This window comes from Crotalus tigris, unplaced genomic scaffold, assembly GCF_016545835.1.
Source record: "Crotalus tigris isolate CLP2741 ecotype Arizona unplaced genomic scaffold, ASM1654583v1 scf7180000018940.2059657, whole genome shotgun sequence".
Classification (NCBI taxonomy): domain Eukaryota; kingdom Metazoa; phylum Chordata; class Lepidosauria; order Squamata; family Viperidae; genus Crotalus; species Crotalus tigris.
In genome coordinates this window covers 948,366-1,020,454 of record NW_024097284.1, presented here as the reverse complement: position 1 = coordinate 1,020,454, position 72,089 = coordinate 948,366, and the positions used below count along the sequence as shown (strand labels likewise).

General features: G+C 37.1%; 3 protein-coding genes across 5 annotated transcripts in view; 2 read left to right on the top strand and 1 right to left on the bottom strand.

The window, feature by feature from the left end:
• The window catches only part of THNSL1 (threonine synthase like 1), a 10,999-nt gene extending 9,974 nt beyond the window's left edge, over nucleotides 1-1,025 (bottom strand). The window contains exon 1 of one of the 2 annotated variants that reach the window (XM_039357661.1): nucleotides 893-1,025. The gene's annotated coding sequence lies outside the window, so the exon portion shown is untranslated. The remainder of the gene's footprint in view (nucleotides 1-892) is intronic. The other variant, XM_039357660.1, reaches the window with a different exon arrangement.
• Nucleotides 1,026-1,074: 49 nt separating this feature from the next.
• Nucleotides 1,075-7,887, top strand: ENKUR (enkurin, TRPC channel interacting protein). Its single transcript, XM_039357663.1, has 6 exons — nucleotides 1,075-1,280; nucleotides 2,399-2,491; nucleotides 3,759-3,904; nucleotides 4,688-4,914; nucleotides 5,714-5,860; nucleotides 7,530-7,887. Exons 2-6 carry the CDS (start codon nucleotides 2,409-2,411, stop codon nucleotides 7,701-7,703), a joined length of 777 nt encoding a protein of 258 aa, XP_039213597.1. The 5' UTR covers nucleotides 1,075-1,280; nucleotides 2,399-2,408; the 3' UTR covers nucleotides 7,704-7,887.
• An 8,357-nt stretch (nucleotides 7,888-16,244) lies between these two features.
• On the top strand, nucleotides 16,245-71,804 carry PRTFDC1 (phosphoribosyl transferase domain containing 1). Of its 2 annotated transcripts, none has more exons than XM_039357665.1 (9): nucleotides 16,245-16,482; nucleotides 26,250-26,356; nucleotides 29,166-29,349; nucleotides 54,501-54,566; nucleotides 66,606-66,623; nucleotides 66,976-67,058; nucleotides 67,475-67,521; nucleotides 69,111-69,187; nucleotides 69,824-71,804. In XM_039357665.1, the coding sequence occupies exons 1-9, from the start codon at nucleotides 16,417-16,419 to the stop codon at nucleotides 69,869-69,871; spliced, it is 696 nt and encodes a 231-aa protein (XP_039213599.1). In that variant the 5' UTR covers nucleotides 16,245-16,416; the 3' UTR covers nucleotides 69,872-71,804. The 2 variants fall into 2 exon arrangements, with proteins under 2 accessions (XP_039213599.1, XP_039213600.1); XM_039357666.1 differs by lacking the exon at nucleotides 16,245-16,482 and adding an exon at nucleotides 24,630-24,683.
• Nucleotides 71,805-72,089: the final 285 nt, after the last annotated feature.

The following is a 72,089-nucleotide window of genomic DNA, read 5'->3' as shown; positions in this document are numbered from 1 at the left end:
AGCAATGTATGAATCCAATCTGTGCCTATTGGTGGCTTTATAGTAATTTTTCCCCTTATTAGTAGACAATAAGATAGGATATCTCTCCAAAGCTTTTCCTAATTGCAAACTAAGGGAGTCTCAGAAGAGAACACAGCAACATAAAGATTAATGAGGGTGGAAATAATAAACACAGTTCTGATGCATATTATTTTAGAATAATTATCTTATAGACAAATGATTTGCACTTCTAGAATAAGGATTCAGTCTCTAGAATGATTTTTCACACAAGTTTAAACTGCTAGATTCTTTAAGCAGGAGGTGAGGAAACTATGGTCTTAAGAATACTTCTGGTTAAAACCACCATCCTTGACAATTAGCATATTTGCTGAAGTTATTTGATTTTAGTAGCATCTGATGGGCTATCAAATTTCTCATGCCCCCCCCCCCCGAAGCATTCAGACAGCTCTTTGGCTGTTGTAACATGCTAAGGAAACTCCCCTGCTGGTACTTTTCAGATTCGAGCCAGTCCAATTTTATATAGTGTATTAGAAATCAAATCAAATAATAAATGTCTTCCTCTGTTGTCTACATTCTATGTGTTTCCATACATGAAACTCGCAAACCTCCATTTACTGTTGAACTACAATTCCCAGCATTCCTCCCCATTCTTTATACAGGCTGATGCTATTGGGAATTGAATTTTTGCATCATCTAGAAGCCAAGCGCTTACTCCCTGCTTGATTCCCACTCGGTCAAATGGCTATGAATTCTACTCATGAACAAGGAAAAATCTGCACGTTTCCCAAATTCAGAAGGAAAAGCCAAGCAAGAAAACTCTATCTTCCAATGCAGATTTTTTTCCTAAACTCTACCCTCCCCTCCAAGACCCAGCCCAAGTCCAAATACGTACTATTACGCATGCGTGCACTTCCACTCCGACCTCGTCCGAAGATCTACCGAACTCCTTCCTATGTATCATTATAGACGTTCTTCCCGCTAACCCTCTTATCGCGCTTGCGCACCGTTCCATCGCGCTCTGTGCTCCGCCCCATTCGGCCCCCCATTGTTTGTTATGATTCCGGAAGTGATGACATAAAGCCAGTCTCCCGTTCTACACAAATGTTACCAAGCAGTTGTTTCTAGGGGCAACCAAACAGTGGGCATATTGCTGCTCATGTAAAACCAATTTCTCCGAATGAGGAAGAATTCGAATACAATCGGAAAAAAGCCCTAGAAGAGGCGGGAAGGGTGGGAGAAGAGAAAAACAATAAATTTGGAGAAAAAAATTTTTGGAACAGGTAAGCAGGTAGTATGAAATAGTGAAGAAGCCTGTATTAATTTTTAGAATATTACATGCGTGCTTCATCTTTCCTTCAAGTGGTGTAGTGAGATTTCTACTTTTCCTCTCCCGCCTCTTTTCTGCCCTAACAATCTTATAAAGATAGGAAGGAATGGCTGGATTTATACAACATGCTAAGCCATAAAATGGTTCGCTTGTTTTGGATTGTACCTTATGAATCTAATCATTGTGGTTTGTTAAACCATGCTATCTATGTAAAGTGTTGTGTGAATCCAGCCAGCTGTGGTAAAACAGAAACTGCTTTGGTTCAGAGAACCAAATCTTAACCTGATATGTGAGTGCTGACATTAATTTTTCTAAGATACCCTGTGAATTTCATAGTCCTGACTTCAGTTAGACTCCTGCCCTAAATAATTATATAAGTGACATAATTTGAGTGCTACATTGCCTCTTCACCTTGATTTGAATATATAAAATATTTCTCTAGTGAGCCAGACTACAGTATCTTGGGATGTTGTTTGGAACTGATGAGTCTAGAGTCTTGGAGCAAAGGGGTCTTGAGGTACTTTGAACTAGAAAATACTGGATTGTGCCTGTCCAGCTCCACTGATTTTTAATGCTTATTTGGGTGATCACCATTCATGAATATAAGCTGAATGTTCTGCATCAGATGCATAGAAAAATTAAATTTGGCAAGATAATATGGTTAATCAAATTTATCCCAAAGAGGTTTCATCTTGGATGTGCTGGGTAAATCTCACTTAGGCTTCTCAACCAATATCAAGAATATGATTTTCTATTTAATAAGTCAGTAAGGTGTCACATTTAACTATATGGAGAGCCATTGGTTGGCAAAATTATGTATATATTCATATACAAATTATAAGTAATATTAAGCTTGAGGTAATTTAAAGTGATTGTGATTTTCTCCTGGCTAGAAAAATATGTGGATGATACTGAAGGGCAAAAAATGAAGAATATGAAAGAAAATCCAAAGAAAAGCCAGAATGTTTGAGTATGCATAGGGAGAGAGGATAAAGAATGACATGAGTATGAGAGAAAATATGACAGGTAGTTTCCTTAGTAGCCTAAGCATTTTAAATACTTTATTTGTAGGCCTGTTAAGATGACAGCTATGGTCATGGAGGAGAGCATTTATAACCTTCTACCTCAGATTGTGGAGAAGTCTTGGATAACAGAGAAGCCTAGGTATACTGAACACGTATTCTATTCCTATGAACCAATGTATTTTAAAATGAAACATAGCATATATAATTTTTTTATTTCCTCAAATCTTATAAAATTGATTACGTATCTCCATCATATGCATACTATAGTATTATGTGCTCCTATATAATTTTATTATTGTTATTCATGTGCTCCATGCCAGGGATCCCCAACCTATGGGCCACGGCTCATTATGGGTTGTGAACTCTTTGCAACCGGGCCATGGAAACGGGCAAGCTCACTTGCTCACACACGCATCCACACTTACTCGAGCAGCAGGTGAGTGCATGCATGTCTGCTCCATTTGCATGAGTGGCAGGTACACATGCACGCCACTCGTGCAAATGGAGCTACACGTGAGTGCACGCTTGCTGGCTACTCGCATGGAACTATCCCCTCTCCCCCTTCCCCACCGGTCCGCAAAATTGCAAAGGTTGGGGTACTCTGCTCTATGTCACACATTAAATAAGTAAATAAATACCTCGAGTAAGTGATGTTATCTGGGCAATTTGTAATAACAGAGATGTTATAATGTAATTTTCTTGGCTTGAACTTATATCTGGCCAACCAAATTACTGGAGCTTCTTTACAGGCAACATGTCTGTGATATTTAACCCAGCTATTGTTTGTAAACCAGATTTTATGGTTTAGCAAGTTATAATTATGAATTCAGCCAGCTATAGTATACCATGTTTAAAGACAGAAGTTTTAAGAACAGAAGCTTTAGGAACTAGAGCTTGTTAAATGCATGGATAGGCAATAATCCCTATAGTGTTGATATGATTTTGGAATCCTGAGGTTGATTTAGGTTACTGAGGTTACTGAGGATAAATTACACGTTGGGTGTACTTTTTTATTATACGGAAATCAGTATTAAAAACCAATTAACTACCTTTTTCCTTCTTGAAGCTGCATAAGGGTATTGCAAACTGGGAGAGAAATTAATTATAAATAAAATTTGATATTAATTCAACAGATCATGGCACCAAAGTTTAAAGAGCAATGCCCATTTTTCTTACTTTTCCTCTGCTATTTAATATATGTGAATTATAAAATACATAATTATTGTTTTTAAACAAAAATAAATTCAGAACCATATTGTTCATCAGAATCCTTTTGAACTTTTCAAATTTGCTTTTAAGATTACACATATTTAAAAGCGCAATATTCAGCAATACAATTATCTATAGAATCCCTGCCAGCTTTAATTTTTTTGTCCATTCTCTCTCTCTGTGTGTCTTTATTAAAGTTTTGTATCAGCGTTTAGACCATATGTGAAACGTGCAATACAGCAAAGTAAATCACCATGGAAAACAATTGGACCCCCAAAAGTCCAAGTGCCTTCTCCAAGAAACTTCCTTCAGAAACATTCAAAAGAACCAAAGTTACCAACAAGTATGTTTTTGACATAAGAATATTTGGCATTTTGCCATTTTAATTTTGTATTTCATTATTTAATATGTAGAACTGGTATGTTCCTTTTCTTATGAATGTTAAAGGGAAAATTGGTAAGCTAATCAAATGGCTACAGTAACAAAGTTGTTCCAGACAGATGCTATATTTGCATTCCAGTTCATTCTGAAGCACAGTTTGGACATCAAAACAAAGTAATGTACAACTCTATTAGTCAGCCAGTCTTCTCACAAAGCAGGAAGGGCAGAAAGAAGCAATCTCCTCTAAATGCTTTTCAAGAGAAACCCCAAAAGTCTGGTCCTACAATATAAGTTAGAAGAGAAAATTTAGTTCTAGTGGTATTGCACCACGTTAAGAGTAAGCAGTCTTTTTCAGTAAATGAAAATATTTAGAATGTTGGGATCAATTCTGAAGGTTGCTATGTTTTTTTAAGAAAAATAATGGCTGCCATAATGGGTGTGATCAGTTACAAAACACCCAAAAAGTGAAACAAGTGTTTCCTTGTCTTTCTGAGCAAGTAAACACCTTTCCAAAGAATTACGTTACATACAGCTGCAAAATAAGGAGCAGCAGGGAAAAATAGCATTGTAGGTTAAAGAAACACTGATTGATGCTTAATACATTTGTGTGCCATTTATTGACAAATTCAAATTTATAAGTTTCATTTTAATTAATCTTTTTTTTTTAAATTGAAAATATAAAAAATGTATAATATTGGGAAAATATCTAAACTTAGTTTTGTGGATTGTTATTTTTCCGGAAAAGAAAAAAAAGATCAACGCAGTAAAAAAGCACTGGAACTAAGTGTGCCCAAAAGAACAGATCGTCCAATAATGGGGATTCAATGTACAAGGAATTTCATAAACACAAATGCAAGTAATGCTATCGTGGCGGTGCCCAAGAAACCACTACCAGTTTATGTAGACAGAAGGCAAGGAGACAGATTTCTTCTAGAAACTTCAGGACTTGTTCCAAAATATCTAAAAAAAAAGGTAGGTTTGTAGAGTTGCAAAAAAAAAAAAAAATGGAGCTGAAAAATACAGGTTGTCCTCAGCAATTGGTGAAGTGTCCGTTTGAGGTTACAAACAGCACTGAAAAAAGTGACTTGCCGTTGGGCCATGCATTTAGGATTATCACAGCCTTCCAACAGTCTTGTAATTGACATGTATTTATAACAGTTGCCAGCATCCCAGGACCATGTGATTACTATTTGCATCCTTCCCAGCTTGCTTCTGACAAGCAATGGAGGGAAGCCAAATTCACTTAATGAATGTGTGATCAATTGCAGTGATTCACTTAGCAATTGTGGCAAAAAAAAAAAGATTGTAAAATTGGACATGACTCACTTAACAACTACCTTGCTTAACAATGAAGATTCTAGTCCATTTTGTGGTAAATCAAGGACTACCTGTATAACTGGTCTGTTTGTATATCCTGAAATGGATTTTGATGTGAAATTCTGTTCATATTTAGTCTGAAACCCATTGAAATCAGTTTATTTCTCAATAAGCCTGTATAGAATAGCATTGTGCAATTTGCCAGGAACTACTGAAGTATTTTGATTTCTGTCATGACCAACTAGTCCAATATGAATAGTGTAGTTAACAGATTTTTTTTTAAGGGACAACAGCTCCACTGTTATGGCTACATAGACTGATCTCACTTTGAAAATTTAAGTTTGATATTCACTGAAATGGATTGAATTGGAATTCTTTCTCCAAAATGGAGGTGTATTGCATATGGGAACTGTATGCTTTTTATGAATAGTGGTAAAATGTATTTTTCTTATAGGATTATGGAGTGATTCCAAAATATGTAATTAAGCGAAATGAAGATGCAAAAAAAGCTCAGGAAGAATATGATACCTATGTCAGAGAGACACTCAAACAAAAAGCCATGAAACGGCTCACAGAGGAAGAGAGAGAAAATCTTTTAGAGGTACATGACTTGAGAAATACTGCAACTGAGATGGGTATGGTTTCACTAGATGGAGCTCTAAAATTGTTTTATGTTGTTATGTGCTGATAAATACCAAGCATGTAAGAGTGTTACCATGCCAATTTGGAAAAAAGGAATGGTTTGTCTTTAAACCCTTCATTTTATGCATCTTTTGTGGGCTGCTGCTATTGCCCAATTTTAAGAATAATTTGTAATCTTATTTTTTTACATATGAATATAGGGAAAAATACTATTGTGCTATGGAATATCATTCATCTTTGGTCAGAACTTAATCCTGCTTTATTCAATGAACTTACTCGGGTAAATTTTGGAGGGTTAGTGTAGTTAGACTACAATCTGGTGATCTATATAAATAATAGAGTTGAAAGGGACATTGGAGGTCTTCTAGTCTAGGGGTCCCCAACCCCCGGTCCGTGGACCAGTACTAGGCCATGGCAAGCCAGCAACTAGTCCGCACAAACAAGCAAAGCCCCATCCGTGCGATGTAGGCAGCACACAAAACCACGCACCCTCCGGCCCACGGAAAAACTTCTCTCCACGGAACCAGTCCCTGGTGCCCAAAAGGTTGGGGACCTCTGTTCTAGTAGGAAATCCTATACCATTTCAGAAAAATCATTGTGTAATCTCTTCTTAAGAGCCTTCAGTGTTCGAGCACCCACAATTTCTGGAGACAAGTTATTCGACTTATTAATTGTTCAAACTCTCAGGAAATTTCTCTTTAGTTCTAGGTTGATTCTCTCCTTGATTACTTTCCATCTATTGTTTCTTGTTCTGCCTATAAGTGCGTTAGAGAATAGGTTGATTCCCTCTTCTTTGTGACAGCCTCTTAGATATTGGAACACTGCTATCATGTTACCCCTAGAACTTCTTTTCATTAAATTAGACATACCAAGTTCCTCTAACCGTTCTTATGTTTTAGCCAACAATCCTCTAATCATCTTTGTTGCACTTCTCTGCGTTCTTTGCAGAGTCTCAATATTTTTTCAATATTGTGGGGACAAAAACGATGCAATATTCCAAGTGTGATCTTATCATTATAAAGGCCATTATAAAGTAGCATTAACACTTCATGTGATCTTGATTCTGTCTCTCTGTTAATGGAGTTTAGGACTGCATTGGCTTTTTTGGCAGTTGCCATCACATTGTTGGCTCATATTTAAGTGACTGACTCCAAGATCATTCTCACAATTATTACTCTTGATACAGGTACCACCTATTCTATAGTGGTGTGTTTTTCTTGACTTCAACTCCCTGAATTCCCCAGCCAGGAATGATTTCCCCATGCTGGCTGGGGAATTCTGGTAGTTGAAGTTCTCATATCTTAAAGTTGCCAAGGCTGGGAAACCCTGCATTAATACCACTCTTATTACCAACATCTCTCTTTTCAGGCCACATGGAAATCTGAAAAAAGGTCTGATTTTAGCATCTAACAGAGAAATGTTAAATAAGTACAGCCCTCCCTGAGAATATAGGATTACAACCTATGTGCGTTTTTAGAGACTTTACTGCCATGATTCTCAAACTGGCCCACTATAAGAATTCCTCCCAGAATTTTGGGAGTCAAAATCCACATATCTTAAAGTGGCTTAGTGTGTAAAATAGACTGCTTTACTGCATTCTAATTCTTCTTTTCCTCTTTTCCATGTAGGGTCTCAAAACGAACTGGGAGGATGTGCATCAGGCATTCCAAAACCTTTCAGTAGAAATAGATACATTACCAAAGAAGCTTTATAAAGAAAAGCTGGAAACAGACATGAAACAATTGGAACATGACATTCAGACAATTGAGAAATACAAAGTTATTTACATAGCAAACAAATGAGGATGTCTTTTGAGAATCATTTTTTCTGTGAGATAGTTTACTTTCAGTGGAGATATAAATCACACATATATATGTAGAAAAATATTTGAGGTTTAAAATCTTTGTTAAAATTTATTGTATTTCACATTTTGTTTCCTTTTAGATGATTATTTATTTTTTCAATAAAGACATATTTTTCTCCGGAGTATTTGATGAGCTGTATGCTATTTTTAAAAAGCCTTTCAAGGTTTCCAGTGTCTTTATGATATAATTCAAATAGGATGAAAAATATAGCAAATAGGAATGATATACCAGATAGTTAATAGTGATAAATATACATTTAAAGTTCCAAGTTATTCAGTGAATTATTTAGTTTTCTAATCATTAGCGTTTGTTTTATTAGCTTGGTATGCAGACTACTAAACTCATGTTTGTGTCTGCTTTTACTGTAAACTACCAAAACTAAAAAGAATTAAAACAAGTAAAATTAATAAGTAAAATTAATAATTAAAATTACAGATAGTTCTCGACTTATAACAATTTTTTTGGCAAGTTACAACAGCTTTGAAAAGCATGATTTGCAGATGGTCCTTGCACTTACAACTGTTACAGCAAATCAAGGTCACTTGATCAAAATTTGGGCATTAGGCAACCACATGTATTTACGCGCCTGTAGCATCTTGAAGTCCTGTGACTTCCATTTGCCACTTTCCCAGCTGGGTTCCGACAAGGAAAGTCAATGGAAGCCAGATTTGCTTAACGATTGCATGATTCGTTAACAAATGCAGAAATTTGCTTAACAATTATGGCAAAAAGGTCATAAAACTGAGACACCTCACTTAGCCATTGCCTTGAAAATTCTGGTATCAATTGTTGTAAGCTGAAGACTACCTGTAAAAGTCAAAATCATCCATGGAAATCCTGTAGAGAACATCTTTCAAAAATCTAATAGAGATGTTAGTGCCCACAGAACTGGCATAGCAATAGAAAAGGAAAATTTAGAAATTTAAAAAATAAAAATTTACTCAGGTTCAGTGTGTTTGTGTGTGTGTATTAGTCTGTATTTTGGAAACATCTTTTGGGGTTTAAAAGTACAATACAATACAAATACAATAAAATATAGTAAACCAAAATTCAATTCAATTAAACTAAAATACCTAATGGAAAATACAAGCAGAATATTTGTAACTATATCTGAAATTGGAGCATCATTAAGACAACCATATTATCCGTCTGTCGCCTAAAGCAGAGATCCCCAACCTTTTGGGCACAGGGACTGCTTCCATGGAGAGAGGTTTGTCCACACACCTGAGGGTGCGTGGTTTTATGTGCTGCCTGCATCTCATGGATGGGGCTTTGTTTGTATGGACCGGTTGCTGGCATGCCACGGCCCAGTACCGGTCTACGGACCTGGGGTTGGGGACCTTGGCCTAAAGCTCTCATAAAGAACTCCAGAAACAAGCCAGTGATGGAGCCAAACTGATTTCTATAGGGAGATTACATTGCAAATAACAGGACCATAAGAAACATCTTTATTCTAGCCTCCATGATTTCATAGAAATTAGGAATCATCAAAGGTTTATCATGGAAAGAATGGCTTAAAGCAGTCCTGCAAGTCCTTTGATTCCATATACTTTGAAATACACATGGAAACCTGCCAACCAATGAAGGGTACATAATGGAGATGTATTTTGTTCTTGGTGATGAACAGCAGCGAATAAATGGGGCAAAACATTCTGTACAAACTAATTTGCAAGTAGTCTTCAGAGGCAACCCCACATGGGGTGCATTGCAGTAGTCCAAGTGAACAATAATAAAGCATGTATTACTGTTGTGCATGACTCCCATTCCTGCAAAATTCTTCCTTGCCATAGCTTTCATCTGCTCATCAGTAGCCATGACTAGTAGACTTCTTTCACTGTAATACTTAGAGACAACATGGGCTGACAACTATAATGAATATCCAAACATTGGACCTAACAATTTTGCTATTTTGGTTCAAGATGATGATGCATAATTGGGCATCATCAAGACACTGATGGTTCTCAACCTGAACTTATAATCAGTGGCTTCATTAATTGATTATGTGCCTTCAAATTGGTTTGACTCTTAGTGATGATATAGATTTTCTCCAGGATGATCTGTGCACAACATTGTCTGTCACATTAACATTAAAAAAGTGGGACCATTGATCCCTGTGGCACCCCTAAGTGAATAGGGATTGAGCCAATCTTCACAACTACTGATTGGAACCAGTCAATAAGGAACTATTGCAACAGTACCCCCAACTGCACCCTCACAGTAATAGTAATAATAATGATGATGATGATGATGGTGTTGGAAGGGACCTTGGAGGTCATCTAGTTCAACCCCCTGCTCAGGCAGGAAACCCTGAGTAAATATTTCTTAAGGCAGTTGAGCGGCCAAAATCACCAGTGGGGCACATTCCACTCATCCAGGCCTGACAAATATACTCCATCAGTGTGACTAAGCAGTTTCTCTCTCATGCCCAGGCCTGAACCTAGGGAAACTTCCTCTATAGAACCACTCTTACCATCTTGAGAACATGCCTCAAAAATGAAGGTTATAGAGTTGGTGATAGCAATACAATATAGCTAGATCCAGAACAGCTTCTTGAGGAGAAAGTATGCTATAACTTTCTTCAAGGCGATACCTCTCACAATGAGATACTGATCTTTTTCTCTTTTTTTGTTATTAAAACATTTTATAAAAATTACAGTATAACCCACCCAAACTCCCCCTCTCCCTCCCCAACTTCCCAGAGCTGAGTACAGGGTTACAAATATAATAATCATAATCTAACTAACATTAACCAACTATATAAATAACCAAGTCCATAATGCACTTTAACTCCCCTTTAACATAAATATAAACAAATTAAAAATAAACATAATATTAATGAAAACATAAACAAATTAATATCCTAATTATTAAACAATACAATCTCAAAATTTTTAAACCATACTAATACTAAAAATAATAATAATATCATAATGATACTGATCTTTTTCTTGACCTAACTCATCATACAACTGCCAGGCCCACACAGGAGTCAGCAATAGCTTAAGTCAAATCGGCAGGCTGTAGTGGACACAGTAGAGACCTCAATACTTTGAAAGCTGGAACCCATCCACTCACTCCATTACAAATTATGTAGTCAGGTTTCCTGCATTTGGAAAATCTGCAAGGTCAGACTCTTTGTGCAATAGATGAGCCTTATCCTGAGGAAACCATCTTCATCATCACAATTCTGGAACATTTTCTCAAATTGCTTTGACCTGCTATAACTATGAATGTACAATATATTACTGTGATAGTCATCAATTCATATAAAAGCTATATCTAACCTTCCTACAAATGCAGCCAAAAACACACGGATATTAGGGTAGTGACCCTTTTTCATTTACCTGTACTATTTAAGGCAAGCTACCTTTGATTCTCGTGACAATGTATAGCTGTCATGGTAGACAGCAATAGCTTATCTTCATGAATTTGTTCTGTTTTCTTTCAAAGTAATTCAACAGTTTAACTAAGATAACCACATGTCTAGATTTTTATGGGAATATCCTTTTTCAGGGCAATAATTCTCTGGTAGGAAAAAAATGTCCTTGAAAGTATCTAGGATTTGTTTATAGTAGCAAGAGTAGCGATGGACATATCAGGGAAGACTCAAACAACGGTTCCCCATGGTTCAAGGAAACTCTCCTGTTGCCTCCTGATTGATGAGCAGAAGGAGAGAACAGATAGCAAACATATGGCCACCTGGCCCCAAAGCACCAGAGCCAGCATTCTGGGGGTTGAGTGGTCGAGTAAATAGCAAAATGTTTTATATGGTTTCAGTTTTAGATAGCTTTAGTTTTAGATTTTATTTTGAAACTATCATTGGTTTTACAAATAGATATTATTTAATAGCAAATGTTGATGTAAGTAGCAGATAATTTTGATTTTATAACCAACACTGGCCTACAAATGTCAGATTTTTAATTTCATAATTGTCAATGGTTTATAAGTGCATAATATTTTGATGCTGAAACACTGGTCTAGTCCCTATTTTCGGTCAGTCAGTCAAAATCACAGGTTTTACAAATAGATGCTCTTTCATAGCAAATGCTGGTTTAAATGGCAGAGAATTCTGATTTTTATAACCAACACTGGCCTATAAATGTCAGGTTTTTAATTTCATAATGGCCAATGATTTATAATTGCATAATGTTTTGATGCCAAAACATGCTATAGTCCAAATTTTCAACATTTCATTCAATATCACAGGTTTTACAAATAAATGTTCTTTCATAGCAAATTTTGATTTTATAATCAACACTGGCCTGTAAATGTCAGTTCTTTAATTTCATAATGTCCAATGGTTTATAACTGCATAATGTTTTTATGCTGAAACACTGTTCTAATCCCAATTTTCATTCAGTATTTAGATTTTTTTTGGTTTAGCCAATAAAATCAGCAAGCAAATCAAATTATGCTATTATTGCAGCAAAGAATGTTTTCATGCTTCAGTCCATTAAGCATCATGCTATTTTCAAATCAATGTTTGGTATATTTGTCCTATAGAATTTTGTGTTTTTTTTTTTTAAATTTGGAGATCGCTTAAATATTTGAAGGGGCAACAGACATGGTGTCCTCTTTGAGACAAGCATGCACTATTAGCTGAATCACTCAGAAACTTAGCAAAGGCTGCTCTTTTACTCCAAGAGTGTAAGGTTTAATTGTTATTTTTGAAATATTGCTTTAGTTCCATATACTAGTTCTTGTGCATTATTAGGATGAATTTGGGGGTTTGGGCTTACTGCTTCCAGACTAGCAACCCTGATTCAGTCCCAGAAATATAACTGATCTAAGGAATCATTTGCTATTAAATATGCTTAGTCGAGTCTTTGCGGTAAGCATATGCTACTACCCTTGGATATTAATGTTTTGCTGTATCTATCCCATTAGGGCTTAACACCAAGTTTGGGGAGGGCAACATCAATACATTTTGCACATTAAATGTGCATTTTATAAAATAACTCACAGTACTATCCATACTGTTTTTTTTTCAAAAGTTGAAATATGCTAAGCCTGCCTGAACTATAAGTTCATTTTATTAGTTCTCATTCAATGTCATTGTATGTCTTTGGAGTTTCCAAAGCTGAAGAAAAAAGTATAAAATTATCTCATTTATCATGCTTGGTTCCATAAAACTCTATCATATCCCCAAGGTATCCTTTCTAGCCCCCAAGCTTTCAATGCTGTATTTTCACTATAGGAGAAGTGGTCTAGACAGGGGTCCCCAACCCCCAGGCCATGGGCCACTACTAGGCCTTGAGGCTTTCAGAACTGGGTCACGGAAGTGGCAGGCAAGTGCATGCGTTTCTGCATGTGCACATCCCCATTTGCGCAAAGTCAAAAAAGTTGGGGAACTCTGCTCTAGATCTTAATCATCAGAAAGTATATACAGTTAGTCCTCAACTTAGACTCATAATGGAGTCTGTCAATTACAGTCACAAGTTTCCTGGTTGTTAAGTGAGATGCTTACATGATTGCTTTGCTTAATGACCCCCATCTCTACTCTTCCTGATGCAGTCATTAAGTAATTGTATGGGTCGTTAAGCAGAGCACAGAATGCTTCAGGTATAGGGAAGGCCCTGGGAGGCCTAGCACAGGTCCAGCCAGTACTACAGCATCTCCCCACTTCACATATGGCCTATCATAGGCATCCCAAGGCCTGCCCTACTCTCTGAGGCACCCCATGCTCCACTTCCCTCCTTTCTGCATGCCTTAGTCCTACTTACCTGTCCCATTTGATCCCCTCAGGCCATGGCTTCCTTTTTCACACCACAGGGTCCTGCAGCTGCTCCACCATGAGGCCTTCCTCCTACACAATGGACAACATGTAGTGCCGTTCTAGAAGCAAGAATCATTTGGGGAGCGGTTGCAATGAATTGTGGTTGCTTGCAAAAGGCGCTGGTTTCCAGGACAGTGCCATGTGGCCTCTAGGAGAGCCAAAAAGCACAATGGCTTAGTCTTCTTCCCCAACAAGAGATTAATTGCAGCTGCTCCCAGAATAGCATTCACTTCAGAGATGTTGCATGTGGAGCAGTGGTTCTCAACCTTTTTAATGCCGCGACCCCCAACTGGTCGTAAGTCAAGGACTACTCAACTGGTCGTAAGTCGAGGACTACTCAACTGTGCACCACCATTTGCAGAATGGGACTTTTGGGCTCAGCAGGGCAGAGACAGCCTGGACAATTCCTATTGGCTTTTGAAAGCCAATAGAATTAGACTCTATTCAAGAGAATCTATTCTATTGGCTTTCAAAAGCCAATAGAATAAATGGGAGTAGCACAGCTAAGGAAAAGGGGGAAAAAAATGGCGGACTGCGTTGTTTGGTGACCCCCGTGAAATGGTCATTCGACCCCAAATGGGGTCCCGACCCACAGGTTGAGAACCACTGATGTGGAGGGAGCTGAACAATGGAACGGCTACTTCCAGAAGGAGATTTACCAATTGGTAATCAGGGATTGGGAAGGAGGGTGCAGGAATCAGTGAGGTAGGAAGCAGGCCCAAGGCCTGCGAAGACCCAGTGGGGCATAATGGGGGGGGAGGACATAGGCAGTGGGACATAGGCACTGTGTTGTTCTTGCAGTCGGATGTAAAGGGAACTGATTGCCAGGTACCTAAATTTTGTTCACATGACCATGGGGCACTGCAGTAATTGTAACTTTGGACTGAGGTCATAAGTCCCTACATTCAGCACTATCATAATTTTGAATGGTCACTGAACAAATGGTCATAGCTTTAGGACTACTGTATCCTGGTTCACACACTGCATTAGGGCATGCTTTATTTAAGCACATTTTGTTCAGTGAACTTCAATTGACCAGTTTCATGCAAGCTATTAAATCATAAACCCAAGTTTACAAACTAGTGGCTAGACTCACCTAAATTCAGAGAAGATTTATGGATATTAGTATGTGTACAGCAATCACAGGCTTCAGCTATGGCGAGTCTGAATCAAAATGAATCTGAATAATTCTATATAAAGGGCTCTGAACTCATGACAGAAAGCTATCCAAGTACAATGGATTCTAGGACAAATCAATCCAGAATTTTTACTCAAGGAACATATAACCAGGCTCAAATGATCATATTTTGGATACATATGTGAAAACCTAGCTTTCTTGAAAAATCTATTATACTGAGAAACGAGTAAGACAAGAAAAGAGGATGGCTAGCAGCAAGGTGGATGGACTCAGTTACAGCAACATTGTTGGAAGACCTGGGGGGCTAAGTGGGAGCAGATCATTCCAGAAAAAAAATCTCTATGGTTGCTAGAGTCAACACTTATTTGACAGCACATATTCATCAATCAATTCTTATGGAATGTCTTCTTTTATTATATTGATTATAATGGCAAAGGATTCTTTCCTCTACTTCAGGCACAATGAAGTATCTATCAAAGCTCCTCTCATTCATTAAAACAGATGTGTATTCTTTCATGAAGGTCATCAGTATTGCTGAATATAGAGGAAAAAAATGTCATAATGAAAACCATTTGACTACAGTCACAAGGCAAACATTCTTATTCAATTCTCCCTCTCCAGGAAGTTGGACAAAATATATTCTGAGAATCCAAAGAATGTCACTCCATTTATATTTACATATAGAACTGCCAGGGATTGGAACTGGCTCATTTGCCCCATTATTGTAGCAAAAGAATAAAAGTGAGCAAACTTTTATTTGGGACTCATCAGAGGGTCTTATATTTTGTCTTCTTTAAGGGAATGCTAAGAAGTTGTAAAGTTTTACATTATTTAATGCCCTCTCTTCTGCTTGGTTTATTTTGACTCATACGAGTTTAAGACAGGCCATTAACAAGGCTGGCTGAACCAATAAAGTTAGGCAACTGAGCTAGGCTGTGGCTTGCTATAAGTCAAAGCCAGATAAACCATGTTATTATAACTTAGAATTGTAGTGAAATGCAACTCGTCCAGCGAGGCTAGGTGTACAAGAGCCAGGTCAAAGATCTATTCAAGTATGTACTATGAACCCTCATGGAAGCCTAGACATTTTTTACTAGATTCACACACTGAGTTAAGCCACACTGATTATTTCTGGCTTGGCACATTGCACGAATCTAGCCTGCTTATATAGGGGCTTATATCCTGACATTTTTGGGAAAGGCATTCCACCTTTGGTTTATTCAACGGGCCACCTTTTACCACTCCATCCGCCGATCGTTTCTAAGGCGAGAAGAGCGAGGGAGGTGCCGGGCAATAGGAGACCAGGCAAATATCATCCCGGCTCAAACGTGATTAGAAACGGGGCTTTGCCGGGAAGAGACCTCTCTCCCCCCAAAAGCCGGCTCAGCCTCTACCTCATCACGCGATGGAGGAAGAGGCGAGCCAAGCCTGAGTCACGGAGCTCGGCCCGGGAACGAGAAGAGGGAGAAATCGTGTCAAGCAACTAGGAGTGGCAGCCCAGATTTCCCTCCTCGCACCGGTTTGTTTGGCAGGAGCTTCTTCTTTCCTCCAGCCTGAGCGCGGCGCCGCCGCTGCCTTCTCCTCCTCGACTCCTACGGCTCACCACATCCGATCGGAGCGAGAAAGGAGGCCGGCCTCAGCGTTCACGTTTTCCTCCCCCTGCGTCCCGCCTTCCTCCTCCTCCTTCTCGCCTCTCTGTTCTCCCTCCTCAAGGCTTTGTCCAGCCCCTTGTGAAGATGGCGGGGCTGAGCAGCAGGACTAGCGTGGCAGAGGCGCCGAGAAGCAGCGCACGAGGGGTCGTGGTAAATGAAAACTTTCCCCCCTCCCGGATCGGCCTGCCGCAGTAGCTGTTGCAGGCGCGATAGACAGCCCGGCTCCCCTCCCAGTCCCTTCAGCATCCCAGGCATCCCGTCCGACCACGCTTCGCTCACCTGACCCCCTTCCCCACCTTCCTGGACGTCAGCCTCTGCATTCTCCCGCCTCGATTGATAGCTTAGATGACCGGGGGCTTTTTAGTATTTGGTCGCTAGCCTACCCAGAATGAAAGCATGTTTGAACCGAAAGGGAGCTATGAAGCCGCGCGCTGGGAATACGTTCCTTGCCACGAGGGGGGCAGGTTTGACAGTGCATTGCTAGCCACCCATTTTTTTTCTCGGAGAAATACAGGTAGCCCTCGACTTACGACCACAATTGAGCCCAAAATTATTTGTTAAATGAGACATTTGTTAAGTGAGTTTTGCCCCATTTTATGACCTTTCTCGCTGCAGTTGTTAAGTGAGTCATTGCAGTTGATAATTTAGTAACATGGTTGTTACGGTAAGTGAATCTGGCTTCCCCATTGATTTTGCTCTCAAAAAGTTGCAGAAAGTGATCATATGATCTTAGCAAACAGCAACAGTCATAAGTAAGAACAAGTTGCCAAGCATCAGAATTTTGATCACATTATTATATGAATGCTACGAAGGTTGTAAGTATGAAAAACTGTCAAGTCATTTTTTTCAGTGCTGTTATAACTTTGAAAGGTCACTGAATGAACTATTGTAAGGACTGAGGACTACATATAGGTAGCCTGGGGCTTGATCCGCCTGAGGTTATATAGTTTAAGTAAAGTACAGCATAAAGCAATCTTGATACTCTTCCTAATAGAGTGTAACACAATCCTCTTGTGGACACGAAAATTTTTCACCAATTCCCTTCCTAGTGAATATGATTCAAAATACAATGATAGCAGAGATACATCTCCCTCCCCCATCCCTTAAAAGCCACTCATTCAGGATCTGCATTCGTGCATCACACTAAATCACTTTAATCACATCAGTTCTGGTAGAGGGCTTCCCTTCCCCCCCCCACTCCGTGACCTGGAGAAGTTACACATCATAGTGTTATCCTCTTGCATAATCGGTATAACACTTATGAAAAAATGAGGTGGAGTCATTCTTAGTTTTTTTTCTTCACTAATTCTTTACGTTGATTGACTTGAATAAAACAATCCTATTTTCAGAAAGGGGTGGGTGGAAGATTGTACTGTTCTTTAGAGATAAGATTTGGCGATTCTCAAGAAGATGTTTATAAAAGGGCATTATAGCTTTGGTACCATAAGTGTTTCAATATTCAATGATACTTTATAAATAATAAATATGGCTACCTTCTGAACATATGAATCACAGACTAATCTTTATATGTGTTTATTGAAAAATAAACACCCTTATGAATGGAGCATATTCCAAATTTGGGCTTGGAAACCATGAAGATCTGGGCTGGGTTGTACTTGGAGGGAAAAATAGCAAGGAATATCAGGGATAGTAATTGTTTAAAAACATCCTAAAAGAATACACTTTTATAATGCTGCTCAGAAAACTGCATAGTGACAGAAGGAGTAAAATTTGCACATCTTTATGAGTAGTCCTTGATATTATCATTCATTTAGCAACTGTTTGAAGTTACAATCTTCCTGGAAAAGAGTGATTTGTGATCACTCCTTGCACTTACATCTGCCTCCCCATGGTCATGTGATTAAAATTTGGGCACTTAGCAACCACCATGTATTTATGATTGTCCCAGGGTTGTGATTATCATTTGCAAGCTTTCCAGCATATTTCCAATAAGCGAAGTAAATGGAGGAAGCCAGATTTTCTTGAATGACCATGTGATTCACTTAACAACTATTATGATTCATTTAACAACCATGGGAAAAGGTTGTAAACTGGGTGCAACTCACTTAACTGCCTTGCTTAGCAATAGAAATTATGGTCACAATTCTAAGTCAAGGACTAAGTCAAGAACTGTACTTTTAATGTGGCTAATATTTATGAAATTGTACTACCACATGATTTAAATTATAAAAATGGCCAGATGAGAAGAAGCAGCTGTAGAAAAGAATTCTCTCTCTTTTTAATCTCAGAAGAACCTTGTTTTCCTTTGCAAAAAAATATGTCTCTTCTAAGATACAAGTAATTCTCTATTTACATCCATTTATTTAGTGATCATTTGAAGTTACAGTGGCACTGAAAAAAGTGACTTATGATTGTTTTTCACACTTATGATTGTTGTAGCATTCTGGTATGTGTACAAAATTTGGATGCTTGGCAACTATTTTTGACTGTTGCCATGTCATGGGGTCATTTGATCATCTTTTGCAACCTTCCAACAAGCAAAGTCAATTGGGGAAGGCAGATTCACTTAACAACCATGTCACTAAATTAAAAATTACAGAGATTCACTTAACAACTGTGGCATTAAAGATTATAAAATGAGGGAAAACTCTCACTTAGTAGCAGAAATGTCACGCTCAATTGTGGTCATAAATCGAGGATTATCTGTATGTATACCTCTTAGGACTAATTGTGCTGTGCAATCCTTTGTATTCTTTCGCTCTGAAATGTACGTACTTTAAACTTTACATTATATACATTTTTTATTAAATACTTCTATTTTGATAGAAATTTTAAAGTGCCTGATTGATTTATTGGCAGAACAGAACAGTCCAATGTGCGCTTCTAAATAAGCCTAACTGTGCACAGCAGGAGTTACTTCTGAGTGAATATTCTGTAGACACAGAATTGTTTTGTAGCTTTGGTAATATGTTGTTGCTAGCATTAAATATAAGGTAGAAGGTGATAATTCCTCTCTAAATCTAAGATTTTTTTTACCCAAAATATGCACTTAAGAAATACACAAGCATTTGGTTGATGACTTTGAAGAAATATCGCACTAATTATCAATGACTAGTATTTAACTGAGAATTGCCTACTGTATTGATCATTCTAGTATCTGAAGCCTTCTTAAGAGTCTGTCTAGTAATTTTGGGGGATATTAAGTAGGACCGGGAAGCCCAAGATTCAAATACAGATAATTCTTGACTTAAGTCATAATTGAACCCAAAATTTCCATTGCTAAGCAAGACATTTGTTGATTTTGCCCCATTTTATAACCTTTTTTGCCAGGATTGTTAAGTGAATCATTGCAATTGTTAAGTTAGTAATAATTGTTAAGTGAATCTGGCTTCCCCATCGACTTTACTAGTCAGAAGGTTGCAAAAGGTAATTACGTGGCCCCAACACACTGCAGTTGTCATAAATACATGACAGTTCCAAGCATCTGATTTGATCATATGACCACAGGGATGCTGCCATGATTGTAAGTGTGAAAAAAGGCCATAAGTCTGTTTTCAGTGCCATTGTAACTTTGGTCACTAAACTAATAGTTGTTGTGTTGACGATTATTTGTCATAGAAACTTACTAGTGATTTTAGGCACGATACACTTTTCAACCCAGCAACTTCTCATTTTGTTTTGGTTTCCTGCAGCTTCTCTAACCTATCGATTGGAAACAACCAGAAACAGTCATGAAATCTCTCCTTCTCTCTTTTTTAGAACAATCATCTGAAAAGCCAGATTCATCCAATTTTCAAACAACCAAATGCCTAAAGTGGAAAACATTCCACAAAAAAATATTGACAAATTTCTAGCCCACATCCTTGGTAGGAGGATCTACCTACAAGTCAGTTCTTGCCACTATATTGAGAAGAGCAAGCTATGACCAGTTTATGCCATAAGCCATGGTTTAAACACAGTGTAGTTTTCTTTGAAATATAAAGCAATATAATATAAAACCAATCTGCATTGCATCCTTGCAAGCTTCAGTCCTTGCCACACTTATAGGAACTCACTGGAATTTGCTTCTTACAGTTTGTATTTTGGTTCTAATTTTGTGAGGCTGCCTTCAATTTTTATGTTCTGTTTCACAGATATATATAATTTTAAGGAGAACATCACCTAATAGAGAGAAAGGTTACCATCCCAGAAGCAAGCTAAAAATCTCTTCAGCTGCTATAAGAACTTCATTTAGGAAATAGGGACTAGTATTCTTTTTCTGTACTATCCTCCTGTTCATATATTGACAATTTTCTCACACATACATAGCTCAGTAAGATAAATTAATATTCTTACAATAAGTTATCTAATAAATTTGTATACCAGAGCATCAGTATCTTTAAAAAAAAATAACATGACCTGTACTTACTAGAATATATACAGTACTAGTAGCTGCTATATTCTTAAAGCAGATTTTTTTTGTTAATTTTCTCTTTACAGGTAGTCCTTGACTTATGACCACAATTGAGACCAAACTTTCTGTTGCTAAGTGAGACAGCTGTTAAGTGAATCACTGCAGTTGTTAACTTAGTAACACAGTTGTTAAGTGAATCTGGCTTCCCCATTGACATTTCTTGTCAGAAGATCACCAAAGGTAAACCATTGCAACTATAATAAATACCTGCCAATTGCCAAGCATTTGAATTTTGATCACATGACCATGGTGATGCTGCAATGGTTTTAAGTGCAAAAAACTGTCGTAAGTTTTTTCAGTGCTGGTGTAACTTCAAACAGTTACTAAACAAATGGTTGTAAGTTAAGGACTACTTATAATATATTTATATATGTATATAATATACTATGAACCTCTCTGAGAATTTATATTTCCCCCCTTATAGTGAAATATAAAAGAAAATATGGGAATATCACTCCTATTTTCATATTCCATGGACATAAAAGAAAATTATATAAAGTTGACTCTAGATTTAATCATATTTAGAATAGACTCATTAAATCAGTGAAATTAAGTATGATTAAGTCAATATGTTACACATAATGTTAACATTTACAAACCAGTTTGTCTTTATGAAGATGCAACATTTCTTGGACTCGGAATGCTACCTCTGTGCTTATTTTAGGAGTAAGCCCAGCTTCCTTTAGAACAGTGGTTCTCAACCTTTCTAATGCCGCGACCCCATAATACATTTCTCCATGTTGTGGTGACCCCCAACCACTTATACATCACCGGGTGCCAGGGGCGTGGCCAAAGAAAAAGGGAAAAAAATGGCGGACAGCCTTGTTTGGGGACCCCCATGAAATGGTCGTTCGACCCCAAATGGGGTCCCGACCCACAGGTTGAGAACCACTGCTTTAGAAGAAGGGTAAACAATTTTGAAGGATCAAGGCCAACTGACCTTGTAAAAGCTTGCAAGAGCTCTCTAAGCAGAAGAGGACCAGAATTCTTCCTTTTTAGGATTAGGGTTTAAGGATAGAAAGAGGGCTGAGTGAAGCAAACTTCTTACATTCCACCCATAAACCTTCCTTGAAAAATGGCCCCAAATGATCAGATATCACAATGCAATTTTCAGACCATCTGTAGGACTTCTAATGGGATTAATCCAATAACATTAATCCAACATTAATCTAATGGGATTAATCCAATACAATACAACAAAGAGGAAAAACAACAGCTCTCGAAAGAAACCAGCATGGCTGCATAAAGAACTCTCTGACAAATTGAAAGATAAAAAGGACAAGTATAGAAAGTGGAAAGAGGGGAACATAACTAAGTCAGAATATCAGCAAATAGCCCGAGCCTGCAAAGATGAAGTGAAGAAAGCCAAGGCTCAAAATGAACTAAGGCTTGCGACCAAAGTCAAAAATAACAAAAAAAGCTTCTTTCAACATGTAAAAAACAAAAAAGTGAAGGAAATGAGTGGTCCATTAGTGGGTAGAAGTGGCAAGAAGGTGACAAACAACAGGGAGAAAACAGAACTATTTAACTCGTTTTTTGCATCTGTCTTTACACAAAGGGAAAAAACAGACCAACCTATCAAAAATAGTGCCATAAAAAACAAAATAGAAACACAAGTTAAGATAGGCAAGAAAATGGTAAGTGAGCACCTGTCCAGCCTAGATGAGTTCAAATCGCCAGGACCAGATGGATTACACCCCAAGGTTCTCAAGGAACTGGCAGATGTGATATCGGAACCACTGAACTATATTTTTCAAAGATCCTGAGCACTGTGGAACTACCAGAGAACAGGAAAAGAGCTGATGTAATTCCCATCTTCAAAAAAGGGGGAAAAATGGATCCAGGAAATTACAGACCTATCAGCCTGACCTCAATACCTGGGAAGATCCTGGAAAAGATAATCAAACAACGAATCAACAAACACCTAGAGGCAAACAAAGTCATTACTAAAAACCAACATGGGTTTGTCAAAAATAGATCATGCCAGACAAATCTTATTGCGTTCTTTGACCAAGTGACAAAATTAGTGAATCAGAGGAATGCTGTGGACATAATTTACTTGGACTTAAGTAAGGCATTTGATAAAGTAGATCACAACCTACTACTTGATAAGAATGTGGGGTAGACAGAATCACCACCACATGGATCCGTAGCTGGCTGACCGGCCGTACTCAGCGAGTGGTCCTCAATGGAACTGCATCTATATAGAGGGAAGTGTGTAATGAGATGCCCCAGGGCTCAGTGCTCTTCAACATCTTCATCAACGATTTGGACGAAGGGATAGATGGGGAACTCATCAAATTTGCAGATGACACCAAGCTGGCAGGAATAGCCAACACTCCAGAAGACAGGCTTAAGATACAGAAGGATCTGGACAGACTTGAACACTGGGCACTAACTAACAAAATGAAATTCAATGGTGAAAAAAGCAAGGTTCTACATTTAGGCAAGAAAAACCAAATGCACAAGTACAGCATAGGTGGCACCATGCTCAATAGTAGTAACTGTGAGAGGGACCTCGGAGTCCTAGTAGACAATCACCTAAATATGAGCCAGCAGTGTGTTGCAGCTGCCAAAAAGGCCAACACAGTGCTAGGCTGCATTAACAGAGGGATAGAATCAAGATCACGTGAAGTATTAATACCACTCTTCAATGCCTTGGTAAGGCCACACTTGGAATACTGCATCCAGTTTTGGTCACCACGATGTAAAAAAGATGTTGAGACTCTAGAAAGAGTACAGAGAAGAGCAACAAAGATGATTAGGGGACTGGAGGCTAAAACATATAAGGAACGGTTGCTAGAATTGGGTATGTCTAGTTTAACGAAGAGAAGGACAAGGGGGGACATGATAGCAGTATTCCAATATCTCAGGGGCTGCCATAAAGAAGAGGGAATTAAGCTATTTTCCAAAGCACCTGAAGGCAGGACAAGAAGCAACGGGTGGAAACTAATCAAGGAGAGAAGCAACCTAGAACTAAGGAGAAACTTCCTGACAGTGAGAACAATTAATCAGTGGAACAGCCTGCCTCCAGAAGCAGTAAATGCTCCAACACTGGAAGTTTTTAAGAAGAGACTGGACAGCCATTTGTCCAAAATGGTGTAGGATTTCCTGCCTGAGCAGGGGGTTGGACTAGATGACCTCCGAGGTTCCTTCCAACTTTACTACTACTACTACTACTACTACTACTACTACTATTATTATTATTATTATTATAACATTTCAGTCAATGTTGACTGACCATTGGGCTATGCAGGGTTGGGCCGTGACTAGCTAATACTTTGATGAAAAACAACAAAGACATCTTGAGAAATTCAAGATCTATAGTCTAGACATGGAAGTCATTTTTTACTTGAAGGGGAAATGATTTGTTCCATAAGCCTTAATGTTTCTTTTTTTAAAAAAAAAATTAAATTTTTTATTAAGTACAAAGGAAAAAAAAGGATTAAAAACATTGAACATGGTAAATCGTCTTTGACTGACATCTCAGTCCATATTGTACATTAATTACATATAATATACCTATATACAACTATACATTTCTAGTCTCTATCTCAATTTATCTCTTTACTGTGACCTCCATTTTTTCCCCTCCATCTATAAAATTTTTCCATATTCGATAAAATTCTGTTTCTTCCTGATTTTTTAATCTTTTAGTTATCCTGTCTAGTTCTGTGCAATACATAATTTTCTTTATTAGTGCTTCCCCACTCGGTACTTCCATTGCTTTCCACTTTTGAGCAAATAGTATCCTTGCTGCTGTGACCACATGGATAATTAAATATGTGTCCTCTTTATTTACATTTTTCTCTAGTATTCCTAATAGTAATGTCTCCGGTTTGTATTGAATGTTTTGCCTAGTCATTTCTATTGCCCAGTCCCAGACCATACGCCAGTACACCTGTGCTTCTCTACATGTCCACCATACATGAAAAAGGTACCCTTTTCTTTTTTACATTTCCAACACATAGATGAATATCTGTTATACATTTTGGTTAATCTAGCCCAGCGGTTCTCAACCTTTTTATACGGCGACCCCCGGCCACACGGACACGCCGCCCCCATGCGCGGTGCGCATGCGCGGCGCCACCCCCATGCGCGGCGCGCATGTGCAGCGGCGCCCCTGAGGGGGGAAATGGCGGATCGCATTTGGCGACCCCCGTAAAATGGTCGTTCGACCCCAAATGGGGTCGCGACCCATAGGTTGAGAACCGCTGATCTAGCCGGAGGGAGATGCCATCTGTAAACCATCTTATACAGGTTTTCTTTATATGATGTCGCCACTGTGATTTTGTTATTTCGCTCCCATAGATCCATATTTATATTATATCCTAGATCTATTGCCCATGTCACCATTGTTTCTTTAACCTGCTACTCATATAGCATAAGCCTTAATGTTTCAATTCTCATTAAAACCTACTTTGAAAAAATCTGCGGAAGATTGGCTCTTTTGCCAGCAGAAGGGTACTAGGGGATCTTAGGGTACTAGAGGTAATAGGGAATTGGATTTCTAGGCACATTTGTTGCTGTACTATCAATATGCCGCAATCCTTTGCAGATATGACTAGCCTAGATTTTGATTTGGGAAGTTGCCTGAAAAATCGCAAATCATGAAAAACTATGCCATAAACTTTTGTGAACTGTTTTCCACATTCCCAGAATTCCAGACAAAGTGGCATGCTAACCTTGAATTTTTGTCCAGATGGACTGGAAGATGTTTCTTGCCAACATCTTTAATGAAAGTTGTTCAGAGGAAATTTATCCAAGTTTGGAAGTTCCTTTACTAGTTTACAATACTTTTAGATCAAAGCACATATCAACACTTGAAGGTTAGAAATGGTATTCTGTATTCTTGTGAAAGTATTTAAAGAATCATCAACCATCAAGATTAATGTGATCCCAGTATGTTGTACTGAAATGAGGCCAAGATTCTGACCTTGGATACCATCTTCCCCTGGAAATTCTGGAATCATCAAAATTTAAAAATGCCAAAATTATGTAAGATTTGCCTGACTGGTTCAATTTGACAGTTATGAAAATGAGGAGGATAGAGGCCATTTTTTGAGCAGAAAGTGAGTCTTAATAGATGCCTTGGTGTTCACCAGCACAATTGTTGACAGCCATTGTGTTCAGCCATGATTTATTTTAAGCATAGCTTATTAATAAGCCCAACAACTGGATTTACCATAAAACTAAGCTAAGCTATCATTATCTTTTGATCTACAAGAATTTGAAGCCAGATTTTTTTTTGTATTGCTTGATTTTTGGATTAATCCATTTAGATACATTTCCTTTGCCCTAGTTGTTTCATGATAGTTGAAACATTCCCAGAAATTCTAACCAATTATTTCACTGGCAGGTGAACTCCAACATGCCAGCAGCAACAAGACTTTGATATCTCTCATTCTCCATATTTAAAAATCTAGTTCTTAGATAAATGTGGTAACACATTTGTAATGCAGTACAGAAATGTTTATATTAACCAATTTATATCTTCTTGCAGATTTCAGATGATTGGCCAGGATATAGCTTGGATCTGTTTACGTATCCACAGCATTACTGCGGAGACCTTGACTATGTGCTCATACCTCATGGGATCATTGTTGACAGGTAAAAAACTTTGATGGATTTAAAACCGGTGCTTTATATTTTCTACATGTACAATCCTTCAATAGCTAATCATAGTTTTGAGTTACTTGTCCATTTTCATTTTTGTCCTTTCAGCAGACAGCTTAAGAAATCTTTCTCTCATTTCTGTCATTCAGAACTTCCCATAAAGGAATGGCGGAATTCCAGAGAAAATTCTTCTTCCATGTCTAGATCAAACTTTAAACTGCCAGAATCAAGCCACCTTCTTGGGTTTGTTGTTGGCTAAAAATAAGTCATTTAGTTTCTGGTAGTAGCCGACATACCAGCTGGACTTTTTGTCTCTCCACAATCACATAGTGTGTTATTATCTGCTAAGAGCTTCCCCTTGAGCATATTAGTTTTACATTTAGGACTCAACTCTCAACCCATTCAGGGTCCTCCAAGTAGTATATGGAGGTCATCCATGTCCTCCTTTAATTTTGTTCTTTGCTCAATGGTCTCCTTCCTCCATCTTTTAATTCAATTTTGTTCTTGTGTATCCTGAAGAATGTTTGTTCTTGTAATAAAACTGTTCCTAGATCTGAGCCGGTGAGCTTGGGGCATAAGTCTGTTCAGTGGATGTCAAAGCTCATTCTCTTGACAACAGCTGCTACTTCTCTCCTGGTGGAACAATGCCAGCGAGAGGATATACTTTCCCAGTTGGTGTAGGTAATTTCCAGAGAAATTCAGATATCACATTAAATATTATAAAATAGGATTACGTATCCATTTAAAAACAGAGGTTTTTATTTCTGATACATTAATTTGCTCCAAGCACAAGGTTTCTTTTGCCAATTAGTAGAGGGATTAGGTTCACAGCTAGTTCTAAACTATGTTTGATTGTAACCATGATTGGTGGAATAAACTACAGTGGCTTGGTTTGGTACAATGCTAATTCAAAACCTAGCTTAGTTAGACTTATTATCATGTTTGAATCAATTTAATGTGACATTTATTTATTAAATTTAAATGCTGCCCATCTTATTCTGAAAAGCAACTCTTACCCAGGAAATCCAGTTATGTTATAAGTTATATTTTGGATGTGAAAACTAAAGCTTTAAATCTTCAGATCTATCCATTCTGTGCTGTTCTAGATGGCTGCCTTTATGTAGAAAATTAAGTGGGAAAATGTCTGTTTTATATTTCATGCCTTAAGATGGGTGGGCCACAACTTTTAGCAACCCTAGCCAACATAGTTAATGGTGAGAGATGCTGGGAGATTTGCCTGTTTCAAATAATAATTTACAGTTTAAAATAAATTCTGTCAAAATATGCTTTTGTTCTTGGTGGATGGGGAGTATGCCTTGATCAATTATCCTCCAGAGTATAGTTTAAATTCTTATCGTGTGAGACATTTTGAATGTTAATAATGTCCCAGAGGCTAAATGTCTAAGATGCAACTCAAGGTGCAGAGAAAAATGTTGGAAAGAGAGAATTTCTTAAGTAACGTTCTTCTTGAAACAAGTATTGACTTAGGATTGCTATGCCCCTTACTGTATAATCAATATACTTTGAAGATGTGATATAATAAGCTATGGAAATGTGCTGCATATTGACAAAAGAATCTTAAATTGTGCTGCATATGCTTCTGAGTGGTAATAATGTGCATAAGAATTCTGATCCTCTTGGGTAAAAGTGTTATCAGACAGTTAAATCAGAATTTGAAAGGTGGTGCTCATCAAATATAAATATGTTCATATTTATATGTTTAGGGTTTTGAGTTGAGCTGCACTCCTGGTAACTTCACAGGCACTGCCATGCTAGTTTCTTGACATAATATAGGATTAATTAATTCATGTTTTCTTTTTAATTTCCTGGTCTAGCCTACATTCTTAGAAGTTTCTTAAAGATCTCCTGCTTAAGTACTAACCAAGTCTGATCTTGCTTAGTTGTCAAAACTGGCCACTTTCTGGAAGTTGTTGGATACCCCCTACATCAGCAGAGTTTAGTGGATACAAGTTTTTGGCATTGGTTTTCATGCAAAAGAGAATGAAATGAAAACAGGCTTGATATGCTTTAAGCCTAGCTTAAAGCATAATTTATTTGTTTCTATTAAAGCTGACCCCAAATCTCCCCTTCCCTTGAAAAAGTAAGAATTTAGGCCCATTTTCTCCAGTGCCAAAAAAAATCATAGAAAAAATATTGATGATTACAATTTCCACTGCATAACATTGAATGCACAATTCACTAAGCTACAGCCAAATTATTTGTTTATTTGTTTGTTTATTTATTTGTAGATGCATATGACTAACTACAACTCTGAGTGTCTCAAAACAGTTGTATAAAACAAAAGACTATACAAATTATAAAATAAATAAAAATAAACAAAGAGATAAAGAAATCTTATGTTGTAGCCAGTCTTCCTGGATGCAATCAACAGAGCTCTTCCAATTCTGATTTCATTTATCCCAGAACTTGGGAGAAGAACCATCTCTTAACACTATTCAGAAAGATTAAGAGGGTGAAGCCTACTGGATGTTAAAGGGAAAGATGTTCCTGAGAGTAGGTACTACCACAGAAAATACACATTTGCCATTAGATAGCAACACATAAGGGAAGAGGGCTAGAGTGCACTTATTTTATGTGATCTAGTGGAACAGGTAAGATATCTTCAAGAAGAGATGGCCTTGCAAATAGCCTCTTTTATGCCCTGCAGGAGAATTAAACATAAATTAAAATTTTAAAATATAACTGTGTATGAAGTTGAATATGTTGTGTGTTACACCTAAAAAGACATGTGAACTGGAGAGACCAAATTTTACCTTACATTTATTTTTAATTCTTGCTTTAGGATAGAACGTTTGGCCAAAGATATCATGCAAGACATTGGATACAATGACATCGTGGTTCTCTGTGTACTTAAAGGTGGCTACAAATTCTGTGCTGATCTTGTGGAGCATATTAAGAACCTCAGTAGAAACTCAGAAAGGTTCATCTCCATGAAAGTTGACTTTGTTAGAGTGAAAAGTTATCAGGTAAGTAATAATTTTTTAAAAACCCAATACATCTTTAATGGAATATGTTTCGATTACTGCAGTTTTCCTCAGTCTAATGCTGTACAGCTATATTTTGCCTAGAATTTCTGGAATTCCCTAGTTAACATGGTCTATGGCTAAACTGGCTAAGAATTCTGGGCATTATTACTATATAAATAAGGACTCCATGCTTAATTAAAAGGGGATTACAGCACAATTGATGAAATCTGATGAATTAGTTTCTTTAGCAGAACCAAAAGGAGAGCTATTTTCCCATTTTTCTTATACATTCAAACCTGTTCCAAAGTATCTCCAAAAGTCTGAAGTAGAATTGAGGACTTACATTGGGAAAGAAATAATAAAACAGTCCCGTTAAAATTCATCCTTTTTTTAAGCAACTTTCACAATGGATCTTCCCAAGTTCATGCTGTTGTGTGTCTGTGAGTAGATTGATATGGTAATGATAATAAACTGTATTTTAATACAGTATTTTCCTTTTCTTTCCTGAAGAAAATATACTGAATATACTGAATCTTTGGGGAAAATGTTTAATTTAAGATCCTACATTGACTTTACTAATATAATGAATTCTTTATCCCAGTTAGCTTCAGATTCCCCCTTTCACTTGGAGAAATAGAAGAAGAGACATTGAGCCAGTTGTTGGTTTATTTACTGTCAAGTTTCCTGGAATTTCTTAGAAATATTAACCTATATTAAAGCCTACTTAAAGTTATATTTTAAATATGTTTTAAAGTGGGTTTCATACCAGTTAGCTGCAATTTAAAATAGAGCAACCCCATATTTTTTTTTTAGTGGTGGGAGGTTAGGGCTGATCCAAAATTTACTTTTCCTTTCCAAGTTGCAGTGCCCCCCCTTCTCATAATGCTAGATAGCATATGAATATAGAAACTGGGGAATTCCAAAAACACTTCTTATATGGCATGTGGTCATACAGCTGTTGAAAGCAAAAAAAAAAAAAAAAGTGAAAAATTATTCTCTGCTTGCCCAAAGCCTCAGAAGTGAATTCAAATAGCTCTTTGGATGGTTGCCATTGTTTATTGTAGATACTTCCTTCTCTTTAAGTTATGAATATGTATGATATCTGGAATAGGAGGCTGAACTATCAGCAGCCAAGGTTGTCCACATTTCTTTTTGACCTACAGGCATGAGTGAAGTTCAAAGAATAGTTTAAGCAAGAAGGATTTCAGGCTGTCCTGTTATTACTTTGGCATTTGGCCTTGTGTTTTCAGACCATTTCTAACTAACTGGGATGCAGACATTGTACAAATTATCCCTATCCTATAAAATTAGTATTTGCACTTCTGGATCAGTTCACACTTGCCTGGATTCCACTTTTGCCCCAATAGCATCAGTACATATGTAGCTGATATGACAAGCAATTTGTGAATAAACATTCATTTGACTTTAATACTTCAATTCTGCAAGGGTGGATCACAGGCTTTCTAATTCCCATCATCATTCAGTTGTCCTCTTAAATTTATCCTTTCTTTCTTGGTTCTTAATATCTTACTCTTCCTTCCTAATCCAGAGAGTAATATTCTTCACCTGATTAATTTTTCTATTTCTGAGGATCCCTCTACTAACCATTTCCCATTTCTCTTTCTTAAGGGAGTCCTGCTGTTTTTCTGTTCATTTTATGCAGCTGTGCTCTTTTCTCTGTCCAACTGTTTGTCTCCAAGAACCATGTCCAAGTCTTGTAATCAATAGTGAGATTCTGATGAGTGTTCTTGTTCGATGTTCAGCATTCATGGCTAAAAGGTTAGTTTGTCACAGACAATGTTAAAGGGAAGAGGGGAGGGAGTTTATCAGTTGAAGCACAGAAAATATTCCCATAAAAAGTAGAATGTACACTTGGTATCTGTGAAAAATAGAAGAATTGGACCTGTTTAAAAGCTTGCTGATTTATCACTCTGGTGCATAACCTGAGTCCACACCTGATCTTTGAAAACCTTGGGTGAAGTCCAAGTGTACACTGTAAGTTGTTACAAATTTGCAAATGCTAATATGGTAGTAGAAATTAGGGACAAATAACTGAAGAGTGAGTAAATAACAAAAACAATTAAATTACCTATCCTTTTTAAATCATATTAGAGGTACGTTTTTGGCACATGTCCGTCAGCTTGCAGTCAAAGACTGAATTTGGCCCTTGGCCTAGAAAAAGTTGTGCATCTCTGCTTAAGTGAGATGTTATTTTAGTTAAGTTTTAGGGGTGTGCAACTGGACTGATGAAAGAGACTATGTCTTTATCCCTAGGAAGCTCCTCCTGACTCCTTAAAAATCATAGGCAAACTAGGCTCTATTAAAAGAGATCAGCTATGTTGCCATGTGGTGAAGGAGGAATCCTTAAACATTAATAGCACCTTTTCTGAATAATTCCTTGGATTTGCAATTTGTCAGGAGAGAAATTGATTTGATTGTCACAAACCTTCAAAGAAGAGATGCAAAATTTTGTAACCAACTTATTATGCTTATAGGAGTTGAGAAACTTTGGTCTAAATTGCAAGTTAATACACATGACCTTTCTTTTTTTTATTGAAAAGTTTTATAAAAATTACAGTATACACCCCAAAACCCATCCACCCTAAACCCCCGCTAAAATCCATCCACCCTAAACCCCCGCTCCCTTCCCCACTTCCCAGAGCTGAGTACAGATTACAAATATAATAATCAAACTCTAACTAACATTAACCAACTATATAAATAACCAAGTCCATAATGCGCTTTAACTCCCCTTTAACATAGGTATAAACAAATTAAAAATAAACATAATAATATAAACAAGTTGATATTATTAAACAATACAATATCCAAATTGTTAACAATACTAAAACTAAAAATAATAATAAAACTAATAAAAATTCTACTATAATAAGCTATTAATAATAATAATAGTACTCTAAAATTTACTCATAAACTAGATGGAACTTTTTAGTTCCATATTTATTCTGAATATAATCTATCCATCTTCTCCAGACCGAAATGTATCTTTCTTGTGAATGATCCTTCAAGTAAGCAGAAATTTTTGCCATTTCTGCTAAATTTGACACTTTAAGCGTCCATTCTTCTATAGTAGGCAAACAATCCTTCTTCCAATATTGCCCTACCAAAATAACCTTGCAGCTGTTATCAAATTCAACATCAAGTTAATTTCTTTAACATCACAATGTACAATAACACCCAATAAAAATAATTGTGGAGTAAACTTTATCTTTCTCCTAAAAATCTTTTGAATGTTCCACCAAATCTTAATCCAAAAAGCTTTTATATTTCTACAAGTCCACCAGATATGAAAATAAGTAGCATCCAAGCTACCATATCTCCAACATTTGGGCTGTAAATTAGGATACATACAAGACAACTTTTTAGGATCCAGATGCCATCTATAAAACACTTTGTAAAAATTTTCTCTTAAATTTTGGGCCTGGGTAAATTTTACATTTCTAACTCAAATTACCTCCCATATATCCAATGGAATCGGTTCTTGAATATTTTGGGCCCATTTTACCATACAATCTTTAACTAAATCCATTTCCGAATCCAATTCTATTAAAGCATTATAAATTCTCTTTATATGCGCTCGATTTTGATCTTTAATCTGTTTTACCAAATTCTCATCCATTAAGGTGATACCAACTTTTTGATCTAACTTCCACCTAGCCAACAATTGATTATACTGAAACCAAGACTGTACAGTATTTTCTTGCTTTAACTCAACTAACGATTTTAATTGCCAATCATTCCCTACCAATCTAAGTAGTTCCTTATAAGAAATCCTATCCAAATTCACACCCATAGATACCCCCTCTATCACGTGTCCAGGAATCCCCCAGATTGGTATTTTATAATTTAATTTATAATAATACTTCTTCCAGACACTCAATAAAGTACTTCTTTTTTTTTTATTGAAAATTTTTAAAAAAATTTACAAAAAAAAGAAAAACAACCCTACCCGACCCACCCCAACCCTCCCACTCCCTCCCTCCACCTTCCCAGAGCTGAATATAGGCTTAATTAAAATTTCTTAAGTTTCTTAAAATCTTAAGAAGAAGAATATAAACCATAAATAAGTCTAAATACAATATTTATACAACTTATAAAATAATTAACAATAATATATATATGTAAAAAGCATAACTATTAGAGAAAAAAGAAAAAAGAGGAAAAAATGCTTAGAAAGAAGAAGAATAAAGGAGAAAAAAGAGGAAAAGAAATATAAAAAAATAAAGTAAAAATAAAAGATATAAGAAGCAAGAAAGAAAAAAAGAAAAAAAATACAATCTATAAAATATAAAATTTATATATAAGTTATTGAAAAACTAAATAATATTTTTTATATCCAACCTGTGTTGTACAAAATCTATCCATTTTTCCCATACCGCAAAGAAGTTCTCTTGCGATTGATCCTTTAAAAAAGCCGAAATCTTTGCCATTTCTGCCAAATAAGAAACTTTAGAAAACCACTCTTGCAAAGTAGGCAAAGATTCCTTCTTCCAGTATTGCCCTACTAACAACCTTGCGGCTGTGATTAAATTTAACATCAATATAACCTCCTTAGTGTCACAAGCAGTAACAATACCTAACAGAAACAATTGTGGGGTAAATTTAACCCTCCTTCTAAAAATTCTTTGAATATTCCACCATATCTTAATCCAAAAGGCTTTTATATTTTTACACGACCACCAGATATGATAATAAGTAGCATCCAAACAACCACATCTCCAGCATTTAGGCTGTAGGTCAGGATACATACGAGACAATTTTTGTGGATCAAGGTGCCATCTATAAAACATTGCAATAAAGTACTTCTTAAAATACGAGATTTAAAAGCTTGGTCAACTTTTTTGTTATAAATTAAGTATACATGCCACCCATATAATAAATCCCATCCCTCAAGATGAAGTATACTTTTATTTGTTAAATTAGGCCAATCACTAACCAGTGTTAAAACCACCGCATCATAGTATAATTTCAAATTAGGCGCCTTAAGTCTATACACATGACCTTTCTATCCCCACCTTAACCATCTCTTTTAATTCTTTTAATAATGGGTGTTTTTCTCCTTTGGAAACATCTCACATTAAGCATTTTCTTGTGCTTTCCTGCAGTTGAAATGGTGATTTGTGCTGCGTTCTCTCTCACTATGTGGTCATAGATTAATTACCAATTGGCGCCTGCCTGGTGAATGAATTTCCATAACCTTTGGAGTCAGTGTTTGAACTAATTTAAGATGAGTTTTCAAATGAATGGGAGGGCCAGGGATGAGAAAATTAAATCAAATTAATACTTGATTTGGCCCTCTGTTATGAATATTGGCGAGGGATCTTTGGCAAATAAGTCTTTGTCTCCCCTTTGTAGGAACTGCTTGTTTTTTATTCTGATCAAAGAGAATTCTATTAATATTTTGGGAAAATGTGCATTATGCATCTTTTAATTGCTCATTCTAATGCCTTCAAGGCCTAGTATATAAATGACTGTATGTGCTCTACCAACACAATATTCTCATGCTTCTGGTTTGAGGAGACATAAAAATGATATGGGCACTCTCGTGTAACAGTGGTATGGAGTGGTATGGAGTGGACTAATCAGAAAGGATACAAAGCACTGATTGATCAAAATGCATCTGCCCTTCCATTGTTCTTCCTCCTGCGTCTTATTATCTTATTATCTTATTATTATTCTCTTTATCCTTGGTTCTTAGTTTGGGTAATTGGGCCCACTTTCATGGTAAGGACAAGGCTGCAACTTCCCTTTATTTTTATTGTCCAGGAAAGCTCATTGCATCCAAAATATTGGCTTGGGTAGTTATGAAGGACCATTGGTGAGTTGGCAATTTGCTACATAATACACATATTGTGTTCTCTTGTTCTAGCAACAAATGCTTTGTAGTGCAAAACTCCGGTAGCTGTTTGACAAAGGAGGGAGAGGGATATATTTGTAGAACTAGAATGGATATTTTGCAAAACAGACATAAGGTTGATATGGGAAGAACTATAAAGTCTTGATAGATGCTGGGATTAATTGTTTTAACTGAAGTTCAATTCTAGGTCTATTCTCTTTAGAACAGTGTTTCTCAACCTTGACAATTTTAAGGCATGTGGACTTCAACTCCCAGAATTCCACAGCCAGCATTGCTGGCTGTGGAATTCTGGGAGTTGAACTCCATATGCCTTAAAATTGTCAAGGTTGAGAAACACTGCTTTAGAAAGAAGTCTTTTATTTTATTTTTTTTAATGTAGGTTGATGATATTCGTCACATGGAATTTTTTTGTGTGAGAAACAGATTCATGTTTTTTTAAAAAATCAACAGCTGATTAAAAGCCGTTATCAAAATAGACAGAGCAACATCATTAAAAGGCAAAATCATTTTCTAATGATCAAACAGTCTTAAAAAATCTCAATCTCTCAGAAAGATTTGATGATCTTTTTTAAGATAAAAGTTGTGTATCAGTGAAACAAACTGCCTCATCATTAGCGTATTTCTGTTCACTGGAGGTCTTTATATTGAAGGTAGAAGGCAGCCCTCTGAAGTGCCTTATTAGCCCTTGCACCAAACAGGGAGTTAGTATGTATGTATATATATATATATATATATATATATATATATATATATATATATATATATATATATATATATATATATATATATATATGATCTCTGAGACCCTTCCGACCTCGTAATTCTAAGAGGAAAGACTAACATGTTTCCCTGAATGTAAGACCTACCTCCAAAATAAGCCCTAGATTGATTTGGGGGGTGGTCCTAATATAAGCCCTACCCCAAAAATAAGCCCTAGTTTTGGGGTGAAGCATACACCTAAAAATCAAGCTAGAGTGGGGTGGGGGAATGGAGCTGCCCCAGCCATCCAACACCCATTTACTTGGCAGTTAGGCCTCTCCTTACCAGCCCACTTCTTCTGTGGCATGTTCTGCAGCCAGGCCTGCATTTCACAGTCAGAGGCCTTTCTGGAAGGCCACTGCAGCCGAGATTCAATCCATAGCTCGGTACTTGGCTGCAGTGGCCTTCTGGAGAGGTCTGACTGCGAAATGGAGGCCGGAATGCAGCTGCAGAATAAAGCTGCTCCTTCAGCCGTAGAAGAAGTGGACCTGCTAGGCAAAGCTGTCGGTGCCGGAGGTGAGTTTAAAAGACATTCCTCCAAAATAAGATCTGATGCCTCTTTTGGAGGCAAAAAAAAAAAAAAGACCCAGTATTATTTTCGGAAACACACGGTAGCTTAATTTATCCCAGCCTGCTGTTTTCTAAATGTGTTGGATTACTTCTCCTATGATGTTGAGTTGTAATGGAGTAAAGTTTTTATTCACGCATGCCACAGATCTCAGCTTTTCCTTACATTTAAGTTCCTTCTATGTAAAATTTGTAATATATTTTTAAAAAGCCATAGCTGCTTAGCCTGTATCCAATCAGTACCTGTTAAAAAAATAGCTATCTTCCTATTGGTAATTCATGATTTGAGAGATTTTGAATCATAGCAATGTGCTTAGGCTGCTATAACTATTATCTTATTTCCTTTTCCTTTATGCTAACAACATTGCCTGCAGAGCATTTCCTTTCATTTAATTCTGGAAAGGGGGCATCATTAATTGGAGCAATCCCAGATTTTTATAATTTCTCCAAAGACTTGGATGAAATCCTTTGCTGGCATCTTTTAAACCTTGCTCCTTAAAATAGATCCAAGTCAGTCTACTGCCTTGTGAGGCAAATGCAGAAAAGGGCTAGATTATACTTCAAAAATGCAACAGAGCAAGACAATATATTTTAACTCAACTCCCTCTTCTGTGTGATCTTTCAGTTCCTATAAGGTGGTCTTGTGATATGACACTTGTTTTGAGGTGAGGTGCTGGAATCTGCTGGTGTTCAAAACTGCTCTCAGCATCTTTTTCAATTGGAACGGAAATCGGTGCTTTGTGTATTTATCATGGTGGCTTTGGTAGAAATGGGATGCAATGCCAGAATTTCACAATGTCCAAATGTATCCCAAACCTTTCTATCAGGAGATATCTAATAAATTATACCTCAGGTAGCACAGTGTTCAATAACCTAAATCTATGGCTGTCTGACTATGAATTATGAAGATTGTGGGTGTACCATGTTGAAGAACAGGCCTTTTCAATATCATTTGTTTTAATTAGTAATTTTAAGAAGAATTTATTTTCAAATGATTTTTAACTTATTAGTTGCTTTTAAGGCAGTGTAGGTAAATGGGTCATATTTTTCATTACATGCCATCATCAATTCCTAGCAACTACATGGATAGATTTTGTGCATGACAGTCTGTCCCTATCTTGTTATTTTAGATCTTCCAATGGTACACCCGTAGCCATAGTTAAAGTGCTTGCTTCTCTTTCTTTCCACTTTTCCCTGCATTGAACTTAAGCTTTCTCCAGACAGCTTGGTCTTCAGATAACATGTCCAAAAGTAGGATAATATAGAGTCTGAATGAAGCATTTATTTTTTCTTCCATTCGGTTGTGTCCAGTTCTCAGAAATTACATAGACAAATCCCTGCATTTTTCTTGGTAATGATTTTTAGAAGTCGTTTGCCATTGCTTGCTTCCTAGGGCTGAGAGAAAGTGACTAGCCTAAGATCACCCAGCTGGCCTGGTGCTTAAAAGCAGGACTAGAACTCATAGTTTCCTGATTGCTAGCCTGATATTTTAACCACTGCTTCAAACTAGCTCTTGAAATGAAGCATATACACCCTGTTTAAATGATAAAGATATTATGGAGCCAGTGTACTTACGGTGGTGTTCTCTACCCATGCTGACTTCCCTCATATTTCCATTCCAACCAGTAAATTAATATGCATGACCTAACATTTGCCAGCTTACAGGTCTCTAGTATCAGTGTCTAGTTTCTGTTCATTAGATATGCACAATAACATTTGTTTAAGTGAGTGTTTTCTGTGCCATTAATTCTTTACATAGTCAGTGAAACTGTTATTAATTTGAAATAGAATCTATTATTAACTTGAAATTATTAAAAAAAAATATTGCCTGTATTGACATAGATAACTACACCATTAAATCCTATATCTGAACCCAGTTCATTTCTTCACCGTTCAGATGCTGGAAATTCCACATTAAAATATAACTTACGCTTAACTTCTAAAATACTAGTTGTACATGTTCTTGGACATGAAATCTAAAAAAGAATTTCTACTATCCACAAGCAGTACACCGCTGTAAAGATTAGAAAGCAATCAGTTGAAATAATGTTATTGATTAATAATATTTAATATATTAATTTAATCATGTCATAATTAATTAATATTCCTTAATATAATTTAAAAACTAATAAATATTAATTTTAAGGATTATCAGTAACCTTCTGATCAGAATATTTTCTCCAGTATAGGCATCTAAGCACAGAATGGCTTTTATTCTAGCTTACCACAACATTGTCCCCTCAATTCTGTTACAAGGTATGTGTAAGAAGATCCCTTCCCAAAATGTTTTGTGTCCCTAAGTTAGTCAGCAAACCCTCTGTTCATTTGATGAAGCCCTTGGCAGTGCCCTTGTTCTTCACTACTTGCCAGGTTATCAGATGCCCTGATCAACTTAATATCTATTTATTGTTGTTATTTCTGATTCCAGCTACACAATTTCATCTAATTTTGCCAAGCATAGTTCAGCTGCCTACAAAATCCACTAGATCTTGATTGTCGGCTAGACAGACAGCCTCAACACAGCTTCTGGCAAAATGTTATAATTGTTATTAACCTCCATTTTTCAGCTTTTGCTATTTCAGATTATTCTTTTAGTATATTATATAGCACAGCACAGATCTGGATTTACAGCAGGCCTACATCTTTTATTTCTACCTCTCTTAATGCTATAATTACCATCCTTAATAGTTTTCAAAACACACATTGATCTTTTGTGCTGTAGTTGTGAATGTCATATTTTCTAGATTTTTATGCTGATCAAAAATGAAATTGGATTGGATTCCAAAAATATTGCAAGACCAGTTGAGCAACAAAAATGATCATAGAGGCCTGGAGCCTGAATCATACGGTGAACAATTGCAGGAATTGATATGTCTAGTCTAATGAAGAACTAGAGGTGACATGATAGCAATCTTCCAATTTTGTCACAAAGAAGGGTATATATGTGTGTATACTTCTTTGTGACAAAATTGGAGGACTGCTATCATGTCACCTCTAGATATATACATACATACATTCATACATACATACACCTCTACATACATACACACACACACACACACACACACACACACACACACACACACACTTTCCAAGGCAAATGTATAAGTTTCCTGATTGATAGTAGGGTGCTTAAACTTGTGGTTTGAGCCAGACTGGTTTTTTTGCAGGTTCTCATAATTCTTTTTTAATTTGCTTACTATATACATAAGAATCCCATTTTCATCTCTTTTCTTGGCTAAATGAGTATTTGTAGATAGATCAATACTGAAGATATGCAAAGCCTACTGTTCCAGAAAGAAATCAGTCTATGGAACTCTGGGGAAGCGCAAACTGCTTCCGCTGCTTCCGTTTGGAAGATTACGTTATGGAAAACAGCTGGACCACCTTCTGAATGACTATGAGTATTCAAAATGTTCTGCTTCCAGAGAATGTTTAGCAGACCCTTAATAATGAATAACATTTATACTCTTGATCGCCTTACAGATCAATGAAAAAGGATCCCTGCCCACCAGTTTTCAATCTGGCAAGATGAAAAGAGATAACATAACACAAAAAAGGGAGGAAAGGAAGGAGATACTCAGATATGCCGATTCCTCGTGTTAATGCTGATACTGTAATGAGAAGGTGTAATGCAGCCAGAAGTTGTCAAAGGTCTTATGAGGACTAGCTGGACAGAAACAGCTCAAAAAGAAAAAAAATCAAAATTAATGTTTGCTCAGCTGAGTAGAGGGAATAGCTCTGATTCCTGCTTTTCCCTCTAGTATAGCCTAATGGAATGCAATCATATGCACACTGATTCTGTGAAGATTCTTTCTGAGTAAATACGGATAGGATTACACTATAAGGTAGTAAGAATACTGTTTGTGCAAAAGGAGTTAGAGGGTAAGCTGCAGGCTATATCACATCACACAAAAGGTGTATCTGAGCAAAAAACTATGATTGTGTGGTAACTTTGTTTTTCCAATAGCTTTTTATTAACTCCAGAAATTACTTGTGGTAATTTGTGAATTCCTGGAAAGTGGACCAATCCCAAAATATGACCTTATATTTTAAAGTTATTTTTGCAAAATTAATTCTTAAAAATTAACACACCAAGTAAAAATATTTTGATATTAGAACAGAATTTTAGTACTGTTTTTTTGTAATTTTTAATTTCCAAGTTAAAGCTCCCTGCCAGACATAGCTGGGAATTGATAGTCCCAAACCACCTGCTAAGAAAGGCCATTGCAGATCTATCAATTTTGGAGCAAAAAGAAATTCATGGACAAAGGAGCTCTTTTCTAACCTACAGTTACAGAAATCTGTATTCATGACTATGCTAGATCAGGGCTTTTCAACCTTTTCACACATTGTACCACTTTTAGGATATTGCAATATTCGAGCATCACTAATCACCTAGCAAGGTGTCAAAAACTTGATGACCCAAAAAAAAAAAAAAGGAAAAGTGATAAAGTACAGGTAGTCCTTCTTACAACAGTTCACTTAGTGACTGTTCAAAATTACAATTGCATTGTAAAAAGTGACTTATAACCATTTTTTCCACTTATGTTGCAGCATCCCCAGGGTCATGTGATTTACATTCAGATGCTTGGCAACTGATTCATACTTACGATGGTCACAGTGTCCCAGGGTCATGTGATCACCTTTTGAAACTTTTTGACAAGTGAAGTCAATGGCTGGAGGGGCATGGCCAGCTCAACGTCGTTCAGGTCGCAGGGGACCTATGGGGGGTGCAAGTGGGGTTGTGGGGGGATCCGTGGGTCTCTGGTGGAGGAGGGTGGGATTGGGATGGGGTCCAGGGCATGGTTTACCAGAGGAAACTTGGTCCCTCTTGGGCCATTCAGGGGACTCTCAGACAGTTGTGTTGGCTGCCCGAAGCCCTGGACAGCAGAGGGCAAGCGCCCAGCCCGGCCCTCGAGCTCTCGGGGCACCAGGACCCTGCAGCCCAACCCACTCCAGCCCCATTTCCCTGAGGGGGTGTCTGGCTGTGCTTACCTCCTCATCAAGGCTACTACTGCTGATGTGCCTCTCTTCTTGGCCAGGTTGCTCATGGTGGGTGCAGGAGGGCAAAGTCCCCATGTGAGGAGACCCAGCTTTGTAATCAGAACATCCTTAGTGATAGGATGGCTGCTGGTGGCCAAATGCTAAGGCAAGACTTCCCTCAGACCCTCCCTCCCTCCCTCTCATTCCAATCTCCCTCCTTCCTTCCTTGCTCCCTCCATCCCTACGCTCCCTCTTTGCATGCCTCCCTGCTTCTCATTCTGATCTCTTTCCTTCCTTCCTTCCTTCCTTCCTTCCTTCCTTCCTTCCTTCCTTCCTTCCCTCCCTCTCGTTCCATCCTTCCTTCCCTCCGTCCATTGTTCCTTCCTTCCTTTCCTCCCTCCCATTGTCCCTTCCTTCATGCCCAGGAAGGGACAAGGGGAGGGGGAAAGGCTGGCCATGGCTTGAAAGGCTACTGTAAATTCCTGGACAAGAGCCACACAGCCTTAAGAGCAGAGTGCCGGGAAAATGTTTGTAATGAGGGAGTGAGAAAAATAGGAAGAAAGGCAGCTGGGGAAGGGTACCTCTCCAGGAGGAATGAAGAAAGGCAGCATCCCCTAAGGAGACCAGCAAATGGCCCTCAACCACTTCACACACACGTGGTCTCCAGGGAGGGGATGCTGTGAGCGGCATGAGAGTCCATGTTACCTGTGCTATGCTGCCCAGCCCCCACCCAGCCTGCCCAGTTTTGGCAGGCAGTGGCATGCTCTCCTCACCACACAGAGAGGCTGAGCTGGGCAAGGCGAACCGATGACAGATCGAATCTGCCTGGACATGCGCAGAGGCAGCAGCAAGCGCCTGGCGTCCCAGGTGAAAGGGAAGTGCTCAGAACATGGTCAGCGTGCAGGACAAAACAGTCATGCTGGGACCCTTCCCCAGCTGTGTTTTTTGCCTTTTGGTGCAGCTCCAGTTGACTCTTCCTCCTCCTCCCAAGGCTGCGTCTTTTTTTTTTCTCCCTCTCCTGCCTAAACTGCCTCCTTTTATATCCCTTCCTGTCTTCGTCCCCCTCCTCCTCCTTTCACTTCTGGGTAAACTGGAAGTGCCGATCCCAGGGCCTTTGTCTCGCCCCAGCACCCTGCAACTCCCAAGTCCTGCACTGCGCTGCTTTGGTTTGTTCCCTCCCCTGCTACACTTGGCTAGGCTGGGCAGGGCCACGTACCACCTGCCACGTGCCAATGTGCCACCAGTGGTATCCGTACCACCGGTTGAAAAGCCCTGTGCTAGATAGTCACCTAGATTTGTACATAAGTAGCTAATGGATACTTATTCTCAAACCTAATTCCATTGTTCCTTAAGTGGCAGGCATCCTGTGTGCCTAAAAGACTTATCCCAGTGCTAGTAACCTTTTCATTAAGGTTAGCTAGGGAAGTCTGGCTAGCATTGTGGCAGTAGGAATAGGAACTCCTCAGTGTATCCCTCTGATTATGGAAATCCCTCCTGGCAGGGAGGGTTGTGTTCCTGCTGTCATGTTTCAAAGAACTAAAATTATATTGCCTTGGACATTTTGAAAGAAAAGAACTACACTAAGAACCTTTTACCTTTTAAAATGAGTGTTTAGTTTTACATTCTACTTTATAGGAGCCTATAAAACCTTACACTATTCTTTATCCGTTGATCTTTATTCACGATTGATTTATTGCTATTTTATATCTTGCTTTGGGCTAGTAGGAGTACACTAATAATAATTGTAAATGCTAATAATAATTTCAATATTTACTTTCCCTTCCCAAGATATATAAGATGCTCTGAAGTAGTTAGTCTTCATTTTGGTGTTAGAAATAATTTTGCAATAACCTCTCTGATTTAATGTTTTATGCATTGGTAAGGTTCACATAGGAAAATTAGCTGAATGAAAAAGTGACCTGAAAGTATTGTGTAAACACCCAAGTCAATCTTCCTTTAGTGCCATTGTGGGATTTTTGGTTAGATATCAAAATACCCCTATACAAAATTGAGTTTGGGTGAATCAACAAAGACAAAAATATTGATCCATATTCTCTTTCACTATCCTCTTTATTAATATATCCATTCAATATTGATTATACCTCGTTTGAGAATTAAGGCAGGCACCATTTTTGCATTCTTATTGTTTACTTTTCTCAAGAGTAGCTACATTTCCATGTGTAATGTGAGTCAAAGAAGAACTAATGTTCAAGAAAAGGTGGTATACTAGCAAATTTTTAGACTTAACAGTTTCCTGAGATATACAATTTATATAATATAAAAGTCTATCTTGTGAATTTGGATTATCTTTTACCTTTGTGTTTTTTGTTTTTATGTTGGACTCTAATAAGATCACTTACTGACCAAAGCCTAGTCAACAATGAGATAAAAAAGGGTTTATTTTAAATTAAAGCAGTCCTGAAGTTATATTGGATTATCCTATTCTCATCCAAATACCAAAACTCACTCAACTGTAGGATAATTTTCACATCCCAATTCTGTATGACCTATAAAAAAATATAATGAAGCCTTGATAGTCTTCTGTTGATGAAAGATTTTATGGAATAAGAGATAAGATTACTGGAGTGAGAGAGGGATACTTTATTCCTCCAAACCATGCTCTTCTTGACCAGCTACTGTCAATGTGCTGCTACAACCTTTAAGTAAGAGCTGTGATTCGATTAGTGTCTGGTAGAATTAAGCATGCTCTCTGACCAAAACCATATGTAGACTGGTTAGGAACCAGAAAATATTTTCCTAAACAGTACAGGTCCCTCATATATTTTTATTGCAGTGTAAAGAGCTAGATTTGCCAATGAGAGTTTTAAGAAACTTTGATGCTTTTCAGGGAGTGTAAATTTATTAGATCTGCATAATTTGCAATCTCGGAATATGAACTGTTTTTCCTGGCAGATACCCCTGCTGATTTTTTTTTTCATTCATCTAACTAAATTTAGAAATTAAGTCTTCCTGACTAGTGGTTAAATGGCAATCAAAGTGGTCTCGCTTCATCACTCCCCCATTTTTAAGTGCTTGTATATTGATACCATGGGTGGAAGTTTAATCTAAAACAGAGAAGAGAAACACAATATATTGTGTTGTTTCTGTGTTTCCAGAACTTTGCTTTATAGAGTGCAGGCCATCTGTAATGGTCACTGTCACTGAACTGTAGTTACTCAGACTCCAGTATGGAAGCCATCTTAGTGTGATGGCAAAAATGTTCAGTATCAGCCAGATTTGCATACTGTAAATGTGTCATTAATCTCTCCCTATGTACATGTGTCTAATTACATATACATGCAAGATACCTGTTACTACCACTGGAAGAAGCATTTCAGTAAAAGCATCTTAGTGCGCTATTTTTCAATATGATTACAAATATATTGCTGCTAGGAGTCAATGCTGCAAATTAATTCCTTTTACATTTTTTACAGGGTACGTGGGGGGGGGCTTCAGGTTTGGATGGCATTTTCATGCTGTTTACTCCCCTGGATTACCTTTTTGTCTATCTACTAATTGGAAATGTTTGAATGGTTTTAATATTTCTTTGAAATATCCTTATTTGGCTGCAGCATTATAGTTCTTTTGCAAATAAATCGTCCGATCCAAAATATATAGTTCTATGAAAAGTAATTGTTCACTTTTGGTTTGTATATCTTTGTAAAAATATCTTCTTATAAATCTATGGAGATTATTCTCAGTCATCCCAGGTCATGGTTGTCCCAAAAGTGCTTTTTGCAAAAGGCAACTGGACTTTTTTTCTTTTTCTTTTTGAAGACATTTCGCTTCTTATCTTTAACTGAAGAAGCTTCTTGGACAAGATTTTGGGACTTCTTATAGATCCTAATTATATATAAAGTCTAAATAAAAAATTACTATCAGAATTTGGTGCTTCTTTCACTTATTTCATAAGTAAAGTTATGAGGGAAGACTGAGAGAATTAGTAAAGGATACAAAAGTAATTAGAGGCTCTAAACATCAGACAGATCATTTTTTTGAAAGTGTCAACATGGATCTTGGAGAAAAGATCCATAGAAGAAAAAAAGAAGCGAAAGAAACTAGAGTGAAAGTAAAATGACTGCAAGAAGAGATAGTATGAATCCTATATAAAAATATTAAAAGGTAGATTAATTTCTCAACACAATAAATTTAAAGATGATATAAGAAAAGATGTAGAATATGACTAGAACAGTATGATAAAAATACATAGTAAGCATATGTGACATTATCTTATATTCTGGCAGAATATAAAGTAAAAGAGGTTTTGAATCAGAAAAATGCATAGAAGAAAATTATTAATGTAAAACGTGATAAAAAAATATGCTGCATTATGTGACTGTATTAGATTTGTATCATAATTTTCCTATAATGTACAGGAGATCTACAGAGAAAATATAGTCTAGACATAATTAAAAAGCGCAAGAACTGGTTAAAAACTGCACAGAAAATATAGAACGGTTTTTAGTAAAAATAAAAAGATGTTTTGGATACAAGGCTAAAGGGGGTTAAAGCTACATTGAGTCAAATAAACTGCTCGTAGATAAACTCAAACAATATAATTTTCTCCCTAGTTTCTTTCTGCAGATTATTTTCAGCTACAACTAGACTCAAATATATTTGAGGTTTACAAATTCTATTTTCCTTTTCTGCCTTTTTATTGAGGATTATATTCTAAACTACATTGTGGCTCCAGATTGGCTTATAAAACACAAGATGTGCATCTGAGTACTTGTGGTCTGCTAGTCCTGTTTGATGAGCCACAAGAGTGGGGGGGGGGGGTGTTATATTCATTCTCAGTCCAGTCACATAGCATAAATCCTCTCCTAGTTGCTGTGTAAAGCACAGAATGTTATTGGTGGAGAGAGACACTGGCAGTTGCTCAGTTCAAATGTCACTACAATGAATAAATCTTTGCAACTGCACCTTCCTTGAGAAATGGTTATCCTGCTTTTTTTTTAACATCTCATTAAGCTAGAGCTCATCTTCCTTTGTTGCTTACAGCTCCCACCATTAGGAAGTTTTGCCTAATGTGTAACTGTGTCTCTGTTATTTTCATATCTGTGTTCTATTTCTGCTGTTTAAAATAATTTTAGAGTAGCCTATTAAATATTCAAAGATATATGTTTTCCAGACTCCTTACCCTTTCTCTTCTCAGACTGACAATCTTAAAATATAGTCAATATCTGGAAATATCTTTTCTTGAAGAGAAACTGATGGATCCACTGTTGCTGATGTTTGAAGATGCTATGCACTTCAACAAAAACAATCCAGAAGATCCAGGCTTTCAATTTACTCATCGACCATTTTACTTACTTGGTAGAATAAAACAATTAATTAATTCCTCTATTAAATAAAGCACCTAGAAACAATAAGACCAAGTAATAGGCCAAACAAAAGATAAAACAATTATAGAGTTCTGTTAAAATAGGTTTCTGCTGGGCATCCTGAGAATTGCTGTTTCATTGTTGTGCTTTCCAAATTAAAAAAAGAGCTGTATCTTTTGAAAACACCAATTAATCATGGCATATTGTCCATTATATTGGATCTTTTCTTAGGAACTAATACAAGGAAAAGAGATTTCCTGCTGTAAATATTATGAGTATACACATTCCATGTTTGTATATATATCTGGAATTTGAGGTAAATTCTTCCCAACATGTTAAAAATAGAAGAAGGTGTGTTCACACTTTTATCAATGCTTCTAAGGCTTTTGAGAACAATAAATATACTTCTGAGTTTTCCACAAGAACAAGTAAGAGATGGGGCATATTGCTGTCAGGAATATGAGTCACCATCTGTCTGGAGAATATCCTATGATCACTCTATAAAATAAACCTAGAATTATTTAAACAATGCCATGGTTGGCAATGAACCATCTAATAAAAAGTGAGTATTTGAAGAATGGGACATGTGCACTAAATAATGCAGATAATTCCAAAGTTACAGTTCATAACCTCCAGTATTTATTTTGGGCTGAAGCACAGCATGAATATAGTTTTCTCTTTTGGTTTGCTTTCTGCATTACAAGGAGTTTTCAATTTACAATCATTCATTTAGCAACCATTTGAAGTTTTAGTGGCACTTTAAAAAATGACATGACTGGTCTTCACTTTAATGACCATCATAGAATTCCCAGAATGATGTGATCAAAATTTAGGTGCTTGGCAACTGACATGTATTTACAATGTTTGCAGCATCCCCAGATCATGTTATCACCTTTGCAATCTTCCCAGCAGGCTTTTGACAGGCAAAGTCAGTGGGAAAAGCCAGATTTGCATAAGGACTACAGGAATCACTTAAGAACTGCAGAGATTCACTAACTGTGGCAAAAAGGTTGCATGACTCACTTAACAATAAGCTTGTCTAGCAGTGGAAATTCGGTCCATATGGGGGCCATAAATCAAGGAATACCTTTCTATAGGTCTTAAGGGCCATAGATCGTAAAAGAGATGGCAGGGATTACAGGTCTGGAAGAAATTAAAATAACTCTTTATCATTTTTCAATTTAGGGACCAATCTTTGGAATGAATTGTTATTGGCAACTGACAATCTTATCTAGGATTAAAATGCTTCCTCCCCTCTCTCCCCATAAATACAGAAGGCTATATTCTTATTCTGCTACACTAGAAGCAGTGGACAACAGTTTTCTAACTCTCTTGAGTTCCAGCCAAAATGTATCTGATTTTAATTTCCAAAGGTCCTAGTCAACATGGTTAAACAGCTTGAAGGATTATGGGAATTGAAGTACATCTGGAGAGAAAAGTTTGGGGAAAAAACTGGCATGCCGAATAAAATTAAATAAAGCAACAACAAATTTAAAACAGGTGTAAAGTGTCATGCTCTTTTTTACATGTACAAACAATCTACATTTTTCTGTGCAAACTTTACGTAGATAATGTTTGCAACATTTTCTGATCAGGGAATCAAACTGCAAAATTTGGAGGTGTACAAAAATGAAAATATATCTGCAAGCCAGTCTATATATTATTTTAGGAAGTGAAAATTGGGTCAGTTTGTTATGTTATGATTGAATTTTGCGTTCCAACTCTGTGGGTGCCTTCAGGATAGCAGTAACACTGAATGAAACAAGATGATTAAAAGGCAGATTCTTCAAATGTCCTGAAACCACTGATATTTTTAAAACTTCTCTTATGCTTTTTCTATGAACTCTAATTAGCTGTCTTGCTTGGGTTCGTTTCTGGGAGAAAAAGAAGAAAAGGAAAGAAAAGGGAGGGAGGGAGGGGGAGAGAGAGAGAGAGAGAGAGAGAGAGAGAGAGAGAGAGAGAGATTCAGTAAATGTCCTTACTCTTTCGGTAAAAAGCTCATCACAATTTAATGAGGTAAACCTGGTAAAGGGTTAGAAATTTATTACTGTTGGTTTGTTTCATGATAAGGTAGCTTTTGTTCTGTCAGAACACTTTAAAAAGGGACCACTTTCTCCTCAGCTATCCCAAAATCACAGATGTGTGTTTGCTTTTTACAATGTTCAGGAATCCTTGTTACAAGAGCTCCTTTCTTTTCTTGAGATCACCCACACGTAGCCTGATGGATTCAAGATCCCTCTGGTCTCAAGGAAAGAAAAAAAAAAGATAATAGCTGCCCCACCCAATTCAGTGGAGATGATCTAATACTGGAAGAATTGGCAACTTAAATGTTGCTATAGAAACCCTGACCAAGTGGTTACAGAATCTTAATTTGCAGATAAAAGAGGAAAACTACACTGGTCTGTAAGGACCAGTTGAGCAACACTAGTGACATTTTGGAAGAATCCTAATTGTTCAGCTGTGGATTTTGGAACATTATGCAGAATTTTTCTCTATTTAAAAGATCATACATGGAAAAGCAAATCTAAGCAAAGCCAAGAAAGGAAAATCTTGCATGTGCAATTATATATGAGTAATTATTTCATGGGAGCAAACAACGTACACTGTCAGTGCTCCTGTTCATGCCCTTTGACATTGATAGGATTGATGTAGGGTGCAAGTAGGCTTTTTAGAGCAGGGGTTCCCAGGCCCAGCCTAGTACTGGGTTGTGGCCTCTTTAGAACTGGGCCATGCCAGTAGCTGGCTGGCACATGAACACACATGCACATATGCAGCTTGACTTGCACAACTGGCAGGCTGGCGCACACACGCACCTGTGCTGCTCAACTTACACGAGCGGCAGGCTTATTCCCCTCTCCTCCTCCCCCCCTCTGCCCCGGCCTGGCAACCAAGCTGTAAAGGTTGAGGACCAAGGACTTAGATGTAGTCCTTGACTTACAACCATTCCTTTAGCAGCCATTTGGAGTTACAGTGCATTAAAAAAAAAAGACCAGTTCTAGCATACATGACTGTCACAGTATCCCCTGGGTCATATGATCAGAATTTGGGCACTTGGCAATTGGCATGCGTTTATGACAGTTGCAGTGTGTTGGAGGTTACACGATTGTCATTTGTGACCTTCCCAGGGGCTTCCAACAAAGCCAATGAGGGAAGGTGGATTCACTTAATGACTCTGTGATTCACTTAACAATTGCAGTAATTCATTTAACAATCATGGCAAAAATTGAAAAATCAAGTGTGACTTAATAACCACCTTGTTCAGCAGTGGAAATTCTGGTTCCAGTTGTGTCATAAGTCAAAGACTACCACTTTTGCTCTATTGCAGGGGTCTTCAAACTTGGCCCTTTTATGACTTGTGGATTTCAATTCCCAGAATTCCTGGCTGAGGAATTGAAGTCCACAAGTCATAAAAGGGCCAGGTTTGAAGACTCCTGCTCTATTGCATTATTGTCCATACAATAATGTCCAGGTAAGAATGCCTGATAAGGGTCTAGACAACATTCAAATTTAAGAACCTTAGCACAAGTAATTGGAAAGAGATCCCAAACCAAAGAAAGATAAGCAGTATATTACCCATTCTTCCTTGAAGCTGTTAAGAGTTTTAAACTATAGTTTGATTGATGGCTTACATATTAGAAACTAAAACCACTAAATTCAGTGGGCTACATTGTATAATCCCAGCTGGTCTTTATAACTGGATAATTTACTAGATTCAATGAGAAATGTTGAAAGATGTGTTGTTATATAAGCCATACAGCTTTTTGGATTTGAATTCCAAATGCTGCTTTGAGATGCACTGTGGAGCTCCAGTCTAATTCCTTGTACTCCTGTAGAAAAGTTATAAATCTGAAAAATAAATAAAACTCTCAGAATTGTTAGCCAGCAGTGCTAGGGGATGAGGAATTCTTGCCTCACACACTTTGAAGGGCACTGAATTGAGTGTTGCTACCTGACAGCATTTCTAAAGTATCTTCCAAGGATAGGAAACCTAATGGTTTCCAGATTTTTTTAAATGGCAATACAGTACATCTAAGGTCTTCCCGTTTGATATAGCATTTGATTTGATGGAGGTTGAAGTTCAATGGACCACCAGATTGCCTGTTCTAGTGTCTGGATCAGTCACAGATTATCAAAGCCTTTGAACTTCCTTCTCTGTTCCTTTGCCCAAGTTCCACTTGTCATCAAGGTCAAACTTAATCACTTTGCAGTTATGTTCTCTGCTGCTTCTCTGAAGTTTTCTGTACAGATTAAGAAATGCTTTTTGATGGTAATGTCTTTGATTTGTAATGGAGAGCTGTGATGCATCTAGGATCCAAAGATTGTTAAGTGTCTTGAAAATTGCCCAGTAAAGTAAGCAATGTTTAATGAGAATCAGGAAGATAGTGAGCTGAAGCAGAGATAACATTAGAGATACAAACTGCTCGCTAAACTTTATTTTGAACGGAAAACATGTATATGAGCTGTCCAGCAATTTGAAAAAAGAGTTCCATGTTTATTTTACCTCTTGAAACATAGTAGAATAACATCTCTTTTGTTCTTTATTAAGCATTAAAGAGAAGGAAAGGGAGAATAGAAGCCAAAGAGAAATGGGAAAATCAACAAGACTTGAGTGATTTAAGGGTGTTCTCTAAATCACTTTTGTTTAGTGCAAAATATGTACTGTAATAATAATAATAATAGTGGCAGTGCCTGGAGACAGCAGAATAGACGAGAAAGAACTGGAGAAGATAACAAAATACAAAGACCTACAAATAGAAATAGAAAGACTGTGGCAAAAGCAAACAAGGGTAGTACCAATAGTAATAGGCTCCTTGGGTGCAATCCAAAACAACTGGAGCACCACTTGAACACCTTTGGCATTGGCAAATTCGCTATTGGTCAATTGCAAAAGGCGGACTTACTAGGAATTGCTTCCATCCTGCGACAATACCTGTAATACCATCAAACATCCACATCTGCCTATCCCAGGTCCTGGGTAAGGACTCGATAGGTAGACAAAATGTCAAATCCAGTCTGAACATCTGGCTGACTGTGTGATGATCCATAATAATAATAATAATAATAATAATAACAACAATAATAGCAGAACTAAAAGCAATGGATAGGAAGACCAGAAAAATAATGACAGTGAATCATGCCCTTCATCCACGCAGTGACATTGACAGACTTTATTTACCAAGGCAAATAGGTGGGCGTGGAATGATACAAGTACATCAGATGGTTGAAGAAGAAAAAATGGCTTTGGAAGAATATCTGAAGAACAATGATGAAGATGCACTGAAATTAGTATATCAGGAAGGCTTACTAACTACTGGAGAGACCAACTGGCCTACAAGAAAGACCAAATGAAGAACAGAATAGAGGCATGGGAAGACAAAGCACTACATGGCCAATACATTAAAAAAAAATAGCTGGGAAAGCAGATAATAACAAGACCTGGCAATGGCTAAAAGCAGGAAAATTGAAGAAAGAGACCGAGGGACTAATTCTGGCTGCACAAGACCAAGCCTTAAGGACAAATGCATACAAAGTCAAAATTGAGAAGACAGCAACAGACAGTAAGTTCCGCCTATGCAAAGAAGCTGAAGAAACAGTGGACCACTTGGTAAGCTGTTGCAAGAAGATTGCACAGACTGACTACAAGCAGCGGCATGACAAAGTAGCAACAATGGTGCATTGGAAGATCTGCAAAAAATATCAGTTGCCTGTAAGCAAAAACTGGTGGGATCATAAAATAGAGAACGTCATAGAAAATGATAAAATTAAACTGCTCTGGGACTTCAGAATTCAAACAGACAAGCACCTGCAACATAACACCCCAGACTTAAAAATTGTCGATCAGAAAGACAAAAAAGTCTGGATAGTGGACGTGCAGTGCCTGGAGACAGCGGAATAGACAAGAAAGAACTGGAGAAGATAACAAAATACAAAGACCTACAAATAGAAATAGAAAGACTGTGGCAAAAGCAAACAAGGGTAGTACCAATAGTAATAGGCTCCTTGGGTGCAATCCCAAAACAACTGGAGCACCACTTGAACACCATTGGCATTGACAAATTCGCTATTAGTCAATTGCAAAGGCGGCCTTACTAGGAACTGCTTCCATCCTGCGACGATACCTGTAATACCATCAAACATACACATCTGCCTATCCCAGGTCCTGGGTAAGGACTCGATAGGTAGACAAAATGCCAAATCCAGTCTGAACATCTGGCTGACTGTGCGATGATCCAATAATAATAATAATAATAATAATAATAATAATAATAATAGAGTTGGATGGGACCTTTGAGATCTTCTAGTCCAACCCCTGCTCAGGCATGAAACTTTAAACCATTTCAGACAAATGGCTGTCCAGTCTCTTCTTTAAAACTTCCAATGTTGGAGCATTCACAACTTCTGGAGGCAGGTTGTTCCACTGATTAATTGTTCTGTCAGGAAATTTCTTCTTAGTTCTACATTGCTTCTCTCCTTGATTAGTTTCCATCCATTGCTTCTTGTCCTGCCTTCAGGTGCTTTGGAGAATAGCTTGAATCCCTCTTCTTTGCAGCAACCCCTAAGATATTGGAACACTGCTATCATGTCACTCCTAGTCCTTCTCTACATTAAACTACACAATTTAAGCAAGTTATAGTTTCCTGTGCACCAAGATATCAAAATCTGCAAGATGATGGATATGTTATCCCAATCAAAGCCCTGCCCCCTTTATATAGCCATAGGGCATTGTTTCATATCCAAAAGAGACAGATATTCAATTGCAGTGAAACCCCACCATCTTGCTGTTTTTGATTGCTATCCAAAGATGTTAACTGGATTTTATTGCATTGAGTGAATAATTCTTGCATCAATAGTTTTATTTTGGAATGTGATTTGTCAGTGATTTTCATAAAATGTAGTTTTGTTTTTTTTAAAAAAAAGAGAAAAAAAATGAATTGGGATTTGGGGATTAAAAGGGGACAGACAAGATGGGGAAAACAGGGAAAAAAGAAATTAGAACTGTCGTAAATCAGAAATATAGAGAGACGGTCAGGAGGCATAATTATATATTTTCATTTCTTTTTTTTAAATTTCTCTCTTCTATTTTGTTTCTTGTTTCCTGTCTTTCTTAGTCTTATACTGAAAAATTCTAATTAAAAATGTTCAAAAATAGCTTTGATTTCTGAATCATAGTTTTTTACAACTCTTTCATTTCTGTGGGAGAAAATTTTTATTCCTGCTGTCCTTGATTGACTGGTCTATCCTACCTGAATTTATGAGGCTTATTTTAGAGTGGATGTGTACAGGATTATACTTTTACTTTTTAATTCATTTATAATTCTTCCTACATTTGCATAGCTTTAGCTATACTGGAGAATGAATATCGGATGAAAATTTCTCCTGAATTTTTCATAGAAATGGCTCTCTTGGATCTGTCAGTGAAAGATTTGATGAGTTCTAGGTTATAGCCAATATATTAAAGTTGTTGAAAGCTAAATATGATAAAACATAAAAGTGCACTATTTTCAGAGTCCTAAAAGGGAAAGAAGAAGAATTGATCAAGCAGTCAGTACAAACTAACAAATCACAATATATGTTTCTACTATTCCAGTTCTTTTTTGCTCATACTAATGGTAAAATTCTACATTCTGTTTTTGCAGAATGACCAATCTATGGAAGATACTCGTATCATAGGAGGAGATGATTTTCCAAAATTGGCTGGAAAGGTTTGTACACATTTTAATAGAAACATTTCTTTTGTTCTTAAAGGAGTTTGAGTTTTAAAAACTGCTTATTTAACCTTGAAACTAAATTTTGAATATGGGAACGTATAAATGATTATTTATAAATACCGGTAATCCTTGTTCAGTGACTGCTCATTCAGTGACCATTCAAAGTTACAATGGCACTGAAGGGAGACACTTATAGACATTCCTTGTCAGTGTAGCCATCGCAGTATCCCTGCAGTCACATCATCACAATTCAGGCACTTGGCAACCAACATGCATTTACGACATTTTCAGTATCTCTCAGTCAGATCATCATGCTTGTGATCTTCACTACCAGTTTCTGCAAGCAAAGTCAGTGAGGAAGCTGGCAGGAGATCACAAATGGTGATCTTGTGGTACTGCATTTAACGACCACAAGGATTCATTTCATGATCACCACTGGAACTATCATAAGTCCATGCAATCATATGACATTGTACTTTATGTCTGCATCACTTAGTGATGGAATTGCTGGCCCCTATTGCTATTATTAAGCAAGGAACATCTAATAAATTACCAATACTGATAGGTTTTGTAATGCTCTAAGTCAAATATCCTTCTGGGACTCTTGCAACCCCCATCATTCCCACAGCATGCCCACTATGAATCCAGTTAAAAATATAAAGATGTATGTGATTATATTTGAATGCCATGATAAATTATATATTATTTTTTTCCTAAATCCACCAGATGTGTTGAACGTGGTTTCATAATTGCTTTTGTTTTGCTGGCAGGGAATTACAAAACCTGGAAAACTTGTGTTTGGGAAGGCTGATTTCTTACAATGAGTACAAGCCTAAGTAACCTATCTTGGACATGCATATTTCCCTACCAACCCAGCACAACTTAACTATGGTTTACAAAACCATTCAGTGCCTAAACTGTGGTTAACTTTATCTAAAACAAGTTAGCTTCATATCTCATGGCCCTGGTAACATTAAATACAATTTGTCAGATTTCAACAATATGATTAATTACAGTTTATCAGAAATGGAAACAATTGTTAGAACATGATTGAAAAAGGATGCACGTGAGACTAAACCTTGTGTAACTTGTCTCTGTAATTATGAACAATAACTTATTGTGATGTTTGAAAACAGCTATTATCTGTTTGGCTTCACAATGTATCATTACATTGGTTTTGGCAGTAGTTCTCCGTTTACACATCTTGCCAGTTGATGGTGTCTTGGGCAAGTTAGCAACAAGCAAAGCTACTTGCTGGGTTAATACATTGTGCTAAGCTACTGTGGTGTCCATGTTGTTGGATGAATGTGGCATGACTATGCAGCCATTGTAATTTCTAAACTTTGAATTATAGCTTAGAGCTATGTATCTACCAGCTCAGACTTGCAGGCAAAGTAGCCATGGTTTTTGTGGCCTATATCCAGTTTGTTTTCTGTCTTGAACTGTTCTTGCCTGCTGCATCTGTGAATTGACTAGAGGTTTCAACAACTTCAACAACCCCTCCCCATACACAGACAGTGCATGTGTGTGTGTATGTGCGCGTGTGCCCACCTGTACACATTTATTGACTGATTGATTGATCAATAAAACTTCTAAACAGTCCATTTCCTTCTTGGAGGAGCTCTGGGCAATGTACAATTTAATCAAAATAATAAAACATTAAAAATTGAATAAGTCAGGATTAATTTTAACATTTTTAAAAAATGTAAAATAACTTTATAAAATTACAAAAATTCAAGAATTCCAAGATGGGGAGATTAGGAGTTCTTAATACAGGTGGCAGGGGTTCTTATGTGGCCTATCAGTGCCCCCCCCACAAGGCTACACAGCCATGTTTTGACCCCTTTGCGGAAGGCCGCGAGATTAGGAACTTTCCTCAATTCTGAGGGCAAGATGTTTCACAAAGCAGGTACAATAGCAGAAAAATCTTTCTTCCTTGACTCCGCCAGTCAATTTTTTTGACCCTACCTAATCAAGTGGGACAGACTAATGTGATGAGGCAAGCCCTTCTGTAGGTAGCCTGGCTTCATAGGTAATACCAAACACCTTAAACTGGAATTAAAAGCAAACTGGAACCCAGTGAAGTTCGCGGAGCAGAAATATTATATGTGCCTTTTCTGGGTACCCATTATAGCTCATACGGCTGCATTCTGCTTCCAGATACTTTTCAAAGATGTGTAAATATATTGTATGTGTGTGTGATATGTATACATTATAAACATGTATATTGTTAGATTTCGTTCCATTCATTAAATCAGTAATCTATGGTTTCAAAAAGTGGTTGCTAACAAAATTCATAGTTTATTCATTGTTATTCATTGAGCCTCTTTTGTGCTTCATGCTAAACCAAATATTAAATACTGCTTTTGGTTTCCAGAATCATCAAAATAGGCAGTAAATTACAGAACTTTTCAATAATTTTGGTTATTATAAGTATTCCATTTCTAGCATCTGAAATCTGGAGAACAAGCTGTGTTTCTTTTTCCACTATATTTGGACATAATGATTTGGCAAGGAGAGGAGAGTGGGGGATGGGAACTTTGTTAAAATACAAGATTGAGATGTGCAGATGACACATGTGAGGATGTAACTGTGTAGTCACATATAGTTGATTATTCCATAATGTACGATGTTGTTTTTTATATCATTGCATTTTGTTACAGATGTACTCCAGGGCTGAGCTGTGCAAAAAAATTGAAATTTACTTCACTGGGCTCAGAACATTGGGATCATAACCAAGTTTGGTCTAGTGGTTAAAGCATCTCCCTGTTCCCCTTGTTTGAGTTTGGGTCAATTACCAATTACTAAGAGATTGTGAGTTCAAGTTCCTTCATAGGCATGAAAGCTGGTTAAGCAATTTTGGGCTAGTCATTATCTCTCAGCCCACCTATCTCACAGGATTGTTATGAGAAAAATAGGAGGTAGGAGTATTGTATGTGTTTTTTGCCTTGAGTAATTTGCAAAAATAATAAGGCAGAACACATCAAACTTCAGGGTAAATTTAGGGAGGATTATAGCACAAATAATTTATCTCAAAAGTATAATTCTGTGATAATATCATGACTTTTAACTTGTTAAATATTTCATTTCATTTTCATTTCTTTTAATGAAATAATTGATTGTATTATATTACATTTTCCTTCACCAAAATCTCACTCAGATTTTCAGTTACTGAAAAAATACGAGATGAATTTATAATTTATTCAGCAAAGTTGCCACTGACAATTATATATAAAAGAAAAGCTTATATATAATTTTTTTTATCATTTTCTGTTCTGCTAATATATCCAAAACAATTTTTAAAGTAGCTTGATTGCTTGATTATGTATTCCTTTAGCTGACTGTTCAAGAAGAAAATTGTTATAATTTAAATGTTCTTTTCTAGCTTTTAAAAAAGTGATATTTGACATTGATTAGTGCCCAATCCTCTACACTTAAAATTTGTTAATAATTTCAGACAAGCGTTTAAAGGATTGCAGTGGGTATCAACCTATCATATTTTGTTCATCAGGATTGGCTATTGATAAATATATAAGATTGCTATCTTTATCGATTTAACTGATTTACAGAGTGATCCTAAAAATATTTCTTCCAAGTGTGTTTAATGGTGCTTATTCCCATGTAAAAACCTCGCCCTAAAACTGTAATCCTCTGTAAATCATTTTCTTATTAAAATATTGATTGGTTAAATTCAAAATTGATCACAGGAAAGAATTTGTGCATATATTATCTGATAATTTAATTCTAGAATCAAGATTGCAATTTCTAGGAATGTTTTGTGATCGTGCTTTCATCTGAAGTCAATGGCTGCATCCTTGGTTCATTCTGTAACATTGTAAGATGTGTGTTATTGTACATTTTTGTACAAAACCACAAAATAAGATTTCTTTGAATAGCACAAGCATATGAAACAAATACATATTTTACCATCCAACCATCCAGGTGCTTTCATTGGTCAAGGATGAATCTGTTCTTTATCACTAATATGTTATGGCTTCTGCTTTCCTTTCTAATAATATTATACATTCCTCACAAAGATTATAGAAGTGAACCAAAAAATATTTTCAGTTTGACATACAGCAGCCTTATCTGTCAAAAACAAAGTGGTTCATAAACAGTACATATTTTACTTTCATTGTTGCTTACAGATGGTCCATATCAATCTAGTTAAGATTAAGAAATGCGCAGACATTTTTCAGGGTATTATTTTAAATTTATTTTGCAGAAGTAAGCTTACAAATCACCTATTGAGATATATTAAACAGAGAAATTAAATATTAACTCCTAGTTTACCTCTTCTTATGCTTGAATCGTTGATTTTGTGGGAGAAAGAAAGATTGTTGGTCTTCAGGTAATCAAGACCAGTCTTTCACAAATTGGTGAGCAGGATTCAGATCCAAAGCAGACAAGAGTGGTTTGGAAACTAAATCCTATGTTCATCTTCTTAGATGAGTACTTTCCATAACTACTTACTACAGCAGCCAACTCTTTGGGAAACAGGAAAATAAAAGCATGTCATTTTTGGATTGTGCTGAAAAGGGTCCTTTACTGTGTTTCCCATGAGTTTGCCAACTATTTTCACGAAATAATAGGATACTTAGTGGTTGAAGAAGTGGTCAGGGTTGGTTCTTAGTCTATTTCTATTTGCCAAAAGGAGAGTCAAAATTCCATTATGTTACTGATGAGTTTTATCTATCTTCAGAAAAGTATAACCTGAAGTATTTGGCTCTTTTCTTCTTTTACAGCCCCTAGAGGTGCCTCCAACAAATCCCTAAAAATAGGAAGTGCAGCTTCCTGCTGTTTTAGGTAGGAAACCAAAAAAACAAATTCCCAAATGGGCTAATATTGTTTTTAGAAATTCCTCTTTAAAAACAGAAGATCCTGTCCCTGCCATTATATATGGAACAATCTCAACCATTTCGGATCATTTTCACTCCTGCCGTAGTTCTCATTATTCTCCAAAATCTAGAAACCCCAATTAAAGTCATTCATCTCTGATCCACTCTGTTTAGCACAGGTCTCTTTTCTTTACCTAAAGCAAAGTGCAAATTTGCTTGGGAAATGGGAATGGAAAAGAATGTAACTCATTCCTCCTGTGCTGTTTTCATTCAAAAACTCTCCTGAAGACATGCATTGGCTCAAGCCCCACAGTTTTGTGAAGGAAAAAATGTTCTATGTCAAGCACAGTAATTGAAACATTCTGCCAAAATATTTTGAACTTTACAATTGTTTCTCCATTTTAGTTCCTTCTGTTCAGTTTGCCTCATAAGGGCAAAAATAATTGGGCTTTAGTGACAACTTTAAATTAGAATGGGAATCCTGCATCTTGGAGTCCCCTTGAAGACATCGGTCTTATTTTATATGACACTAATTTCATGAAATTCACAACAACAGGTTAGCCTAAGTAGAAATACAAAGGAGAGAGAAACTAGGAAAGCATAAAGTGCTAAACAACCCGGTAGTGATCCAAACTATATCCTGGTTAGACTTTAACTCCACCTGCCATTACTTTTGACTTTTGCAGTAAGTATGAAATGATATTCCCCCAGCAGTCTATCTGACTCCCACCCATCCATGTTCCAGAAATCTTTAAAAAATTGCTGTTCCCCCAGGCCTCAGGTAGAATATGTCCGACCTACATTAGCTTTATTGCAAAATCTTGCAATTCTGAAAGCACCTCTACCTTCCTTTTACTTTCCAGAAAACTGGTGTGTGTGTGGGTGCTTTCTGGAATGTTTTCAATGGCCTTTGTCCTTCTGTGGGTGAAATATATTCATGACCATTGTCTGGCCTATGGCTCTTCCTCTTTGTCCCTTAAGATCATAGTTTAGAACAGTGTTTCCCAAACTTGACAATTTTAAGGCATGAGGACTTCAACTCCCAGAATTCCACAGCCAGCAACGCTGGATGTGGAATTCTGGGAGTTGAAGTCCACATGCCTTAAAATTGTCAAGTTTGGGAAACACTGGTTTAGAACAAGGGTCCTCAACCTTGGCAACTTTAAGACTTGTGGACTGCAACTCCCAGAATTCTGGGAGCTTGAAGTTCACAAGTCTTAAAGTTGCCAAGGTTGAGGACCCCTGGTTTAGAAGAAGCTTCTCAGGTGAAGTGAAACATTTTCAAAGAAAAATACGAAGAAAATTCAGTTGCCTTTTGGGGAAAAAAAAGCACCTTTGGGACAATCATGACCTGGATGATTGAGTATCTTCATAGACCCTCAGTTTTGTTTTCTGTCGTAGGTGATGTGTTTCACTGGCTGCTGGACACTTTGTAAATTGTTTTCTAGTTTTACTATAAATTAGATCCTCTAAATTTCATACATAAATAAAAATAAATTCAATGGTTCACCACTGAAAAATGGTTCCTGGCCTCAGTTTTGGACCCACTGTCTGCAATGCCTTTACCTGGGTCTCCTTTATCCATTTTAACTACACTTTATACTCCAACTATCTTTAAACAAGACCAAACTAACTTATGGGATGTTCTACCATGAGATGTCATGATGGCTTTAAAGGGAGACAAGTCATATCCATAGATTGTGCATCAGTTCATGGAAGATCAGGCTGTTACCTTTGACTTGTGAGATTCCCAGATGTACCTAGTTGGCCATTGTGTGGCTTATATGAACAATATTTCAGGATAACTCTTCTATATTTATATATAACGATTCAATCAGAATAGAACTGGAAGGGACCTTGGAAGTTTTTTAGTCCTACTTTCAGTTCAAGCAGGAGACCCTATACCAGTGGTTCTCAACCTTTTTAATGCCGTGACTCCCCAACCGGTCGGTCGTAAGTCGAGGACTACTCAACCGGTCGTAAGTCGAGGACTACTCAACTGGTGCAGCACCGTTTGCAGAATGGTACTTTTGGCAGGCTCAGCAGGGCAGAGACAGCCTGGATAATTCCTGTTGGCTTTTGAAAGCCAATAGAATTAGACTCTATTCAAGAGAGTCTATTCTATTGACTTTCAAAAGCCAATAGAATAAAAGGGAGTAGCACAGCTAAGGAAAAGGGGGGGAAAATGGTGGATTGTGTTGTTTGGCGACCCCCATGAAATGGTCGTTCGACCCCAAATGGGGTCCCGACCCACAGGTTGAGAACCACTGCCCTATACCATTTCAGATAGGTGGCTGTCCAGTTTTTTCTTAAAAACCTCCAGTGATAAAGCACCTACAGCTTCTGAAGGCAAGCTGTTTCACTGGTTAATTGTCGTCATTGTTAGGAAGTTTCTCCTTAATTCCAGGTTGCTTCTCTCCTTGATTAGTTTCCATCTATTGTTTCTGGTCTTGCTTTGAAAAATGCCACACTTCTTTGTGGCAGCCTCTGAAATACTGCTATCATGTCACCCCTAGTCCTTCTTTTCTCTAAACCAGCCATGCCCATTTCTTGCAACCCTTCTTCATATGTTTTAGTCCCCAGGCCTTTAATCACTGTAGTTCAGTGGTGGCGAACCTATGGTATGCATGCCAGAGGCGGCACTCAGGGCCCTCTCTGTGGGCACGCATGCCACCACTGCCAGTAGCTTGCGCAGGTCCATTAGGCCGCCGCTGCTGCCCAGAGCGGCAGCCCCACCAGGCACAAAGGAAGTGAAGCAGCCAGTTAGCAAGCTCGAGTAGAGGTGGTAGAGCACGCCCACGCCCAGCAAGCCAAAGGCCACCCCGAGCAGGGAAAGCTGGATCCCCATAGATGCCATAGCCCGCCAGTCCCAGCCAGAATTGCATGCCTCCCCCCATCTATGCTGGGCTTCCTGCCCACCACCCCACCTGCCAGAGACCCCCTGGATCTCCCCCAACCCTGTCCAGCCCCCACAGACTTCCCCCCATGAGCAATATCGAGGTGGCCATGCCCACCCCAGCCATGCCACCCAGTTTGCCAAGACAACCGCAGCCACGCCCACCCAGTGGGCTACGCCCCCATGCCCCCCCCTTGAGGGCACCACTACCTTGATGTGGCCATGGCACTTTGCGATAAATAAGTGGGTTTTGGGTAGTGATTTGGGCACTCGGTCTCTAAATGGTTCGCCATCAGTGCCCTAGTTGCTCTTCTCTGCACCTTTTCCAAAGTCTCAACATCTTTTTTGTAATGTGGTGACCAAGACTAAATGCAGTATTCCAGGTGTGGCCTTACTAAGGTTTTTTAAAGAGGTACTAATACTTCACGTGATTTTGATTCTATGCCTCTGTTCATACAACCAAGGATTATATTAATGGTTTTGGCTGTGCCGCACACTGCTCACTCATATTTAAATGATTGTCTACTAGGATTCCAAGGTCCCTCTCACAGATACTGTTTTTGAGCCAGGTTTCGCCTAATCTGTACTTGTACCTTTGTTTTTTCCATGTTTTTTCGTTTTTACTTGTACCTTTGCCTAAGTGTAAAACCTTGCTTTTTTCCACATTAAATTTCATTTTGATGGGTATGGCCCATTGATCAAGTCTTTCAAGATCTCTTTGGATTCTGACCTTATCTTGTGGGATGTTGGTTAGCTTAGTGTCATATGCAAATTTGATGAGTTTCCCTTCTATTACCTCATCTAAGTCATTTATGAAGATATTGAAGAGTACTGGACCTAAAACAGAATCTTGTGGTATCCCACTGCTTACTTCCCTCCATGTAGATGTAGTACCATTAAGAAATACTCGTTGAGTATGGTCTGTCAGCCAGTTACAAATCTATCTGGTGGTGATGCTGTCTATCCCACATTTTTCTAGCTTATCAAGAAGTAGGCTATGATCTACTTTGTCAAATGCCTCCCTGAAATCCAAGCATACTATTAGCATTTTGCTGTCCTACTAATTTAGTCATTTTGTCAAAGAATGAAATCAAATGATTTTTCAAAGAAGTGCCAAGTTCTGCTGAATTGTAAACACCGCTCTTTAGTCTACCTTCTTACCTGAAATGTAGTTGTTGTTGGCTTTCTTTACTAAGAAGACAGGAGAGTAGGGACTCAAGTTCTGCTTTTCTAAACAACTGCATCTCAGGACATATGAATGATCAAGTGATAAAGATCAGTCCTTGGCCAAAACTTCCTTTTCTTTTGCAAAGGAAGCTTTCAATCTAAATCTCAACAAAGAACCTAGAAATGCTGCCAACTTACACACTTGTTAGAAAACCCAAATTCTTCTGCTTCTTTACAGTTCTCCAAGACAAAGAGGCTGGAGCTATGATTCGCTGCCTAGTATTGAAATTCCCAGTTCCATGTTCAGCTGTTTTTGCTACCATGCAGCAAGCAGCTACTTGCTTGCAAATGTCATTAACATATTTACTTGTTTTAGTTTAGGAGAGAAGATGACTGAGTTTATTTTGAAGCAGAATAAAAGTGGGGCCTATTAGAAAAAGGAAAATTGGTTTGTGCATAATTGGCAGGATCCACCTTTCAACCTTCAGAATGGAACATCTACTTTCTAGCTCATTGTTAACAACATGTAAATTGCTAGGTTTTATTGTGCTGTCACGATTGGACTGGCTGTTCTAGTTCCAGAGATTTTGTTGTTAGAGCTTTACAAAACTGACCTTACAAATAGTTTTGAACTAGGAGAAAACTGACTATAGTTTTCTTTTTCTTTGTTTGTCAATTGATTTTTACCTCCTCGCAAGAATGTTTGAAGTTTGAAGCTTTTCTTGGCAAGGAGGGTATAGAATTTTGCTACTAATGGCCTATTTAAAAACAAAACACTGCCATTGTCATGAGTTAGGACTTTACAACAATGTGATATCTGATAGTTATTTCAAAGAAATTGGTGTGTATTTGAATGGCCAGCCTATGATTTACAAACTGATTTTCAAAACAGAGTATACAGCTGATTAACCTCTAGATAATTTGCTGTCTGATAGGGAAAGTTTTTCTTCCTTTTCTAGTCCCTATGTGATACCTTTTTTTTTTAAAGGATGATGCTGTATTTTGTACACTGTATTTTTCAAACAATCTCAAAATAACTTGAGATTACCGTATTTTCCAGCGTATAAGATGATTTTCTAAAATATTCAAATCTTCTCCAAAGTCAGGGGTCATCTTATACGCCGAGTCATCTTATATGCTGGAAAATACCATATTCTCCGGCGTATAAGACGACTTTCTAACCATGCAAATCTTCTCCGAAGTTGGGGGTCGTCTTATACGCCGAGTCGTCTTATACGCCAGAAAATACAGTAATTTCTGGAAAGTCTATAACAATGAGATATGGAGGCATTGATATAGATTGGGACCTTTCCTTCCAAAAACAGGGGGCACAAACAGTTGTAGGAAGGCTGATGCCTTAGCTGGTAGTAATGATGTCACTACATTGCAAGAGGTTATAGATTTGAAGTCTATAAGCTATAAGTTACTCTCAAGCTGCTCTACTGAATGATATGTGTAAATCATTTTCTTGAGACCGTTTAGGAAGCAAGCAGTTCTTTCCTTTAATGGTTTTTCTCTTCTGGCTTTCAAAAAAGGGAGCTTACATGGGACCTTACTGGCAAATCAGTCTTCAGTCCCCATTAGCAATGTAAGCTTGATGCTGCTGCTAATTTGCAACAATGTATGTGAAATATGAACTAATTAGAAAAGGTTGGAATTGTGATGATAGTAAAATATAGATAGTTTTGGAGAGGATGGGTAGTCCTCAACTTACGACCACAATTAAGCCCAAAATTTCTGTTGCTAAGTGAGACATTAGTTAAGTGAGTTTTGTCCCATTTTATGACTTTTCTTGCTACTGTTGTTATGAGAATCACTGCAGCTGTTAAGTTAGTAACGGTTGTTAAGTGAATCTGGTTTCCCTATTGACTTAGCTTGTCAGAAGGTGGCAAAAAGTGATCACATGACGCCAGGCACTGCAACCGTCATAAATATGAGTCAGTTGCCAAGTGTCCAGACTTTCATCATGTGGCCTTGGGGATGCTGGAATGGTTGTAAGTGTGAAAAATGGTCATGTCACTTTTTTCAGTGATGTTGTAACTTAGAATGATCACTAAGTGAACTGTAGTAAGTCGAGGACTATCTGTAGTATTTGCTAGCACACGTTTTCAGATATATTCAAGTGCTTATATTAATATCAACTTGATTTAGCTTAGCCTTCAAGAAAGCCCAGTAAATGTTCCTAAAATAGCATTTTGGTAGTTATCGAGTGCACATCTGGATTTTGTACAAAGCAAGATTTTGAAAATATACAGTCAATCAAGATTACCCATTAGAGTCCTGTGTAAACCAAATTAAATTATTTTAATAAAATCTTCAGGCCTTTTTTCCCACATGTATCTAATCAATGCACAAAAATCCAATGGCAACATATTCTTTTTTCGACTATATCTCTTTATGTCGTCTCCAGGTTATCAACAAGAGAAGCTTAAGTTATCTTTAGCTATAGCAGTGTTAAAATAGTCTTATCCCTCTTATTCCAGTGCAGTCCAAGGACAGACAAGATATAAGAAACCTGTTAGGCTTTGGATAGAAGTCAAGCAATCACAATGGCTTGAAACAGGCAATAGAACCAGGATAAGGATCAGAAGCAGAGACAGTAAATATCTTGCTACTATAGTTTTCTGCTGATTCAAGGATTGGTGGAGAACATTTCAGTTTAACAATGAAGAAATGCCCATCAGATGCATCTTCTCAAATACCTAATTCACCTATCAAGTTAGATGTAAATATCTTTCTCAGTTGCTTTTGACTAAGAATTATCCATTTTTCAGGAGATTTTTTTATGATAGGAAAGCATTGTTAAGAAAATTACTCAGTGACAACTTCATTTGTGTCCTGTGATGTAGTAACTTATTTATGAATTGCTATTGAGTTTAGCTGATTTGATCTTCAATATTGTCCACCTGTAAAATATGGGTTATCTTGTTAATATTTTAATCTTTTATATAAAAGAGTTTTATAACTTATATGTAAAGAAAGTGGACTTAAGCAGAGCAAGCATTCCAGTAAACAGAGGCTAGCCATGATAAAAGGGTAGAGAACCAGAAAGCAATTATGTGGTTGATATGCTAAACAAATGAAGCTTGTTCTCAATTACTTTAACTAAATGTTTTTCTCCTTATTCTGCAGAATGTGCTTATTGTGGAGGTAAGTTCATATATTTGTTTATGGCAAGAGCAATTTGCATGGATTTATTATATTCTATTTAGAGAAATGCCAGTAATTTTTGAATGCCTGGCTAAATGCCAAGCAATAATAAAAATTGATAATTTAACAGAAAGTATTATAGAATATTGGTGAATCATCTATTTAAAATTCTAGATTTAAAAAGTTATTGGAAGAGTAGGCCTTTGTTTTTTATAAACAAAATATCATTGACTTATTTTTAAAAATTAGCAATATGTTTTATGTGTTTATTGTTAATATAATCTAACTTTTAAAATATTAATATACAGCATTTTATGTTGTTTTGTTAACATTCTTTATACATTTTACAAAGGATATCATTGGAACTGGAAGAACTATGAAAGCACTCCTTAACAGTATTAAAAAATATAAACCCAGAATGGTTAAGGTAGCAAGGTAAGTGTCCATTTGTAAAAGAATATATTTAGGTTTAATTCAGTCTGATGCCAAGTCAAAATTTCCTTAACTTTGATTTGTTAGTTAAATTCAAAAGTAGTATCAAACTACAGTTCACCAACCATTTTGCCGGTATTAATATTTGGTGCTAAACCAAAAGCTGAACAACCATATTAGAGTTATAATGTTTCTTTGAATGGGCAGAGGCTCTCCAATGATCTTCAAATGCTAATTACTCCTTTTAACTGGACATTGCACAGTTGGAATTTATAATGTCCATACTTCAAGTTGAAATAAGGCAGGGTGGCCATTCATTATGGGCCATGGTTCACTTTAGTGAATCTTGACTTGTATGGGACAAATTATTTGAAACTTTTTTAAATCATGGAAACATTTTGTTCTTCATTTAATTGCAGCTTGTTGGTGAAAAGAACAGCTCTACCAGATGGATTCAGGCCTGACTGTAAGTCCCCTTCTATGAGTTACTTCATAGTCAAGGATATTCAAGAAAGCTTCCATTCTCAAATTAAATAAGATACCTAGGCATTAGGATGCTCTTCAAAAATGTTATTAAGAATGGACCAATTGTGAAAGTGCCCTATGAAACACAATACTCAACTTAAGTGTTTTCTTTCCTTTTTCTGCATGTATTAGGATCCTTCGCTTGTTCACCTCTAATAAATTAGAATGATAAACCCTAAACAAAAAAAAAGTACCAGATATAATTTCCTGGTCAGTTAGCTGCTCCTGTTGACAGAAATTAAAAAGCAAGAGTTATAAAAGAGGAAGCATCAGTGTATATTTGTTTGTTCTTGATATAGCCATCAAAAATCTCTGCCTTGTCTAGTAACTGCATGTGTGAATTATAGTTCCCTGTGTAGTCTCAAACTGCCTAATCAGTCTGTCATTCCCAAGAACGTTAAGTATTCATTCAAGTTCATTACACCACTTTCAAGACTATATTATATAAGGCGTTAAAAAAGCTTATGATCATTAACTCTCAGTGTGTTAATCATGTCACATACTTGTCATAGTTTGCTTAACCATAATTTGTGTAATTGTAATTAATTGGCTATACAGAAATTCATGTTTTATTCTCTAAATGAGAAATAAAGATCACAAAATGGTTTAGCACAGTACATGAACTAGGTTTGAGATTTCAAGCATTATCATAATCCAAAGATATCTAAACAGCAACCAAGTAGAGAATGTAATAAAACTTGGCTTCTCTAGCAAGTGACAAAACCTACCTTGTGATGTAAACTGTATCACGATGCAAGTATGAAAATGACTGAGTTTGTGTTATGATGTCATAGCATATAATTTGTCTTTTGATAAATGTTTAATGGATGCCTATGAGCTTCAGCTGTTGTTATTAAAAGGTGATAGAAAAATATAACAGGAGAAATCTGATTGGATAAAATAAAGTTAAGAATATTTCAGATTTTCTTTCTTTTTCTGAGTCAAAACCAAGAGGATCGCTTTGGGACAGCTTCGTTGTTAGTTGCGAAGTCATATCCGACCCATCGCGACCCCATGGACAACATTCCTCCAGGCCTTCCTGTCCTCTACCATATTCTGGAGTCCATTTAAACTCATGCCTACTGCTTCAGTGACTCCATCCACCTTATTCTCTGTCATCCCGTTCTTCTATTGACCTCAATCTTTCCCAGTATTAGGCTCCTCTCCAGTGAGTCCTTCCTTCTCATTAGGTGGCCAAAGTGTTTAAGTTTCAACTTCAGGATTTGGCCTTCTAAAGAGCAGTCAGAGATGATCTCTTCTAGGACTGACCGGCTTGATCGCCTTCAGTTCAGGGGACTCTAGCACCATAGTTCAAAGGCCTTATGTGATCTAATTGGATACTAATAGTCAACTCTGATTTAAGGGATCAGCTGTAAAGTATTCTTGCTCTCTTCAGACTTAGCTGGAATTTGGCTTATAAAGACATTTTTCAGGTTACTGAACTATGATTTAAAGAAAAAAAGGAAAATGACCTCAGTTTATCATTTTAACAATATATCCTTTTTTTTCTTTTTCTTCCTCCTATGTTAGATTATGGATTTGAAATTCCAGATTTATTTGTGGTGGGTTATGCCTTAGACTACAATGAGTACTTCAGAGACCTAAATGTAAGTTTCAACATTCTCAATTCCCTGAAATAAGCTTTAAAAAAAAAAAAAACAATCAAACATAGTAATATGCAAAGTGCTTCTGTGACAGGATGTTAACAGAAGGGGAAAAGAAGAGCAGGGTGCAAATTAGAGTTGATAGAATGTATGGTCTGACTGCAAAGACTCAGTTTTTGACATCTTCCAATAGATTGACGAAATGTGTTGTCTGAAATCCTAGAGAATTTGTGCTTGTCAGTGTAGATATGAGATTCAGGGCTCATTGAGGCCCATCAAAGCCTTGATTATAACCTGTAGAAACTCTTTACACAGTAGTGTTTAATGTGGCAGTAGGGGTAATTATTATATTTTTAAAAAGTAACCATATTTAACTATATATAAAACTGGTCTGTCCCTACCTAATTTTTTGTTGGACCCTGCTGGCATCTGGGAAGGTTCTGAAGCATGCTACTCAAAAGTCAAATATATGCAGCCCAATGTAGAAATAATAGACTATATAAGCCAGTGGCCCAAATGGTATATTGAACTTCCTACGTTTCCTGTACTTTGCCTTTTTCTAAGGAATGTTGTGCAGAGTTGGTTGTATAAATGCTTTTGCCTTCAGTGAATGACGATGTTAAACTTCTGTTGTTTCAGCACTTATGTGTTATCAATAACCACGGCAAAGCAAAATACAGAATCTAAAGAATAATCATCTTTGACTGGAACATTTGTGGTCCTCATGATCGTCTCCATTAGAACATACCAACTCATCTCATTCAGGCTGGACTACACATGGCAATTCCCCAGGAAAGATCATCTTGGACTTTGATACAGTTAGACTCCTTTATTTCCTTCAGACTAGAGGTGAAAGGAAACTTGGTTATTAATTTTTGCACCCAGCTTTGCCCAACCTTATCATGCCAGATTTGTTGGGATTAAATTCCCATTGTTTGTAACCACCAAGTTCTCTTACCCTGTGTAACAAGTGCCTTTAAAAATGTGTGTTGAGCACAACTGCACAATGATCAGTGGGCTCTGTGGAGCTATTATAACAATTATTACATTTTAATGGTGCAGTTTGTTAGATCATTTTTTAAAGACAGTGTTATAGTGCCTTTACTTAAGCTCTTTTTAATGGAATTTGTATACATAATTGTTACAATTTCCTTTTTATGACTATCATTGTTGAGATATTTATTCTCACCCATTATTTAAAAATCAAAGGAGCAAAGACCTCAAACTAAATGATTCTCCCTTAACTCAATAGTTCTTTGTAGAACCCCTGAGATAATTTAGGCTGGTCAAGAATGGCTTGAGCCAATGTTTGAATTCATAAAAGCAAACAGACTGCATTGTGGTTTAAACATTGTGTTTTATACATCATTGCTTTTGTTTTAGTAAAATGTGTGAACCAGCTCATTATAGCATGTTCAGCAAAACATAGTTTTAAACCATACTATGGCTTGCAGGTAGGGAGGAAATGCCATAATTAAGCAAACAATTATCTTCTTGTTTAAAGTCCAGTATTATGTACACTATGCTTCAAAACTAATTTAGGATTTGAAATATTAGAAGTCCTCGTCTTATATTCTAACCCAGGGGAATTCAGAAGAGGGCAATTTGTCACCCTTTATTTGTTTTCGGCAGCTTCTTGCTTTCTAAGGTTGAGGGGAATTGAAATTCAGTATCTGGAGGGTAGGGACAATGGCCTACGCTTCATCTGATCTTAGTGTCATGCTGTCCTTGTTCATTTGTTTGTTCTTCTGCTTCTTATATCTCCACAAAATTTGTTCCAATGCCACTTTCTTTGTTTAGAGCTACAACTCCTGTTCAGGGAGTACAAGGATTAATTTTGAATCATTGGAATAATATAAGCAAGTGTATTAGCACATTAGCAAATAGAATTTGCATAAGTTAAAATTCATTATACTGTTACTGCTTTTATGAAATATATCTGCAGTGTCTAATTATGTATTGAGCCTTTCCCAAATAAGCATTGTCCAGATGTATTGGGACTGCAAATCTCAGAATTCATCTTGTAGGAATTCTAAGAACCAGGCTCTGGCAGTTGGCTTGGATCCCCAATAGGGCATCCCATTCTGGAAAAGGCTAGTAGATTTGGAGAAGATTCTACCTTCACCCTGTTTAACACATTGGTCCTTCTTATCCAGTTTGTTGTTAATTTTAATGCTTTAACATTTAATGCTCAATGTTTTATATTTTTGACCTTCTAATTATTTTATACTGCTATTATAATACTCTAAGCCGCCCAAAATCACTTGATAGTCAGATGGGCAGCATAAAATTTTAATAAATAAATAACCACACTAACACATCTAGGGATATAAGATGCGGGAAAGCCAATGAATGGAATCTTCCGCTATCCTATAATAATCATTGAAGTCATCTTTGATTTCTGGCCCAGATTTTTTAATTTATAACCTTATTTTAGGTTATAGTTCAAAGCATCCCAGTCAATTTATGGTGGAAGTATTGGTCCAACAATATTTGGATTGATTGGACATGCCTGTTTTTCAAGGTTCTACTACAATCTTGTAAGCCTCTTAGTGCCTTCCTTTGAGCTATACTTCCTTTGTAAAAAACTATTTAGGCATTAAAGTGCATTGAACTCTTACAACATGATAACTTGTTTTCCTTTCATCTCATTCCTTGTGAATGGTCCTTTTTCATATATTTCTTGTATATATAAAGCTAGAAGTGTAACTTTCTTAAAAGTAGATCTTATTAACACAGTGGAACTAAAAACCTCATTTAACACAGTGGAGTTTGAATAAATATGCTGGAAAATTGTTTTCTGTAAATCAAAAAAGTTTTCCCATTTTCAGAGGTTGAAAACTAGACTTTTCCTCTTCTATGTTTGGTAAGAATACCTATGTTAGGGAGAGAAATATGACTATAT

Excerpts from the sequence above, each read along its gene's own strand:
- PRTFDC1 (XM_039357665.1), top strand. The coding sequence starts at position 16,417 with ATGGCGGGGCTGAGCAGCAGGACTAGCGTGGCAGAGGCGCCGAGAAGC. Across the intron at positions 26,357-29,165 it reads CATGGGATCATTGTTGACAG|GATAGAACGTTTGGCCAAAG; the intron begins GTAAAAAACTTT and ends TTCTTGCTTTAG. Across the intron at positions 69,188-69,823 it reads AGTACTTCAGAGACCTAAAT|CACTTATGTGTTATCAATAA; the intron begins GTAAGTTTCAAC and ends CTGTTGTTTCAG.
- ENKUR (XM_039357663.1), top strand. The coding sequence starts at position 2,409 with ATGACAGCTATGGTCATGGAGGAGAGCATTTATAACCTTCTACCTCAG. Across the intron at positions 3,905-4,687 it reads AGAACCAAAGTTACCAACAA|AAAAAAAAGATCAACGCAGT; the intron begins GTATGTTTTTGA and ends TTTCCGGAAAAG. Across the intron at positions 5,861-7,529 it reads AGAGAGAAAATCTTTTAGAG|GGTCTCAAAACGAACTGGGA; the intron begins GTACATGACTTG and ends TTTTCCATGTAG.